At 33.9% G+C, this 72,089-nt stretch overlaps 2 protein-coding genes across 4 annotated transcripts; both read left to right on the top strand.

The window, feature by feature from the left end:
- The first annotated feature begins 27,494 nt into the window (after positions 1-27,494).
- Positions 27,495-40,418, top strand: LOC139897606 (glucose-6-phosphate 1-dehydrogenase, chloroplastic-like). Its single transcript, XM_071880302.1, has 10 exons — positions 27,495-27,829; positions 28,353-28,597; positions 28,684-28,778; positions 28,896-29,010; positions 38,266-38,471; positions 38,560-38,709; positions 38,799-38,919; positions 39,296-39,525; positions 39,616-39,816; positions 39,911-40,418. Exons 1-10 carry the CDS (start codon positions 27,637-27,639, stop codon positions 40,158-40,160), a joined length of 1,806 nt encoding a protein of 601 aa, XP_071736403.1. The 5' UTR covers positions 27,495-27,636; the 3' UTR covers positions 40,161-40,418.
- Positions 40,419-41,203: 785 nt separating this feature from the next.
- Positions 41,204-47,563, top strand: LOC139897605 (cation-chloride cotransporter 1-like). 3 transcript variants are annotated; one of them, XM_071880300.1, is made up of 13 exons: positions 41,204-41,776; positions 41,844-41,975; positions 42,048-42,135; positions 42,266-42,360; positions 42,664-42,778; positions 42,860-42,960; positions 43,061-43,122; positions 43,529-43,753; positions 43,841-43,958; positions 44,595-44,789; positions 44,896-45,296; positions 45,398-45,559; positions 46,375-47,563. In XM_071880300.1, exons 1-13 carry the CDS (start codon positions 41,589-41,591, stop codon positions 47,454-47,456), a joined length of 2,964 nt encoding a protein of 987 aa, XP_071736401.1. In that variant the 5' UTR covers positions 41,204-41,588; the 3' UTR covers positions 47,457-47,563. The 3 variants fall into 3 exon arrangements, with proteins under 3 accessions (XP_071736401.1, XP_071736400.1, XP_071736402.1); XM_071880299.1 differs by having other exon boundaries at positions 42,263-42,360; XM_071880301.1 differs by having other exon boundaries at positions 41,204-41,798; positions 41,860-41,975; positions 42,263-42,360.
- Positions 47,564-72,089: the final 24,526 nt, after the last annotated feature.

Genomic DNA, 72,089 nt, shown 5'->3' with positions numbered 1-72,089 from the left:
ATTGCAAGATCTTAAGTGTGGGAAGGGGTTAAATTCTTTCGGATTTTAAAATTTTTATCTTAAACACTGGGTTACCATTAAAAATACTAGTAAAGCAGTAGTTGTATTAGAATCTAGTGTTCTCTGATAATAAAGAACAGCCCTAGTCTTATATACTGACTACCCACTTCTAGTAAAATTTTCAAAATTTTCAACAAAATGGATTCAAAATCATGTTTATATATATTTATGAACGATGAAAACTAGGTCATTGAGCCGAAATTATCGTTACCTCGGAAAGGACATAAATTGAGAAACAACCAAAATGTTAGAATTCATTTAAGAATGGAATAGAGGAAAATAAAAAGGCAAAGAAAGGATAATAAAAGCCAAGTGTGGGAAAACTTTACCAAGTTATTCAAAACATATATCACATATTTTTGTATAAATAACTGAAAATACTTTTGTTTTGGACGATAATTAACTGTTTTACCCGATGAAAGAGATGGATCTACACGATGAATCAATTCCATCAATTAAAAGGAAGTAAAGTCTTTCGAAAAAGACACGCGCTTCTTGATTTAGGTCAGGAAGTTGTCGTCCAGACCAGCTGTAGGTTGACGAAAAATCTAGAAAAGTCATCACTAAAATCGGTTGGAAATCCACGGACCTCAGCATCAAACAGGGTTGCCATGTGGTCAGATTTATCCTAACCATGAGAAGGATTTATCTCGTACAATGGGGAGGCACCGTGCAAATTAGCTTGATAAGACTAATGAATCAGATCCCCAGAAAGGATAATCTCCTTAAAGATTAAAAATCAGCTTTTAAGACTGATATTACTCAATCCTTGAGATTGACCTTAAAGATTGAGAATTACAAACTCATGGAATTCGATGATATCTAAACTCGAGCTTGAACGAGAAAATATTTTGATCAAAAATACAAACCGATTTGTTTTCTGAAAACCCATTTTCAATGCGTTCATTACCATTGAACGTAAAATCCTAGGAATTCATCTGAAATTCATTAGGTCACCTGAACCAAATCGGGTGTCAACCGTAAGAATGGTGGTTGCATAGCATGGTCGGAGACAGGACCTTGTGCCAGACCAAAAAAAAAAAAAATTATAGGATGATCTTTACTATTGCTCCTACCAAGGATAGTTCTAGCATCCGACACGTTAAAAGACCATAATCATCTGCATGTCACGGGACATTGCCTTAACAGTTTCTTGTTCATCGCTTTCCTTTACAACCGGACGGTAGTTTACCGAAAGGTAATATACGGAACAAGTAAACTGGATGTGTGCTTTCCGATACCGGGATAGCAGTGGATTACACGAACCTAAAAGTTTTAGCCAAAATATTGATCTACAAATATATTTTGCAACACCAATGATGGATCAAATCAGAAAACTTGTCTAGGGTAAAATCTAGCTTGAATTTTCAAAAGATCAAATGTTTTCATAAAGATCTAATTTCCTTAAGGATCTAAATTTTTATAGTCATGTGGGACTGTAAACCGCCTTTCAAATGTGCACTTTGCTTTGGAAACCGAAAGTAAATCGGCTATTTGATTGCAAGTGTCGTTGACCTAAACCCGAGGCAACTGTGGATGACACACCCACCTTTAACCATGGTTACATTGTTACTACCATTGTTCATACCGCCATATTGAAATCACTGATGTACAAAGTGTGAAGAATAAAGAAGTGATTCAAGTGTTTTTCAAGACTATATTGCTTGAGGACAAGCAACGCTTAAGTGTGGGAATATTGATAATGCCAAAAATGAACACATATTTTATAGCATTATTCCCCAAGAAAGACAAGATTTTAGTTGATATTGTTCCATTTTCAAGTAATATTCGTTTATATTAAATAAGTGCGAAGACAAAAGGCGAAAACGACGAATTGAAGACACAAAGGTCCAAACAGCTCAAAAGTACAAGATACAATCAAAAAGGTTCAAATTATTGATGAAGAACGTCTAAAAATGACAAGAATACAAGTTACAAAACGCAAAGTACACGATATAAAATTGTACGAAAGGACGTTCGAAAATCCGGAACCGGGACATGAGTCAACTCTCAACGCTCGACGCAACGGTGTAAAAATTACGAGTCAACTATGCACAAGAATAAAATATAATATTTAAATAATTCATAATAAGAATAATATTAAATAATAAAAAGTTGTTAATTGAGCATAGTTCAGGGGTCGTAAATGAAAATTCAATTTCATATTTTGCCTATAAAAGGCGATGATTTACGTTCAATTAAGGATACCCTTTTCTATCCAAAATCTATCTTTCTATTTATATATCTTTCCCCTTAATATCAAATATCAATATCTATATTTTATAATTCTCTATCATAATGTTAATGTAATCAGATATAACAATAATCTTAATTTTAATTTTAAATTATAATAATAATAAGATTTATGATAGAGATCGTTTGAGTGTATAAGTCGAAATTCTGTCCGTGTAACGCTACGCTATTTTTAATCATTGTAAGTTATGTTCAACCTTTTTACATTAATGTCTCGTAGCTAAGTTATTATTATGCTTATTTAAAACGAAGTAATCATGATGTTGGGCTAATTACTAAAATTGGGTAATTGGGCTTTGTACCATAATTGGGGTTTGGACAAAAGAACGACACTTGTGGAAATTAGACTATGGGCTATTAATGGGCTTTATATTTGTTTAACTAAATGATAGTTTGTTAATATTAATATAAAGATTTACAATTGGGCGTCCCTATAAATTACCATATACACTCAATCGGACACGATGGGCGGGGTATTTATATGTACGAATAATCGTTCATTTAACCGGACACGGGAATGGATTAATAGCCACTAGAATAATTAAAACAGGGGTGAAATTATGTACAAGGACACTTGGTATAATTGATAACAAAATATTAAAACCTTGGGTTACACTCAGTCGACATCCTGGTGTAATTATTAAACAAAGTATTAAAATCTTGTTACAGTTTAAGTCCCCAATTAGTTGGAATATTTAACTTCGGGTATAAGAATAATTTGATGAGGACACTCGCACTTTATATTTATGACTGATGGACTGTTATGGACAAAAACCAAACGGACATATTAAATAATTCAGGACAAAGGACAATTAACCCATGGGCATAAAATTAAAATCAACACGTCAAACATCATGATTACGGAAGTTTAAATAAGCATAATTCCTTTATTTTATCTCTTTTTCGCATTTTTAATTATCGCACTTTTATTTTATGTCATTTAATTTATCGCACTTTATTTATTGTTATTTACTTTACTCTTTAAATTAAGTTATTTTTATATTTTACATTAGGTTTTAATTGTGACTTAAGTCTTAAAAATCGACAAACCGGTCATTAAACGGTAAAAAAAACCCCTTTTATAATAATAATACTACTAGTACATATATATTTTTTGTATTTTTTTACAAATATTGTGTGTAAAAATATAGCGTTAAACTTCACGAGCTCCCTGTGGAACGAACCGGACTTACTAAAAACTATACTATAATACGATTAGGTACACTGCCTATAAGTGTTGTAGCAAGGTTTAAGTATATCCCACTCGATAAATAAATAAATAACTTGTGTAAAATTGTAGCATATTTAATAGTATTTCGCACTAAAATAATACTATTTTGTATACACCCCCTACGACATCAGTTTAACACTACTACAAACACCACTTGAACGTCACCATTTAGAGCCATTAACACCCATCATAATCACAGCTGCAAAACCTGCTCGATTACTCCCTGGTTCCTGCTTCACTTCGAACAACAAAATGGCTATGCTTCCTTATATATATTTTTTTTTCTTTCCAATCGTGACATATATCATGGATAGTTATAATAATAGATAAAGCAATTATGAGTGGGAAACATGTATGACCATCACTACTTTAGCCATCTTAATATTATATTAGTGTATGGCCGACAAAATGAAATGGGATATAGAGATGTTATGATAGATACATATTGTTACTACAAGTGTCCTTGATCGAGTTTCATGTAACATTCAAATAGCCACGTAGATATTTTTTTCTGGGCAGATAATGTAATGTAAACCGCAGGCCGTTAATTTGTGTTTTAATGGGCGTAAGAATGCTGTGGGCCGTGGCCTGTTTAGACTGACTGGTGGATCGAGGGCCTGCTAAGAGATTTTGCTTGAGCTGGGATTCGTTTTTCTGCTGGGCCGATAGTTTCCTTCTTGTTGGGCCACATGATTCAGTCTTCTTACTGGGCTGAGGTTGTTATGCTGGTTGGGCCGAAATACATCTTAATTAGTTGGGCCAAATCCATAACAATTAACTTATGTAAACGTTCCATATGTTCCTGTGGTGTTCGATGTCATACGATAGCTATACTATGGTGATGACAACATTATTGGATAGGGGGAAATGATAATGATATCATTGAAGAAACGAAAACAATGAAGATGAAGAAGGGGATTACCGACCATAGTTATTAGTGGAGATGATAGAATAAATGGTGATGATAAGGAATAACATAAATAATGATGTTGTGAAAGACATATGAAAAAGATAAAATAAATTAATACGTAGTAAATATTTAAGCGTACAAGGTTATTTCAAGAAATTAACGATTGGGACATTGGTTAAGGGTATTATCGGGTTAGCGGGACGTTGCGGGTTCAAATCCGAACTTGGGCATCATTATTTTTTTAAAGGATTACTTCTGTGAGGTAGTTATTTATTTATTTATTTACTTATTAATATCTTATTATTATTATTAATTATTATTATTATTATTATTATTATTATTATTATTATTATTAACATTAATTATTTAAGAAATATTAGGTACATAAAAATATATTTGATACATAATATATTAGTATTACATAAAATTATAGAATAGATGTATTAACACTAATTATATAAATATTTACATATAACAAATTATTGATTTTCAACATAATACTAATCACACATATATATAAAACTATCTAAATATTAATTATTTTAAATGAATATACAAACTAAATATATAAGCTATATAATTTAAGAATTAATATATAAATTTGTTCGACTACAATTATGTGTGTTAATACATATATGAATGATATAGGTTCGTGAATCCGAGGACAACCCTATATTTGTTTAATGACGTCATATGTATTTTTACTACAAAATACAGTATGGTGAGTTTCATTTGCTCCCTTTTTAATTGCTTTTGCAATATATATTTTTGGGCTTAGAATACATGCGTTGCTTTTATAAATGTTTACGAAATAGACACAAGTAATTAAAAATACATTCTACGTTGAGTTGTACCACTGGCATATTTCCCTGTAGCTTGGTAACTAATATTTACATGGGTATTGTAAACGCGAATCCTGTTGATAGATCTATCTAGCCTGACAACCCCAACCGGACTGGACGACCAGTATTCAACGGTTGCACAGTACTTCGTTTTGTAGGCTACACTTGGTAACAGTGTAGTGAGATTTCATAATAAAGGGAATATGCGACATTGATTAATAGTTAAGCATGGTTACCAAGTGCTCAACCACTTAGAATGCTTTACATACACTTGTGAGTGTATTATGTTTATGATTATGAAATCTTGTGGACTATTAATATATTGAAATGATTGTTACGATAAACCTATGAACTCACCAACTTTTTGGTTGACACTTTTAAGCATGTTTATTCTCAGGTACGAATTAAGTCTTTCGCTGTGCATTTGCTCATTTTAAGGACATTACTTGGAGTCGATCATCGCAATGGGACCAGATGTTGATGACTTCGTCCAGGGGGATAAGGACGGGTCTTTACAAAAACCCTACGCGATCATTTATAAACTACTGCCGTTTCAGTGCAGTTCTACAGCTGCATTAGCTTCGGTTTTATTTCAGGTTCGTAATAAAACTCAATGGTTACCCTCTTTAATCTTCGAAAACCATTGAAACCCCCATTAACTCGTTATTTATAGTTGATCTACAACAAAACTAATACTGCCTGTTGTGGAGCCATTTAATTAAAGAGAAGGATAGATTAGGTTCACACTGTATTGTTTTAGTCAACATGGATATAGAATATATATAAACATAGAGTATATTTAAAATTACTAGTGGAGCAAGTGGGCACTCCATGGTCGATAAGAAGGATTCATATAATGACGTTCAATTATTATTTTTATATGATTAATATAGTGATCGGTGATTACTTATTGGGTTAGTGACAAATGAAATGTTAACGAAAATGTTTATATGATGAAGATTTAGGGTGATGTCGATTAGATGATAATGGTGGTCGAATTATTTATGAAGATGATATACGATGCACGATAGTAATGAATGATGGGGAGGACAACGAATGGTTATGACTTTGATGTCGAGATAGTCACGGTTATGGTGAAGATGATGTTAAACAGTTTAAGTATGATCTTATGATGATATTAGTCGATGGTGATGCTAGATGATAGAAGGTGATACGTAATAATCTTTGATGTTGATGATGATCGATCAATGAGGAATTGATATAGTTAGAAAAAAAAAAGATATAGATGATGATGATGAATGGTCATGGGTTTTGGTTTTTTTTGTTGAAGAAGAGGATGAAAAAGAAATAGATTTAATGAAATTTAATTGAGTTATAATTCAGAAAAACAATGATGGAAGAATGGTTTAGGGGAGTTTGTGATCATCTAGAGGTCGTGTGTTCGAAACCAGAGAGCTGCAAAAAGGAAAAAAAAAATATTTTTTTAAATACCTTGAGAGTGTGAGTCTGTTGGGCCAAGTTCCTGTTGGGCCATGCTGCTGTTGGACCATCGAGATCCATGTTTTCTGTTGGGCCGAAGACAATAGATTAAATATAAATGGGTTTCATAATATATTAGAAAGACAGAATTGGATGAGTGGTTTAGAGTGTTAGTCGTTGAGCGAGAGGTTATGGGTTCGAGCCTGAGCTATGGCAATTATTTTTAGGCTTATTTTGAAGGTAGTCTCCTCTTATTATTTTTATTATTTCTTATTATTATTATTATTATTATTATTATTATTATTATTATTATTATTATTATTATTATTATTATTATTATTATTATTATTATTATTATTATTAATTATTAATATTATTATTATTAGTAGTAGTAATTTTATCATTATTATTATTATTATCATTATTATTATATATATGACTACATATAACAAAATTAAGTATTTTTAATACAGTACTAATTATATATATATATATATATATATATATATATATATATATATATATATATATATATATATATATATATATATATATATATATATATATATATATATATATTAATATAACTACATTAATCATTTTAGATATATATCTATACAAAATAAACATAGATAACACATGATTTAAGATATATTAAAAATATATGATTTTAAATGAAATTTTAGTAATAATATTATAACTATAAACACATAAATAATATATAATTAATAAAGAAAAATTATGTGATTTCTATTATATGTTTTAATAGTTATATAAATGATATAGGTTCGTGAATCCGAGGCCAATCCTATACTTGTTCAATGTCGTTCCATGTATTTTTACTACAAAATACATTAGGTGAGTTTCATTTGCCTTTTTACCCTTTATATTTTTGGGCTGAGAATACATGCGCAATTTTTATAACTGTTTTACGAAATAGACACAAGTGATCAAACATTACATTCTATGGCTGAATTATTAAACCGAATATGCCCCTTTTTAGTCTGGTAATCTAAGAATTAGGGAACAGACACCCTAATTGACGCGAACTCTAAAGATAGATCTATCGGGCCCAACAAGCCCCATCCAAAGTACCGGATGCTTTAGTACTTCGAAATTTATATCATGTCCGAAGGAGGATCCCGGAATGATGGGGATATTCTTATATGTATATTGTGAATGTCGGTTACCAGGTGTTCAATCCATATGAATGATATTTTGTCTCTATGCATGGGACGTATGTTTATGAGGAAATTGAAATATGAAATCTTGTGATCTATTAAAATTATGAAATGATTATTTATGATAAACTAATGAATTCACCAACCTTTTGGTTGACACTTTAAGGCATGTTTATTCTCAGGTATGAAAGAAATCTTTCGCTGTGCATTTGCTCATTTTAGAGACATTACTTGGAGTCATTCATGACATATTTCAAATGACGTTACATTCGATTCGTCGATTTCATCAAGATTATTATTAAGTCAATTATAGATGGATATATTATAAAATGGTATGCATGCTGTTAACTGTCGATGTAATGAAAGTTTGTCCTTTTTAAACGAATGCAATGTTTGTAAAATGTATCATATAGAGGTCAAGTACCTCGCGATGTAATCAACTATTGTGAATCGTTTGTAATCAATATGGACTTCGTCCGGATGGATTAGGACGGGTTCTTTCATTTTCTACACTAATCACCCTCATGAATTTATAATTATAGTCTGATTTCATGCAAATGAGGGCATTGCATGATCTCAAGTATGGGGAAGGGTTATAAATTCTCTCGGGTTTACACTTAGTTTAATTGCCAAATTTTGTGAAAATTTAAAAAAAATTTCAAATAAAATGAATTCAAAATCATGTTTATACATATTTATGAACGATAAAACTAGGTTTTATTACCGAAATTATTGTTACCTCGGAGAGAACATAAACGGAAACAACCCAAAACGTTAGAATTCATTTAAAATGGAATAGAAGAGAATAAAAAGGCAAAGAAAAAAAAAAGCTAAGTGTGGGAAGAATTTACCAAGTTATTTAAAACACATATCACATATGCTTGTACAAGATTATTACAGGTACTTTTCTTTTGGACGATTTTAATCAGTTTTACCCAATTTACTGTAATATATTTGAAAGAAAGATGGATCTACACGATGAATCAATTCCATCATTAAAAGGAAGTAAAGTCTTCCGAAAAAGACAAGCGCTTCTTGATTTAGGTTAGGAAGTTGTCATCCAGACCAGCTGTAGGTTGACGAAAAATCTAGAAAAGTCATCTCTAAAATCAGCAGGAAATCCACGGACCTCAGCATCAAACAGGGTCGCCAAGTGGTCAGACTTATCCGAACCATGAGAGGATCTGTCTCGTAAAATGGGAAGGGCGCCGTGCAAATTAGCTTGATAAGACTAATGAATCAGACCCCCTGGAAAGGATAATCTCCTTAAAGATCAAAAATCAGCTTTTAAGCCTGATATTACTCAATCCTTGAGATTGACCTTAAAGATTGAGAATTAAAAACTCATGGAATTCAATGATATCTAAACTCGAGCTTGAACGAGAAAATATTTTGATAAAATTAAAACCGATTTGTTTTCATACAACCTATTTTCAATGCGTTCATTACCATTGAATGTAAAATCCTAGGAATTCACCTGAAATTCTATAGGTCACCTGAACCAAATCGGGTGTCAACCGTAAGAACGGTGGTTGCATAGCATGGTCGAAGACAGGACCTTGTGCCAGACCGAAAAACTATAGGGTGATCTTTACTATTGCTCCTACAAATGATAGTAATTGCATCCGACACGTTTTAGACCATGAACATCTGCATGTCATTAGACATTGCCTTAACAGTTGCTTGTTCAACGCTTTCCTTTACAACCGGACGGTAGTTTACCGAAAGGTAATATACAGAGCAAGTATACTGGACGTGTGCTTTCCTAATACAAGGTTAGCAAGTGGGTGACACAAAACCACAAGTTTTGAACTAAAATTTTAAAAATCTGAACCCCACAAAACCCACAAAAACATTTTGCAAACACCGGTGAAGGGTTATTCCGGAAAACTTATCTAGGGTAAAAGCTAGATTGAATTTTCAAAAGATCAAATGTTTTCATAAAGATCCAATTTCCTAAGGGATCTAAATTTTTATAGTCATGTGGGACTGTAAACCACATCGTTACTACCATTGTTCATACCGCCGTATTAAAATCACTGATGTACGAAGTGTGAGAATAAAAAAATGATTCGAGTGAAGTGTGATTTAATTTCAAGTTCTGTATTGCTTGAGGACAAGCAACGTTCAAGTGTGGGGATATTTGATAGTGCTCCAAATGAACATATATTTAGGCACAATATCCTTCCAATATGTAAAACTTTTAGTTGTAATTGTTCTATTTTTATGTAATATTCGTTTAAATAAAAAAGTGCGAAGACAAAAGAAGAAAATGACGATTTGAAGATGCAAATGACCAAAAAGCTCAAATGAACAAGATATAATTCAAGTGGTTCAATTTATTGATGAGAAACGTCTAAAAGTTACAAGAATACAAGCCACGAAACGCAAAGTACAAGATATTAATAATACGCAAGGACGTTCGAAAATCCGGAACCGGGACCTGAGCCAACTATCAACGCGCGACGCAACGGACCTAAAATTACAAGTCAACTATGCACAAGAATATAATATAATATATATATAATTAATATAAATTATATAAATTATATATTTAAATAAAACGTCGGCAAAACTAGAAAACAAAGTGATGTATGCTGGCCAGCCTGTCCATGCCATCGTATGGCTCCCAAACTCAGCTCACATCTATAAAAGCCAGCGAATTGGACGAGTAATATATATCTTTTTCTCTTCCTTTCTTTGTAAGAAATATATATATATATATATATATATATATATATATATATATATATATATATATATATATATATATATATATAATTTAAAGTTTAATTTAAGTTTAATAATAATTGGGTTATTGTAAGAAATGTTTTAAGGTTTTGTAAGTCTGAACTCTGTCCGTGTAACGCTACGCGATTAATCACCACTGTAAGCTATGTTCTTCCTTTTTAAATTAATGTCTTGTAACTAAGTTATTATTATGCTTATTTAAGCCAAAGTAATCGTGATGTTAGACTAAATATTAAGACGGGGTTATTAGATTTTGTACCATAATTAAGGTTTGGACAAAAGACCGACACTTGTGGACATTGGACTATGACCATTAATAGAGAGGGGATATTGTCTAATTGAGCGACAACTCATTGAAACCTGTCGAACCTATCTTCAATTTAGTTAATCTAATAATTATTAAAATGATTATGTATGTCCTATTTAGTGACATTTATACGACATCTTTTACGATCATTTAATTAATTATTTGGGTTGGGTAATTGATTATTCATTCTGATCAAGTGGGTAAATTAATAATCATATCTCATTAAAACATGGGTGGATTACATACAAGGATAATTGGTGTAATTGTTAACAAAGTATTAAAACATTGGATTACACGCAGTCGATAACCTGGTGTAATCATTAAACAAAGTATTAAAACCTTGTTACAGTTCGAATCCCTAATTAGTTGGAATATTTGACTTCGGGAATAAGGTTAATTTGACGAGCATTTTATAATTATGACCGATGGACTATTATGGACAAAAACCAGATAGGTATCAAATAAACCAGGACAAAGGACAATTAACCCGGGTAACAATTAATTAAAATCAAAACGTCAAACATCATGATTACGGAAGTTTAAATAAGCATAATTCTTTTACTGTATTTCTCATCGTACTTTTATTTCCTGTCATTTTATTATTCGCAATTTTATATATCGTCATTTAAATATTGTTATTTATTCTACGCATTTTAATTATCGTCATTTATCTTTACGCTTAAAATATAAAATCGACAAACCGGTCATTAAACGGTAAAACCCCCCTTTTATATAATATTATTACTACTTATATATATATATATATATATATATATATATATATATATATATATATATATATATATATATATATATATATATATATATATATATATATATATATATATATATATATATATATATATATATATATATATATATATATATATATATAGTGGTAGGATCAAGGGGGAAGTAACCATTCGGGGGGAAACGGGGGGAAGCAAAAACTTTTTTTTTCGTTTTTTGAAAAAACTTTGCTCACGAACATTATAGATGAGATGAAAATATAAACATTTAGTAGAGACACTTTGTGATAAATGTTTTTATTTTGGTGGGAAAACGCTCGAAGAAGTAATATATAACAATTATCGTGTTTTTCGAACGTATTTTGAGGTTTTAGCTATTGGGGTTTAGATATTAGGGTTTAGATATTAGGGTTTATGGGGTTTAGATATTAGGGTTTAGAAATTTAGGGTTTAGGGTTTAGATTTAGGGTTTAGATTTAGGATTTAGATTGAGTTTTTAACACGAACGGTTTAGAGTTTAGGGTTTAGGGTTTAGGGTTTAGGGTTTAGGGTTTGGTGTTTAGGGTTTGGTGTTTTGAGTTTATGGAATAAACCCAAAACACCAAACCCAAAACCCTAAACCCTAAACTCTAAATCGGGCTAAATTTTACTTCACAAAACATGAAAAAAAAAACGTTCATATTCTTCACGAACAATATTATCTTGAATGTTATTTTTGTCGATCGTTTTCTCGCCTAAATAATAACATTCATCACGAAGTGTCTCTTCTAAATGTTCATATTTTTGTGTGATCTTGATGCCGGAAAAAAATATTCAAAAAAAACGAAAATTTTTTTTTTGCTTCCCCCCGCTTCCCCCCGATTGGTTACTTCCCCATTGATCCTGCCCCTATATATATATATATATATATATATATATATATATATATATATATATATATATATATATATATATATATATATATATATATATATATATATATATATATATATAGTTGTTAAAAATATAGTACGTATCACTAGCTCCCTGTGGACCGAACCGGACTTACTAAAACTACACTACTCTACGATTAGGTACACTGCCTATAAGTGTTGTAGCAAGGTTTAGGTATATCCCATTCAATAAATAAATAAATAACTTGTGTAAAATTGTATCGTATTTAATAGTATTTCGTAGTAAAATAATAACTATTTCGTACTACACCTCGGACACATCAGTATCTCTTCTGGTTGGGAACTTTGGACATAGTGTCCATGAATCTTCCATCAAGTTTGAAGGAATCAAGCTTGGATGGTTCTTCTTGTAGCCTCCCATGATAGGGTACACGAACTAGAGTTTTCGGGGTCAGCTTCTGAGTATATGTCGATTTGTTCTTGAGCCTGGCTGACCTTCTCTGTGGTTCTTCCTCTGGGATTACGGAATCTATCTGCTTTGCTTCTTCTATGTGGGGATTTTGGATAGTATTACTTGGTAACCTTCCCTACGGTCGGGTTTTAAGGCGTTGTGATATCTGTCCGAGCTGCGTCTCCAGACTTTTGAGCAGAGCCAATTGATTTCTCATTAGTATCTCTGTCTGATCTTGCCTGTCTACAGTTCTCTAATTTAGCTGTTGTTGTCCTTGAATGAACTGGGTCAACTGATCATCAGCTCCGAGAGTGGGGTTAGTTGCTTTTGTAATCTGGGTGGTAGGGAAATTTTCCTCTACTGGTGAACCAGTGAGTGAAAGTGGTTGATCGTAGGTCAATTGAGATTGTTGGGCTGGATAAGGTGGATAGCGAAAAGGCTGATTGCTTCGCTGAAATTGATTAACCCTAAGGTTTTGCTTGAATCCGGGATTTGGTGGATGAGCTGGGTATTGAACGTAACAAACTGAACTGTCAGGGTTTTCGTACTCAACTTGATATTCTTCGATAGGTTGCGGGTTGGTATAATTAACACAAGCCTGAGCTTGGTTGACCTGCTGCGGCTGCGTCTTCAATTCTCCGAGTTGTTTAGCAAGAGATTCCATTTTATTTGTGAGGGATTTGATGGCCTCTCTTTGATTGTTAAGTGCAGAGAGTGGGGCAGATGATGAAGTTGTTTCACCACTGTTCCAGTCATGATGATGCATTGTCATGTTCTCGAGCAATTCCCATGCTTCATCTGCGGTTTGGTTCATCAGATTCCCTTGAGCTGCTGCATTGATCGTCGTCCTATGATTTACCGTAAGACCATTGTAGAAGGTACAGATTTGGGCTGACCATTCTAGCTGGTGATTAGGGCATTTCTTTAGCAGGGTTTTGAATCGCTCCCATGCAGTGTAAAGAGATTCATCATAACTTTGTTTGAAGTTAATGATGTCATTCTTTAGTTTGGTTTGTTTAGAAGGAGGGAAATATTTAGTTAGGAATTTAGTAGCCATCTCCGTCCATGACGTGATGGAATCTTTTTCCAGTCCTTCGAACCAGGTTTGAGCATGATGAGTGAGAGAATAGGGAAACAAGTATAGCCGGACTATATCTTATCCTATCCCTAGCTGTTTGTAGGAATTCGAAAGAGATATGAATTTACCAAGGTGAGAATTAGGATTTTCATTCGGTAATCCATGAAACTGACAGCTATTCTAGATGAGCTGGATGATGTGATGTTTCAACTCGAACGAGTGTCCTTGAATCTCTGGAAATCTGATCGGTCCTCCTCGACCTTCAATCGAGGGTTTGGTATTTTCTGCTAAAGTGACGCGTAACGCCATTCGTTTTTTGATTCGTGCTTCCTTGCGTGCTTTAGAGATTATTGCGTCTAGATCAGGTACGAATAACAATGGCCCTGGTCTAGATCTGGTTTGGCTCATACACTGGGTATGCCTTTTTGTTTTTAATTTTTAGCAAATAAACTAAATTTCTCAAGTAATCTAAGGTAAGCTAAACTAGTCTAAGGTAGTCTAATCTAAAGTAATCTAATTTAAGGCAATCTAATTTAATTAACTCACTATCCTATGGTTGAATATGTTTTTGGTTCTGGCTACTGATTCCCTGGTATTTCGATAACAGAGCTCTGCACGAACTATTCAACAAACCAAGTGGCCAGGCCGACTATGGAGAGGCAGGATCCTTTTGGTCCCAATATAATTGGTGACTGTTCGAAAAATCCAACAACCAAGTCCGTGTATAATTGTCTTTCTTAGACACCACTAAATGCTTGTGAATAAGTTTGATAAAGAGCAGCATTGCCTGATACCAGTTCCCGGCAGCGGCTCCAAAAACTAGACTCCCCCTTGATATGGCCGAACCGGACGGTTTTGTTTGTGCGGTGTCGTCAGGCCGCAGCACGTCAGAATCAACCACCAATGGGGTGGGTACTATTTTAAATTTATATTTAGCGGGGTCTAAATCGTACTACTCCTTAGTATGAGTAAGGGAAGTATGACCTAGAGTGGTATTTTTTGAGATATCAGTAGAATCGAATCTATATTTAAGCCTAAGATAGTTAGGAAGGAGTAGTGGTTACTTAATTTTGGGATTTTCTAATTTATAAGACAGATAAGGTAAAGGCGATAAAATTCGTAATTCAGATAAGGTTAAAGTGAGTGCATACTATGACTTCAGCAGTTATTCTGCCGAGATTATGGAATGCTGGCTCATGAATAGGAAGAGGCCTTGTATTCATTACACTGGTCCTAAACGCCCCTGTCATAAGACATGTCACTGGGTACTGCGTTAGGCTTGAAGATTATGAATAGACAGCAACGTCCCTTACCCCCAACGCCCGTGCAGTCTGACTACAGGCATACACGTTCAGAAGGCTCATCCAATTGAGCGACTCGGTTGAGTGACGTATTAACATTCCACAATGGTCTAAACTTTCTTAAGCATAATAGAATACATGGTTTACCATATCCGAGAGACGTGATGTGTTTCAATGCTTTCGTTAATGATTGGTTTTAAAAGATAGTTAGGCCCTTAAAAAGAGTTCAACCATAAAGAACACTATGGCCAAGTCAAGCTGACTTCCATGAACACGATCGGTTATCCTAACGGTCCAATCCTTTATGTGTCTAAACAAACAGTTCCTTAATTAACTAAGAATCTGAAAGGACCCGTTCATATACATTATAAACGATTCGAAATAGTTGATTACATTGCGAGGTATTTGACCTCTATATGATACATTTTACAAACATTGCATTCATTTTTAAAAGACAAACTTTCTTTACATCGAAAATTGACAGACATGCATACCATTTCATAATATCCACTATCCAACTATAAATTGATTTAATAATAATCTTTGATGAACTCAATGACTAGAATGCAACGTTCTTCGAAATATGCTATGAAAGACTCCAAGTAATATCTTTAAAATGAGCAAATGCACAGCGGAAGATTTCTTTAACACCTGAGAATAAACATGATTTAAAGTGTCAACCAAAAGGTTGGTGAGTTCATTAGTTTATCATAATCATTTATTTCCATCATTTTAATAGACCACAAGAATTTCATTTCCAGTTCTCATAAATATACGTCCCATGCATAGAGACAAAAGTAATCATTCATATGGTGAACACCTGGTAACCGACATTAACTATATACATATAAGAATATCCCCTATCTTTTCGGGATCCTCCTTCGGACATGATATAAATTTTGAAGTACTAAAGCATCCGGTACTTTGGATGGGGTTTGTTAGGCCCAGTAGATCTATCTTTAGGATTTGCGTCAATTAGGGTGTCTGTTCCCTAATTCTTAGATTACCAGACTTTAATAAAAAGGGGCATATTCGATTTCGATAATTCGACCATAGAATGTAGTTTCAATTACTTGTGTCTATTTCGTCAAACATTTATAAAAGCGCATGTATTCTCAGTCCCAAAAATATAAAGGGTAAAAAGGCAAATGAAACTCACCATACTGTATTTCGTAGTAAAAATACATATAACGTCATTGAACAAGTGCAAGGTTGGCCTCGAATTCACGAACCTAAATTAATTATATATATTTATGTGTTGGTTAATATTTGTCTAACAAATTAGGTCAAGTCATAGTGTACCACAATCCTAATGCTCGAGACTAATATGCAAAACTCAACAAAAGTAAATTTGACTCAAAATAATTTCTAAAAATCTATACATGATTAATATATAGTTTAAATATCGTCGTTTTATATTTTTAAATATTTTTAAAAGATTTATTAGAGTAAATAATATAATTTATTTATTAATAAATAAAATTTTATATTAAATTTATATAATAAAATATATTTTTATATATATTAAGTAATAAAATTTATAGAGTTCATTTAATATCATAAAGATAATATGATAGGTATTATTAAAGTAAGTTATTATACGTAGTAAAATATATTTGTATCACATATTTATTTGATAAAATAATATCTATAATGATAGTAAGTAAAAGTTGTATTATTTTGTAATAATAATAATTATTATAAAAATATCAATATTTATAATTACTAAGATGACATTATGATAAAACGATAATTCTAATTATGATAACTTTAATATTTACAATAATTTTTAATATTATCTTTAAAATAATAATTCTATTTAAAATAATAATAATAATAATAATAATAATGATATTTTATAGTAACAATGACATTTCTATTAAAATGATAATTTTTGTTAAAATGATAGTTTTAATACTAACGATACTTTTAATAATAATAGTAATGATAAAAATAATAAGAACGATAATTTTATCTAAATCAATATCTTATAATATTTTAATTTCATCATGATACTCTTACTCATTATTTCCTAATCGTTTCGTTTAATAGCTTTTAATCGTCTTTTATATCGTGTTCATAATAATGATAATAATAGTAATCAAAATAATTAGGTGTTACAAATATTTGTTTTAATTACACTAATATTAATAATGATAGTTACTATAACATTATTAACGATAATACTAATAATTATCTTAATGATAATATAGTAATAATAATAATAACAATAACAATAACCATTTTTAAATAATGATATATATATTAATAATGATAATAATAATAATAATACTAATAATAATAATAATAATAATAATAATAATTGGATAATAATAATAATAATACTAATTATAACTTTAACGATAATAACGATAGTAATAATAAAAAAATAACAATTTTTAATGATAAATCCCTTTTATTGATAATGATAATAATAAGATAAAATTAGAACGACGATAAAAACGACGATAATAATAATCATTTTTAATAAAAATATCGAAAATTCAATTGATTATAACTTCTAATCCGTTCATCGAAACCATTCGATATCTAAAGGAAAAGTTCTTAATTTTTCGCTAGCTTTCCAAGGACATGCATATCTTATACCTTATCTCAACCGCAAGTGTAACTAATTCAAGATTCAACCTAACCTGTCTAAGGGCAATATCAAAAGTACAAGCATGCATAATCCTAAATACTCAAGCACTAGTCAGGGATACACTATTAGTATGTAAAAGTTAAATTATGAGTACTCGTGTATCAATATTGAGATTCAATATTGCAGAAAAGGTACGTAGACGCAACGGAAATGATAAACACTATATTGACCTCACGAGCATACCCATGAACCATACTCAATCACCTCCATAGCTATAACCATAATTTCCTTAATCCTATCCTACTCGAAAAACAATTTCGAAATCACTCGGACAGCACTCCGTCGTAATATTTTATGTATACTAATAATATCTTGAAATAATACGGAGTAAATATATATATGTAAATCGATTGAGAGAGTTTAGAGAAAAATATTTTCAAGTTTCTATGCAATAATGAAACCTATTGAATTCTATATATAATAGATTTTTGAATTATTAAAGTGAATTATTAAAGTATGAATTATTAAAGTGAATTATTAAAGTATGAATTATTAAAGTGAATTATTAAAGTATGAATTATTAAAGTAAATTATTAAAGTATGAATTATTAAAGTGAAAGTAAAGTAAAAATAAAGTAAAGGTAAAGTTTAAGTATAGTAAAAGTATAAAACTATATACGTATAATACGCGTATAAATATATATAATATTATTTTAAATCGTTATACATATTTAATAAAATAAAATATAAATATCGTTATCTTTATCATACTAGTTAAGTAATGAGTTGTCAAAAGTGGTTCTAGATATTTATAAAAGTTATATACGTTTTAATAATAAAGTTCTTTTTAAACTGAAAACGTTTTTGTACGTTTGAAACTAAATAGATCAATCGAGTCTTTATGAGATTCAATCTTCCACTATCCTTTGTCTAGTTCTCAATGATTGATAATTTGTTCTTATTTATAAATCACTTTACCATTTTCCGAATATTGTTAAAATGGAAAGATTTCTCAAATCAACGTGGGCCTTTCAACAGAGACTTGTAATCATAATTCAATATATCTGATAATTCAATCAAAAGATCTTCTAATTCCATTAATAAACATTTTGAAACAGATACAATCATATAAAGTATTTAATCTAATATTTTGTTTACATTTCAAGTTATAATATATATACACATATACATATATAATCATATTCGTTTAATGGTTCGTGAATCGTTGGAACTTGGTCGAGGTTGAATGAATGTATGAACATAGTTTAAAATTCTTGAAATTTAACTTAACAAATATTTCTTATCGTGTCGGAAACATATAAAGATTAAAGTTTAAATTTGGTTGGAAATTTCCGGGTTGTCACAGAATCCCTCAAGCGGGGTGCAATGCTTGAGACCGCGTTATGGTGCAGTGTACTAATCAACACTGACCGGGTTACATGGCCTTACTTAGCAGAGGTACAGCTTACAACAACCGATGTGCTTCAGCGTGCACGCACGGAGTTTATATGTTTGGTGACTACACTAGCATGGTCTGGGACCGATAATATACTAAGGGTCTAGTCAAATGTTTCACTACGAAAGAGTCCTCAGTCGAAATCCAAAGATCGATAGACTTACTACAACCGGTGTGCCTCAGTCAATCTTACGTTGTATCCGATAGACTTCTCTTACCAAGGAGTGACACAGATAGTGTACTCTGAATCGGGGTTCGCGACTTCCCAATAACAGAGCCAATAACTACGTCCTATTAGTTGGAAAAGCGATTGAGTTTAAAGCATAATCAAAAAGCATTTCAACAACATACACAAACCATAACATTATTTCGGCATTATAACTGCTTACATCATAGCATACACTAAAGATAACTACTCGCTAATCATGGCAACAATATCACAGAACATAATGATAGAAGACATTATATAAAGATAAGGGATAGAAGTACCAGTAGATTAAACGAGTTCCGAATAAAAAAGTGACAACTATAAGACTCCAGACCGCTCCTTATACAATCTTTGGCGTTCCTCTCCGGGTACTAGGTTTTCCGCACGGAGTCGAAGGCCTTGAGAGTACGACTAATATTGTACAAGAGAGAGAAAGAAATGAATTGAAGTGTGTGTTGGAATGAATGACAAAGACCCTTTAAATAAGCACAAAATTTGCCTGCAAACGTTTGCCAGGCCGTTTGGCAAGCCGTTTGCAGGGCCCGTTTGCTAAGCAAGCCGTTTAACGAGGCCGTTTGATCTGGCCGTTTGGCAGGCCGTGTGCCATACTGGCAGGCCATTTGGCAGCCCATTTGTCAAGCCATTTGGCTTGCTGATTCCCTGGATCGTAACTTGATTTCTTGTCTTTCACCATTTTCGCTCTAGAATCTTCGTTTTAGCTCCAATTCTCTTGATTCTTTTTGCACCGTCTTCGTAATTACTTGTTCTTCAATTCTAACCGACGAAGTGGGTATTTTGCCGATAAAGTTCGAATCTTTCTTATTTTTGGGCCTTAATACCGGGGTGAAAACGTGACTTTTTAGCCGATATTAGTAGATTATGTCATTACGAAGGCTATGTTTCAAGAATCACTAAAAATGGATGAAAAACGAGCAAAACCGGCTAAGACAATTAACTCGCGTTTAAATAACTTATTTTATAATTTTTGGAAAAGTTTATTTACTTAATCTCATATTGTAGGATATTTAATTATGAACTCGTGGGCGCAATAATCGTCAGAAACGGGGTAAAAACAAAGATTCTAGAGCGAAAACGGTGAAAGACAAGTTACGATCCAGCAAACGGCTTGCCAAACGGCTTACCAAATGACCTGCCATAAGGGAAAATAGCTTGCCAGCAAACATGAACCAAAAACTACTTGCCCATGCAAACGGGTTTGCCAAACGGCCTGCCAAACAGCTTGCCAAACGGCTTGCCAGCCGTTTGCAGGCAAAACTCAAGTCTATTTAAAGGGTCTTTGTCATCCATTTTTACACACACCTTTCTCACTTCTCTCTTTAAATATCTCTCTATTGTCGCTCTCTAGTGATCAGTAGGAGATTAGTTCTCTCTCTACTTTCTCTCTCTAGATTCTAGAGAGAGAAAAGTACAGAGATTAAGAAAATATTTATCTCTCTATTGTCGCTCTCTAGTGATCAATAGGAGAATAGTATGTAGTTAGTAGTAGAAGCTTTCAGTCATTGTAACGCTATGGATATTATGAAGAAATAAAAGTGTTCTCCTGCCGACATTATTCGGTAACATCTATCATTTCTTTTATTAATTTATTATAATATTCTTGTTCGATGTTTGTGCTTTATTAATATTAGAATGCTTGTTGCCATGATGTGTGAGTAATTGCTTGATTGTTTGCCACGATTTAATAATGTTAGTTAGGGATGATTATCATTTCATACTCGCTTTCTGTCTATGATATTAAACCTCGTTATTGTCGTCCTTCTACTAGTAAACGTGATTAAAACCTTTTATAAAGTCGATAATTAGAAGGTAATTAATTATATGTGTTTATACATTGGTCAAGGTTTGAACCCATCGGAAGTACTATAAAGTACATGGGGAATTATCATAGGACCAGATCAAGACATTGGTCAAGAGTATAAGACTCAAGGAAATACTATTGCAACAGTAGAGTACGATGTTGATGTACTATAGGTCCACTTGAGCATGGTCAATGTTAGAAGCTATGGAACCACTATAAGTTTAGTACATGGTGGATAACTAAGGGATTTATTGGGTAGATTTAAGTAAGGACAGGTTTATATCATAAATGGGAGTTTAACGCACTGCAATACAAACTAAGCTTATAAATCTTTAAGGATGACTGAGAACTATCAGAGGTTCTAATTTGTCTACAAACCCTTAGATTTTACCAAACCATTGACAGTAAGGAATTTGAAACACAATCCCGACCACTCACTTGGGTGATACACTAAGGTGTTAAGAAAGGTTGGATATTCTATATATATGGCTATGCTACTCTATTCGCGAGCCCAAGGTATGCAATGCATCCAAGATGGGTCGTTTATATCCTTAAACCAGATAAAGCGTCAGAGGTGAGCATAGTCCATCCGATCAGAATCACGATAGCCTAGTTCCTCGTGACATGTTAATCGAGAAATCAATTAGTAGGGAATCTAGTGTTTACACCAAAATATATCTATCCAATGAGTGCCTCGCAATCATCCCAACACTACGTTATCTTAAATCATGGTGAACCACATCTTCTCCGTCCTTAGCTGTTGCATGCTAGCTAGCTTATTTTAATTATATTGCTTTAATATTTTTAATTACAATTATATAAACTATTCAACCCAACTATAGTATTTACACAATTTGATATTCCAGATAAAGTGGTGTCTAGAATAAACCGGTTGGACTTGGTTGTTGGATTTTCTGAACAGTCGCCAATTTATTGGGACCAAAAGGATCCTGCCTCTCCACACAAGGTGTATCTGGCCACTACTCTTGGATACTAAATTGTGTACAAACCCATCTTAATCACTAAATTATCTGAATAAACTCCGTTTCAAATTCGACCGCTCAAGAAACGACCCTAGGTCATATTTGCCCTTGCTAACCCATAGGAAGGAATAATAGATTTAGGCCCAGCATATATAAATTTAACAATTAACTTCTTCTTTTGATATTCGAAATTGACGTTTTACGAACCAATGACACCGCATACATAAACCGTTCGATTCGGGCATATCAACCTGCAAGACATATCTGACAGTGATGAAGAAGAGATTTTGGAAGAGTCAAGAGACTTATTATATGCTTTAGATACTGATTCAAAGTTGGAGAGTATATATTTGAATCAAGTCAAAGCAAAGAATTACCAATACAAAATAAAGAAGTTGATGAAGAAAGTCATAAAGGCTATATCATGTCAAAAGAATGTGCATGTGAAATATTCAAGGCATGTAGAGGAAGGTAGCCAAAGACATAGAAAGTAAAATCATGACTTCTATTAATGTAATTGTCTTTCTAAACACTTAAACATTAGTTTATTTGAATTGATAGTTACTTGAATGAATGATTTAAACAAATAAAATGACATAATTTGTGCGGTCGAAACGACGGTCGATCGCAGCCTAAGCCGTGGACAGTATGTTAGTTTCTATCTTTTCCCTGTGAAAATGAATTAAATGCATAATGAATTCTCAAACAAGAATTCAAGTGTCTTCAGAAGGCTGAGATACAATTAACTCTAATGAGTATAAAATATCATCCTTAACTATGATTCATCTTCTTAAAATGTTCAATTACTTCAAAAAGGAAGGAGAGATGTTTTGAAGACTCATCTCATTCTTTTTATAAGAAATGCACAATCATGCAAGATCCTCACAATTTTATCCTTCACAATGAGTCACTCAAACAAATCTCCCAATAATCACTTCCTAATCGACTTAACATCGTGGTTTCTGACTCATTTGATAATCTTCCTTTGTCCTCTCCCAGCAACATCAAGGACTTGATCAACCATAATAGGCTACTAATCAGCTCACGACCAATAAGCGAAGATTGTCAAGTCACAGTTGAGCATTTTCTAAAATTTCTCGTTGAGAACTTTTCCACAATCCAATGGGATGCCTTTTTGGCACTAAAAGGTCCCATTCATTCCACCATTGCCCGAGAATTCTATGCTAACTATTTGCTTACTCCAACAAACGAAATTAAGTTTCGTTTATTTCACAGGAAATACTCCATGACTCTTAAAGAGTTTGGAAAAATCATGCATGTTCCATGTGAAGGAGTTGAATTCATCAATCGTAGCCCAAATCTCAGTCGTCTTTCGATGCTCGTCTCAAAAGGTGATATCATACAAACCTTTTATCAACCTTCTATCAACCACATCTCCATTCAAAATGAGGGTCTTCAAGCTCATCATCTTTCTCCTAAATATAACTTCTGGCTCAAAGTCATAAGCAAGAATGTTTACTGCAAAGCTGATGATCTCTCCTCTCAAGTTCATGCTAGTGAAGCTGCCCTTCTATGGTGTCTCAAGCACCACCTTCCAGTCAATATGACTTCCTTCATGGTAAAGAGAATGAATGAACTTGTTCATGATGACTCTCTTCCTCGTCCTTACGAAGCTCATCTCACCAAACTCTTCAAGCATTTGGACGTTCAAGCTTTACAATCTAACCATTTCTCCAATCAACTATGATTTGGTTAGAGCCTTCTACGAAATGACTGAAGATGAGAACACACCATCTTAGAGCACCACTGGGTCTGATGACAGTATGGAGGATGATCAGTTATCTCACTATTATCACCCATTCAACGTGTCGTGCTTCATCGTCAAAATTGCCGAACTCACAAATTGTTAAGAAAATTCTTAACCAAGTTCACTTGTGGAGGAAGCACATCTCATCCCTATGAAAAACTCAAGAACAACATCTATGTAACCATCATGCAAATCTCTAGTGAGATACTATGAATGCATGATCCTTTCTTGTACTTCTCTTAGGAATGAATAAAATTTGTGTGTTTGGTGTTTTATGTTTTATGGTTGTTCTTTTCCACCATGTACGATTCAAGGGGGAGAATTGTTCTTAGGGCGCGCTTAGTTTCAGGGGGAGCTAACCTTTTTGCTTTGACAAAAGGGGGAGAAAGTTATGGGTATAAGTGATGTTAACACTTGTGCGTATTTATAGATAAATGTCCACCATCACTTATGTGTTTGTCATCATCAAAAAGGAGAGAACTGTTGGTTTATGCTTAACGATAATATTAATCTTAACCAACGATAATAAGTGTTTTGATGATGACACACACACATGACTAAAAGTGATGGTAGACATCTTGACATAAATATACAAGTTCATTAATTCACACTTACTCTAGCAAAAGACCAAACTAAATGAAGCTTAGAGTGAAAACATTAGGAAAAACAAAAGAATACAAAACTCAGGAAGTACATGGTTTGGATCCACGGTCGATCTCAAGTCAGACCGTGGGAGTCCTGTAACTTGGTTTATGAGAAACCAGGTACACGGTCGACTCCACAACTGACCATGGATTGACCACAGTTCGTTCTGTCCAAATTTCTTGACTAAATAAAGTTTGACCACTTCGGGGCATCTATAATTCATGAAACATTTTTCAACATGCTTAGAATAGTTGCCCTCTTCATATCTAAAAGAGTTTTGGTCACTAGAACGCTAATCTTAGTTAATCACACCTAATGACATCTTAATAACGTTTTAGCCTTGATTAAGGATAACACATAAGTGTTACAAAATAACTTGTGCTCATAAAATGTATCTAGATATACCTAGGATGGTCATAAAGTCCCAACCAAGAGTTGCTCCTTCCTTGTACATGTGTTGGACATTAACGTATACTTATACATTAATCATGCAAAGTGCTATATTGCAAGTAAACTTACATAGCCTTAGTGTATTGCTATGTCACCACTATGTGTTTGGTCCTAGATTAATCACTAGTGAACTCTTGCTATCACTACAAAAGTATTACTTGACTACTTGCTAATATTACATGAGTATTGTTTGACTATGTGCTAATTGCAAACTTGCTTATACTCATGAATGAATCTTGTCTTGCTATATGTTATAAGTTAAAAAATCACAAATGTATGCTTAGCCTACCCAAATGCATTAAGTGTACTTGGTTGATAACATTTGAAGGATCATAATCAAATGGTCTTATATGTTTAGGATCATTAACACACAAATTGATATGTCACAAGAAACATGCTTAAATTTATAAATATGTCCAAGTATGATTTAGTCTTGTTTAATATGATGTCTTGCTTACAATGAGCTTAATTGAACTTACATATTTCACTTAATAAGATATCATAAACACACTTAATTAATCTAGGTGCAAGCTTAAAGAAAAATTATAATATGCCTAGTGATTAATTATTATAATGACATGTTGACTAGCCAATATTACTTAAGCATGTGTATTGAATACAAACAAGTGACTATCCAATAAACATGTGTGTTAAATACAAACAAATGGTTATGACAAATCTGATATTACCTCAAATGATTATCAAGAAGTGTATCCAAGAAAAGTATACTTGCATATTTGCTTATGACAAGTCACTATCAAAGTAATACATTCAAGAGGAATCAAGCACTTAATGCATATAATAGTACTTGTATAGGATGTTGGGTATCTTTTGCAGGTATTAAATGAAGTAAGGAGGTCAAAAGAATCAGGTTTAAATGAATTTTAAACGACCATATAATGGCTAGGTCAAAATGACCTGATGACGAGTGGTCGACCCACGGTCGATCGTGGTCTGAGCCGTGGCAAAGGCTATATTTTTCTCTCTCACTATAAATAGCAAGACTTAGAGAGATTTAAATGGGGACTCTCTTGCAAGCTTCAACTCCAAATATATCAAAAGAATAACAAGACCTACATTCATATATATTTGTGATTGGCAAGAGAGATATTCTATAATCTCATAGATTGTAGAATTCATGTAAACTTACTTTCAAATTACTATCTTTGTGAGTTTACTTAGTATGATATTATCCTTTGAATTGTCTTAGGAATATCATTACTAGAAGAGTGAATCTTGTACTTTGTAATAGAAACAAAAGCTAGCTTAGGGATCATCTTCCTTAAAGGGAACTAGGAAATTTGGTTAATTTCATTGGGAATTAATACTTGTTCAAAGTGAAGACAAGTTGATCTAAGTTGGAAGTAATCTTTCGAAGGGATAGAAAGATTAGATGTGTTGTCTACAAGGAGTACAAGATTTGTAAATCGAATCTCCACGAGGTTTGTAGAAAAGGCTTAGTGAAGCAAACTCCCGATTAGTGAATCGGGGAGTGGATTAAGGTGCATTAGTTAACATCCACCCGAACCACTATAAATCTTTGTGTTTATGTTCTTTATTTTACTTTCCGCATTACTTTAAACATAACACTATACACATTGAGTTTAAGTAAATTAAGTTGATCAAGGTTGATTAAATCTTGTTAATCATCGAAAAAGTTTTAAAAACGTATTAAGTAACTATTCACCCCCTCTAGTTATTTACAAGTTGTTTGATAATCATTTTGAAAGAACTTTATGAATAAAGTAAAATAAATGTATTAACCTCTTTAATGAACAGTAAAAACAATTTAATTCTTTGATAAATGTTCTGTATATAATTTTAACAGTATATTAAAGGAAATGAAAGTGATGAATGATTAATATAGTATTTTAATTTTGGATGGTTTAATAAATAGTGAATGATCCATATTAAATCATTCAATTAATAGATAATTAAACATACCTGAAGTTAAGGTTTGAAAGCATATGACATATTTTATAGGTATTTCAGCCCATAAAAAGCCCAATACGATTAACAGTAGTTAGTTAGAGGCCCACTTGATAATCGTCATAAACAAAATGACTGCGTATACTTACTTTAATTGACATTTGTTGCTTCTTCAAAACTAACAGCCTTTCGGAGATATCAAGGGACTTCATCTCGACCTTACCGAACTTCTTTTTATATCAAAAATCAAATCAAATCAAATCAAATCAATCAATAGATACATACACTCTTCCGTATCTATACACCCTACTATCTTCTCCAAAACTATTCTCATGGCGACGTCGTTTTCTCCATCGACACATTGTGCATCATCATCATCATCCTCATCGGTTTATCGTTCCAGTAATTCATCTTTTTTTAATGGAACTAATTATCGAATTCATCACCGTATTTCGTTATCCTCGAAACGATGTCGTTCCAGAAATCTGTCCTTAAAACTCTCTAAAGCTGTTAATGTGCAAGACGGTTAGTTATACTAGCTACTTTAATTTGTTTATACCTTACCTAATTATTGCAATTAATGTCTAATTTGTGTTTATGAATGTTATTTGATTAACAATCTTACTTTATATCTAGGTTGACTTTTGTTGTAAGTTGAAGATATATCCGTTTGGATCACGGATCACGGAATCCCTTGGATTCCGGTGGAATTGGAATGGAATCTAGACATGCGTGGTGTCTAAATTCAATTCCAATTCCGCAGGAATCCCATTGAATTCTGAATTATGTGTATTGTAAATTGTAATTGTAATAAATGTATTCATAAGTGAGATGCTGTTTTGTGCTTTCAGCTCTTGTATTTTGAGTTAGTTACCATAATAATTGAGAATGAATATCATCAGGACATGAAAATGGATGCTGCTCTTTATGATTAAACTTAAACGAGAGTTAAAATCCATTATCTGCAATCAGGCTTATCTAATGCTTAACATTTATATTTTTATGCTATGTGTTTAGCTCATATGTGCTACATATTGATCGTGTATAGATGTTGCTGCAACGATGAAATCATCTGCTGCTGAAAGTGATGGTTCTGTTAAGATATTGAATGATGGAATTATGTCGGTCCCACCTGTTACACCTCCAGAAGAACTTAAAGATATTGGCAGTTTTGATTATAATAAAGACAAGTCTACTGTCAGTATTACTGTTGTTGGAGCTTCAGGCGATCTCGCTAAGAAGAAGATATTTCCTGCACTTTTTGCACTTTATTACGAAGGTTTCCTCCCTGAGGTTTGTGCTCTTTTTCGTACGATAGATTATCTGTTTAGAAACGTTGCATGCTTAGCGATGGTTTTATATTTAAATATTTTTGGCAGCATTTTACTATATTTGGATATGCACGTAGTAAGATGAGTGATGCTGAACTTAGAACTATGGTTAGCAAGACACTGACATGCAGAATCGATCAGAGGTAAATGCAGATGTGTTATTATTCTTTTGGCTATTTTGATTCTCATATTGTTTTCTTAAACAAATATAGGTATTACTAATTGTGAGTTTTGTGAATTGATTGAATGAAATGTTTTAGGGAGAACTGTGGTGAAAAGATGGATCAGTTTCTTGAAAGATGTTTTTACCACCCTGGTCAATATGACTCTGAACAAAACTTCTTGGAGCTTGCCAAAAAGCTCAAGGAACATGTGGTAACATATATTAATTTAGCTTAAAACTCTTCATATTCATTAATTTGACTCTGATTATTAATATCACTTTCGCCGTCTTAGCCATGGGTGCCAAATGACTTCATCTTCACGAAAAATTAATGTACTGTGTAAACCCTTCTATTCGAATTGGAGACTGACCAAGTAACCATTCTTTTCTAAATAATAACAAATGGCTCTATAGTTTCATATTGGACCAATTAGGTTAATGTAAAAATGTAAATGCAATGCAAACCATAGTGTTTGAGAATTTTTGTCTAGAAGTATTTGTTAAGGCTAAATCTGCCTTCTATTAGAGTAGAACCCTAATTGATTAGCAATCACAAACAAGCAACCGAATAATAAACACAGAATAAAAGAACACGAGAATTATAGTGGTTCAGTTTCGATGTGAAACCTACATCCACTTTGGAACTAGAGAGTATATTATTAATTTGGAGGTGATACAAAGCATGTATATATATATATGAGAGAGTATTTATAGACAAGGATTAAGACAAACCCTAGTCTAATTAACCTAAGCAAGGTTGTAAAACTCGCGACTCGGGGAGTACTCGGCCGGAGGTTTTTGAGGAGTAATCGGTGACTCGGGGAGTACTCGGAGGAGTACTCGGATGTTGACTTTTGTTGACTTTTTTAATATAACTAAATATTTTCAATATATTATAGATATATAATATATATATATATTAGCTATAAACAAACATTTTATGAATATATATATGTTAAATATATAAAATTTATAAATATATATGTTAAATATGTAAAGTTTAGTTACATATAAATATTTATTTTAATTGGAGGGGTTAGATTTGTATATATTTAATAATGAAGTTGAAAGAAAAACTAAACTTGAGGTGTTAAAGTAAATAACAGTTAAACTTTAGGGGGTTTGAATGTAAGTTAAAAATTAATAAAATGACTCAGAAACCCTACCAGTATCAGTCACGCTACCCACTTCTTCTTCTTCAACCGCTCAGTCACCAAACCCTAAATTGTTTGTTCTCTTCATGGATGGAAATCGAGACATTACAGGTATGTTCCTTCAATTTGTTCTATCTAAACAAACAAACACATCAAATCGATTCAGAACTCTTAATTTCAATTCTGAAAAAAGTTGGACCAGAAAGTTGTTGGAGAAATTAGGGAGTTGGACATCGATCAAAACCTTATTGAACTCAGATTAATCGTCTCCTGTTTTCCTTCATCTTTTCACTGAGTTTTCCGACGCCGTTGATCGGCGTTGACCGGCGTTGACCGAGTAAATGGACGAGTTAGACACCGATTACTCGTTTTGTTCTTCCAGAGGAGTAATCGCCGATTACTCGGCCGAGTTGGCCGAGTTTTGTAACCATGAACCTAAGCCCGGCCCATTTAAATTAGGGTTGGTCAAACCCTAACTTAACCACCAAGTAAGCCTCTGCCGAAGCCTACATACATTAACAATCTCCCACTTGGAGGCTTCGAACAACATCGATCTGCACTCTTGTGCACTCTTGTACTTCTGCTTTGCAAGACTCGGCTCATCTCTTCTCTCTCTAGTTCCTGCCTTCTCTTCAATGTTCCTGAAGGCCAGTTGAAGCTATGCACAGCTTCAACTTATCCAGCGTTACTGGTTTGGTGAACATATCTGCTGGATTCTTTGAACCTGAAATGCTCTCCAGATTAAATGTTCCATTGCTTATCCGTTCTCTGATAAAGTGATACTTCATGCCAATGTGCTTCGTCTTAGCATGATAGACTGGATTCTTTGCTAACTTGATTGCGCTCTCATTATCACAATATAAGACAAATTCTGTCTGTTTGCTGCCCAGTTCTTTCATGAATGTCTTCAACCATACTAGTTCTTTACTGGCTTCAGTCAAGGCCATGTATTCTGCTTCAGTAGTAGATAGAGCCACGCTCTTTTGAAGCTTAGACATCCAACTCACTGCTGTTCCTCCTATAGTGAATACATACCCGGTAGTGCTCTTGAAGGTATTATTGCATCTACCCAGATTTGCATCAGAATAACCCCCGAGAGTAGTATCTCTGCCCTTGAAACATAACCCAACTTTGGGAGTACCCTTTAAATACCACAGTATCCACTTCACTGCTTCCCAATGTTCTTTCCCCGGACCTGACATAAAGCGACTAACCATCCCAACTGCATGTGCTATATCAGGTCTTGTACACACCATAGCATACATTAGACTACCCACGACGGATGCATAAGGAACCTTAGCCATTTCTGCTTTTTCTACTTCAGTTTTAGGAGACTGATGTTTAGAAAGCTTTAGATGACTTCCCAACGGTGTGTTTCTTGGCTTTGTAGACTCACCATTCATTCTGAACTTTTCAAGAACCTTGCGAATATACTTTTCTTGAGATAAAGAAACTGACCCATCTTTATTCCTGCATATACTCATATCGAGAATCTGCTTAGCTGGCTCAAGATCCTTCATTTCAAATTATCTAGATAATTGCTTCTTCAAATTGCGTATTTCAACCATATAGAACCTGCAATTAACATATCATCGACATAAAGAAGCAATATAATATAGGAGCTCTTGAACTTCTTCAAATAACAGCAATGATCTGTAGAACTTCTCACGAATCCTGTCTTCTCCATGAAATTATCAAATTTCAAGTACCACTGTCTGGGAGCTTGTTTCAAACCATACAAGCTTCTCTTTAGATTACACACAAGATTCTCCTTTCCTTTGACACAAAACCCCTCTGGTTGAGACATATAAATGTCTTCTTCAATGTTGCCATGCAGAAAGGCTGTTTTAACATCCAACTGTTCTAAGTGTAACTTCTCGGTTGCCACCATACTTAGAACCAATCTGATCGTCGTCATCTTCACTACTGGAGAAAAGATTTCAGCATAGTCGACTCCTTTCTTTTGTTGAAATCCTTTGACAACTAATCTTGCTTTGTATCGTTTAGAACCATCCACTTCATCTTTGACTCTGAAAACCCATTTATTCTGTAAGACTCTTTTTCCTGGTGGTAACTTGGTCAACCTCCAAGTTTGATTTTTCAATAAAGATTCCATCTCGCTTTTCATAGCCTGCTCCCACTGGAACGAATCTTTCGCCTTCATTGCCTCAGAATAACTTTCTGGTTCCCCATTTTATGTCAAAAGAAGATAGTTAACTGTTGGACTAAACCTCTCGGGCTGTCTTGTGACTCGTGTAGATCTCCTGACTCAATTGGACTGGTCAGGTTGTGGTGGGGGCTGTGGGGGCTGCTCATCATCAGAATCTGAGCTCCCACTTTCAGAAGTCTGCTCGTGATCAGATTCCGAGCTTTCACTGTTAGGAACTCCCACTGGAACTTCAGTTTCATACTCTGGAGTTTCCCTTTCATCCTCTCTTGTTGTCTCTGTGTCAACCTCAAATTCAACTGATTCTTTTTCTTTTGGTGTTGAGTTGAAATCCTTGTACAATTCTGCTTCATTGAAGGTGGCATGTTTACTTCTGATAACGTGTTTTCCCTTGTTATCCCATCACCTGTAACCCATGTCATCTCCCCCATAACCAATGAACACGTACTTCTTTGCTTTTGCATCTAGTTTGTCACCATCTTTATTAATATCATATGCACTGCACCCAAAGATTTTTAGATGCTCATAACTGATTGCTTTACCTCTCCATTCTTCTTCGGGTATTTTGAAATCAAGAGGAGCTGATGGAGAACGGTTGATCAAATAAGCGGTAGTGCTTACTGTCAAAGAAATCACCAAAGATAGCTATTGATATGCATTTACTAAAGTGAATCTCACAAGATCAGAAAAAGATAGCTGCTGATATGCATTTATTGAAGTGAATCTCACAAGATCATATGAGATCAATTACTGATATGGCTTCACATTAAATATTTTGTCACATTATGTATAGGCTTGATTATAGGGATATAGAATTAATAGCTTCTAACTTTTACTTTCTAGTTACATATATAGATCATCTATTAGGCAATGCAAAAGACATCTTTTTCCCTAAGTCTCAAAGATTGTCATGGTATCAGAGCTAGAGCTACAAAGTTCTGATATTCTGTTTTTCATTTGATCCTAGTCCAACACTCCTCGTTTCTAGTTACTCTCGGTCCAAGTTCCTGTTGCTCTTTTTTAGAAATTTTTCTTTTGTTCAAGTTCTTGCTAAATCATGTCTTTTGACAAGTCTGATGCTTTACTAGTTCGGTTTAATGGCAAGAACTACTCAGCATGGGCATTCCATTTCCATGGGCATTCCATTTCCAGATTTTTGTCAAGGGGAAGGATTTATGGGGCCATATTGATGGTAGTTGTCCAGTTCCTTCACTTGACGAAGACAAAAATAAGACAGAACAAGCCAAATGGGAGGTCAATGATGCTAAAGTTATGGCATGGATTCTAAGCTCAATGGAGTCCAACATTGTGTTGAATCTTCGTCCTTTTAAGACTGCTGCCCAGATGTGGGAGCATTTAAAGAAACTTCATAGTCAAAACAACACAGCTCGTCGATTTCAATTAGAACATGAGATAGCTATCATTCAACAAGATAGTCTCTCTATTTCTGATTTTTATTCTTGCTTCATGAACCTTTGGGCAGCAAGTTTGTCTTTTCTATCAAGCTTCGTTCTGATGGGTCAATTGATCGCTACAAGGCTCGGCTAGTTGTTCTTGGGAATAAACAAGAATACGGATTAGATTATGATGAAACTTTTGCACCAGTAGCAAAAATGACTACTGTTCGCACCATATTAGCTATTGCCTCCTCTCAATCATGGCCTTTACATCAAATGGATGTCAAGAACGCTTTTTTGCACGGTGATCTGAAAGAAGAAGTTTATATAAAGCTTCCCCATGGTATGCCTACATTACCAAATGATGTTTGCAAACTGAAACGCTCTTTGTATGGCTTGAAACAGGCACCCAAGGTATGGTTTGAGAAGTTCCGATCTACACTTCTCGGTTTTTCATTTGTTCAAAGCCAATATGACTCTTCCCTGTTTCTTCAAAAGACGACTAAGGGGACAGTTATTCTCCTTGTTTACGTGGATGCTATTGTGGTTACTGGTTCTGATCTGGAAGCAATAACTGAAGTCAAGAAAATGTTGCATTCTAGTTTTCAAATGAAAGACCTTGGCCGACTCACTTATTTCTTAGGGTTAGAGGTACATCATCGACAAGAAGGGATCTTTGTAAATCAACATAAATATATTCGAGATCTTGTGCAATTAGCTGGTCTTACTGACTGTCAGTCATCCGGTAGACACTCCAATGGAAAGTAACGTAAAATACCGAAGGAACGAGGGGACACTTCTTGAGAATCCTACTTTATACAGAAAGTTAGTTGGAAGTTTAATCTACCTCACCATCACACGACCAGATATCTCCTATGCAGTTCACACCGTTAGCAAATTCATGCAGTCCCCTCGGCATCTCCACTTAATAGCGGTTAAACGCATTATACGGTACATCCTAGGTACACCTAACCGTGGCTTATACTATCCTACTGGATCATCACTACAGTTACAAGCTTATAGTGATGCAGATTGGGGTGGTTGTAAAGATACTGGGAAATCTACAACCGGATGGTGCATGTTCCTTGGAGATGGGCTTATCTCTTGGAAATGCAAAAAGCAGAATCACGTATCGAAGTCTTCTACAGAGTCAGAGTATCGCGCCATGGCTGCAGCATGTTCAGAGGTTATTTGGTTACGTGGACTCTTGTCAAAACTTGGTTTTCAGCAAAACCAACCAACTCCTTTACATGCAGACAACACTAGTGCCATTCAGATTGCTGCCAACCCTGTTTATCACGAGCGTACAAAACATATTGAAATTGATTGCCACTTCATCAGAGAGTCCTACGATCATCGTGTAATAAGTCTTCCCCATGTCTCCTCAACCATGCAGATTGCTGATATCTTCACCAAATCATTGCCACGTCAACCTCATCAGTTTCTTGTTGGCAAATTGATGCTTACCAATGGTCCAGCATCAATTTGAGGGAGGGTGTCAAAGAAATCAGCAAAGATAGCTATTGATATGCATTTACTAAAGTGAATCTCACAAGATCAGAAAAAGATAGCTGCTGATATGCATTTATTGAAGTGAATGTCACAAGATCATATGAGATCAATTACTGATATGGCTTCACATTAAATATTTTGTCACATTATGTATAGGCTTGATTATAGGGATTTAGAATTAATAGCTTCTAACTTTTACTTTCTAGTTGTATATATAGATCATCTATTAGGCAATGCAAAAGACATCTTTTTCCCTAAGTCTCAAAGATTGTCATGCATCAGCCCATAGAGTCTTTGGTAGCCCACAATTAAGTCTCATGCTACGTGCTCTCTCATTTAAAGTACGATTCATTCTTTCTGCAACTCCGTTTTGTTGTGGAGTACCTGGAACCGTCTTGATCATTCGAATGCCATGATCAGCACAATAGTTAACGAATTCGGTGCTGATGTATTCTCCTCCATTATCCGACTTCAAGCATTTTACCTTCAAATCACAAGATAATTCAACTGCAGATTTCCATTTCTTAAAAGCTTCAAATACATCAGATTTATTTTTAAGAAAGTAAACCCATACCTTGCGTGTTGATTCATCGATGAAAGTAACATAATAACGTGCTCCTCCCAATGAAGAAACAGGAGTAGGCCCGAACACATCCGTGTGTACTAGCTTCAACTTCTGAGCCTTTAATGTTCTGCCTGCTTTTGCAAAGGTGACCTTCTTCTTCTTTCCTAGAACACATGACTCGCAAAAGTCCGATTCAACTCTCTTCAGACCAGGAATTTTACCATTAGACACTAGCATTTTCATTCCTTTGTCACTCATGCGACCTAAACGTTGGTGCCACTGACTGGTTAAGCTACGATCATTGGAAACTGTATTTACTTCATTAGCTGGAACTTCTACCATATAAAGAGTGCCTCTCTTCTTACCCTTGGCTATTACTAAGTTCCCCTTTATTACTTTCCACTGACCTTCACCAAATAGCACACTATATCCTTGATCATCAAGCTGTCCAACAGAGATTAGTTTCTTCTTTAGGCCAGGAATAACTCGGACATTTTCCAAGGTCCAATTAGTACCCAAAGAGGTCTTCAGCTCTAAGTCTCCAATCCCTGTAATGTCAAGACAATGATCATTAGCCAAACGAACTTTATCAAGATTACCTGTTCGTAGATTCTTCATCAAATGTGGACTTGGAGTAGCATGAAACGATGCTCCTGAATCCATAACCCACGCATCAATTGTATTCTCAATGCAGCAAACAAGGACGTTATCATAATCATCTGTTGCAATTGCAACATTAACTTTTTTTGGCTTTGATGATGTTACTGGCTTAGTGCACTGGTTTCGGAAGTGCCCAGTCTCCTGACAATTCCAACATTTAATATCATTCCTCGTTCTCGACACACTCCTCCTTCTTGACTTTGACCTGCCCCTGGTGGTGTTACTTCTGTCTTTTCTCCTACCCCTCTCTTCTGTGCTCAGCAAGTTTCCTGATGGTTCTCCTGAGCTCTTTCTTCTTATATCTTCCCCAAGAATAAAATCACGAATGCTCTCAAACTTTAGCTTTGAGGACTCTGTGGATCCACTGATAGCTGTGACTGAACCTGACCAGCTTTCAGGTAACGAAGATAATAATAGAAGAGCTTTGAATTCGTCATCGAACTTGATATCAACTGACAGTAACCGAGAGATAATATTGTTGAAGTTATTAACATGATTTGTTACTGAAGCACCTTCTTTCAACCTGGTGTTTACCAACTGTCTGATCAAAAACACCTTGTTAGAAGCAGACGGCTTCTCATACATATTTGCTAAGGTTTTCATCAAACCATGTGTCGTGGTTTCGTTCACAATGTTAAAGGCAACACTTTTTGTCAACGTGAGTCTGACAACTGCTAGGGCTTTCCTGTCAAGTGTTTTCCACTCGTCGTCTTTCATTTCTTCTGGTTTATTCTCATTCAAGGCTTCGATCAGATCCTTCTGACATAACAAATCTTCAACCTGCATCTTCCACCACCCAAAATCTTGCCCATCAAACTTGTCGATTTTGATCCTTCCTTCTTCTGCCATTGTAAAAAAATATTGGATCTGAGGACAACAACAATCTGATTTGTAACAGTAGAGTCTGATGGCAGCTAGGGTTGATCTGGATCTGTAACAGCAGAGTCTGGTGGCGGCTAGGGTTGATCTGCAGAGTCCGGTGGCGGCTAGGGTTGATCTGCAGAGTCTGGTGGCGGCTAGGGTTTAGCACCTGCAATCTGATCTGCAATATGATCTGTAAAAACATCAGCAATAACCTGCAATCTGATCTGTAAAAAATCAGCAACAACAGCAGCGGCGGCTAGGGTTAGAACTCCTGCAATCTGGAACAGCAGCTGCAATCTGATCTGATTTATTTTTTTGTTTTGCAATCGGCTAGGGTTTAAACCTGGAGCTCTAGATACCAGTTGTTAAGGCTAAATCTGCCTTCTATCAGAGTAGAACCAAGCAACCGAATAATAAACACAGAATAAAAGAACACGAGAATTATAGTGGTTCAGTTTCGATGTGAAACCTACATCCACTTTGGAACTAGAGAGTATATTATTAATTTGGAGGTGATACAAAGCATGTACGTATAAGAGAGTATTTATAGACAAGGATTAAGACAAACCCTAGTCTAATTAACCTAAGCCCGGCCCATTTAAATTAGGGTTCCAAACCCTAACTTAACCACCAAGTAAGCCTCTGCCGAAGCCTACATACATTAATAGTATTTAGGTGTTGTTTGTTTTTCAGTGTGCAGATCTTATTATGTCTTATGTTGGCGCGCAAACATTTTTACTGCAAACTGTTTGTTTTTCTAAAGACATACGATAAAATAATATCTTATACTGTTTGCAACCTCACAGACTTAGAGTTAAGCTTCTAAGTGCTGTAGACACGATTAATTTTTTGCAGACATAAAAACAAACAGTCTTTCTTTATTCAGCATACTTACCTTTTCGCCACATCTTCTTTACAGTCTGCAGATCTTCAGACAAAAACATCTTAAAAAACAAACATCACCTTAGTCTCTTGCAAAGTTTAGTGTTTTTTAACTTTTTATTGTTTTTTGCATATTTAGCAACTTAAGTATTATATTGCAACTATAGAATTCATGCATGATTACTTGAGTTCGTTTATCATAGTTGATTAAACAACTAACTTTATCATGCAAGATTTTAGTCTGACAAGTATTAATCTTGATGTAGGGCGGAAGGGTGGCAAACCGTCTTTTCTATTTATCGATTCCACCAAATATATTCATAGATGCTGTTAAATGTGCCAGCTCATCAGCATCATCTGCAAATGGATGGACGAGGGTAATTGTGGAAAAACCATTTGGTAGAGATTCTGAATCATCTGCTGCATTAACAAGATCTCTTAAACAATACTTGGATGAAGAACAAATTTTCAGGTAGGTTTAGTTACCTTTAACAATATTTTTTTTGTGATAAAAGTGAAGCAATACATTAATTTAATGAAAATTTATTACTATTTTGCAGAATAGATCATTATCTTGGTAAAGAGTTAGTGGAGAACCTTTCGGTTCTTCGGTTTTCAAACTTAATTTTTGAGCCCTTGTGGTCAAGACAGTATATAAGGAATGTACAATTCATATTTGCTGAAGATTTCGGCACTGAAGGACGAGGAGGGTAATTATCCTTAACTTAATTAAAGAAATTTCTTTTAATTATATGCTTACAAGACATTTATTTACCTTGTTTATTTTTTTTATCTTTAGATACTTTGACAATTATGGAATCATTAGAGACATTATGCAAAACCATCTGCTTCAGATATTGGCCCTTTTTGCCATGGAAACCCCCGTCAGTTTGGATGCCGAAGATATCAGAAACGAAAAGGTTTTATTTCTTATAATATAAATTTATGTACTTGGCATATAGTTGCAAATATGTTTTCTTTAAGAAAATTATAGGAACATTATAGTTTTCAGGATAATTTTTCCCCAAAAATCTGTCTTATTTTTGTTTTGCATTTTAGTAAGGATGATAATAAATTTGCAATATAGAGCTAAGATCACATTACAATCTTAATATGTGATATGTACTCCACCAAAACAAAATTTATCCTTACACCACTAAACCTGCTTTAAATGGTAGTACCGTACAACATTATAAAGCATCTTTAGTGGTTTACTGTACAGATAATTTTGGTGGTGTACAGATCATCACCCTTTTGTAAGTGTTCCAAGTTACATTTTTTTTTGTTGGTTTACAGGTGAAAGTTTTACGTTCCATGAGGCCTTTAAATCTCGATGACGTTGTTATCGGACAATATAAGAGTCACACGAGAGGCGGTGTTAAGTACCCGGCTTACACCGATGACAAAACCGTACCAACCAACAGTCTTACACCAACTTTTGCTGCTGCTGCTCTATTTATCGACAATGCCAGATGGGACGGAGTCCCCTTTTTAATGAAGGCTGGAAAAGCTTTACATGATCGTAGGTTCGTAAATAAAAATAAATAATATAATGATATGGTGCAGTTGTGTTATACTACTATTTAAATACTTAATTTTCTTTTCTTTTTATTCAGGGCTGAGATAAGAGTGCAATTCAGACACGTACCGGGAAATTTATATAACAAGAATATCGGGACGGATCTTGATCTAGCAACAAACGAGCTTGTTATACGTGTACAACCTGATGAAGCCATATATCTCAAAATCAATAACAAAGTTCCTGGTTTGGGGATGCGTTTGGATCGAAGTAACCTCAATCTTCTTTATGCAGCAAGGTGAATACTTTTTTCTTTTTTTTTTGGTCTTGTGGGTCCCAGAGTGAAGGTGAAATAAATTCTTGAATATAATTCGCTTAGATTATTTAAACAGGTATTCGAAGGAGATTCCTGATGCATATGAAAGACTTCTTCTTGATGCGATTGAAGGAGAAAGACGACTTTTTATAAGGAGTGATGAACTAGATGCAGCTTGGTCATTATTTAGTCCTGTATTAAAGGAGCTTGAAGATAAGAAGATTGTACCTGAGTACTACCCGTATGGTAGTCGGGGTCCTGTTGGGTCCCACTATCTTGCAGCTAGGTACAAGGTTCGGTGGGGCGATGTTGGTTCAGAGCAGTAATTCAACAATATCACCACTGGTTTCTTTTTCCAATTTCTGTACCGATAGTTCAGCCTTCAAGTTGGGTTTACTTTTTTTTTTATTTTATATATATTAATTATTATTATAGGTTGTTAGGGGTGTAAGAAACTAAGTAGCAATAAGCCAACGAATATGAAGACTGATTATTTGAGGTAGTAATATTAATAATGTTGTATACTGTTTTGTTTTTGCATTTTCAGAACTCTGATGAATGAAAATTTTTCTGATTTTAATTTGTGTTTGCTGTTGGTTTTGATTTAAATGGTTTCTAAACCAATTTGCTCTATGTTTGTGGCTAGATAATGATAAAGCAAATTGGTTTATTATTTACACTAAATAAATTTTTGTTCCTAAGTTTAGTTGACAGTAGGGTGTTCATCGGTTCGATTTTCGGTTTGTTCGGTTTATTCGGTTCGGTGTATTCGGTTTTGAAATTTTTTTGGGCAAAACCGAAAACCGAATTCAAAGTTAAAACCGAACCGAACCGAAAACCGAATTCAAATTCGGATTCGGTTTTCGGTTAAAACCAAATATTATGAAAAAACTGAGAACGATGATAGTTTAATTGTGGCGTTACTAATTTTTTAGTTATTTATATTCTAAAACAATGACGTACTATTAAATTATAAAGAATTCGATGATTTATTAATATTTACAGCTTAATTATGATGTTTACCGCTTCTGTAATTAAGAAGAAGAACATAATAATTTTAGTAACATAATTATATTATGAGTTATCAAATCATCATATGGGTGAGAATATATTTTATTGATTGGATCCTAAACTACGACGACATTAAAACATAAATATACAAATTAAATGTATAAAAACATTGAATTCGGTTTTGAATTCGGTTTTCGGTTAAACCGAATTCAGAATTTTCAAAACCGAAAACCGAATTCAAATTTGGTTTCGGTTTGACTCGATCCGAAAATCGTTTTTCAAATTCGGTTTGGTTTTTTTCGGTTTGGTTTTCGGGTTCCACGGTTTCAAACCAAAACCTGACCACCCCTAGTTGACAGAGTAACCGAGTTTTGTGTCTAGAGGATAATGAATCTTATAATGCCCATGCCCATATATATGAAATACAAAATTATTGGTTTGAATCTTTTGATCATGTCCACCATTAATAAAATCTAAAAATTTGTATAAATATCAAAATAGAGAAACAATAAGATTTTTTTCCCTATTTTTCTGCTCTCTATTCAAAACCACCAACCTTTCCCTCCCTTCAAAGGATTTGGTATCCTTCAAAGGCTTTATACACACATAATCATCTCCGGCATTAGATATTCGTCAATTTCTTACATTTCCGTCTCATTTTTTTCATATATTACATATATACAAATACAAAAGTATTTGTTTCTCCTTGTGTATTGCTTTCAGCTGGTTAATTCTTGTTTCGGATGAGGAATGAAGAGATTTCAGGCTCCGAAGACGATGATATTACATCATCAGAATCACGAGGAGGTCATGGTTACGGTCCAGTCGTGGCCCACGATAATGATCCCGTCGTCCTCGAAATGTCCTCTTTTGATCCCGGATCACCATCATCATCATCATCATCATCATCTAAGGCCACCAATTCTTTGAAGTTGGTATACATTTTTCCCCCTGTATTTCTATTGCTTACTTTTTTAAAGTTGATTTGTATATGACAGGAAAGTAAAAAGTAAGCAGCCAGCAAGAGAAGAGTCGATGCGTAATAATCGAGGAGCCAATGGTGCTCGCAGAGAATCTAAACTAGAGTTATTTGGATTCGATTCTCTTGTAAATATTCTCGGTCTCAAAAGGTACCTGTTGTTTGTATGTTTGTTTTTTCAAAAACAAGTTACAAAACTGATGGTCTGAGTTTCTAATGTCAGCATGACAGGAGAGCAGATCCCGTCCACTCCTAAAAGCGGTGTTGAAAAAGACGGTGAAGATGCATCAGCTGCTGCACGTAATCCAAAGGTTCTAAACTTCACTAAGAAATATTTTTCTTATGGTTTCTTGTTATGTTAAAGGTTCCTCACCATATATTGTCAATCGTAATTTTGTTATCTTGTGGTTATTCACTTTATTTTATAACTACATGAAGCAGACTAGTGGCGGTGTCAAATTGGGTACGATGATGGGAGTATTTATTCCATGCTTGCAAAATATTTTGGGTATCATTTACTACATCCGGTTTTCTTGGTATCTCTCTTTGTTCCTTATATTATTATGTATCGTAACGTAATGTAATTCATATATTTAGTCGTCTGTTAATGAAGTGTTAGAGATATAAACGAATAAGGTTTTCCCTGTTCAAGCTACCCAGGGAAGATGACTCTGATCTACGTTGCCTAACCGGGTTATCCCGTAACTGTTTCCGACCCTTTTCCCTGGCCCCTAGATATTTATCTCATCCTAAAAAAAAAAAGTTTGATATTAACAAAATATGTAATGTTATGTTCTGAGCATAAATTTTGACTGTAATGTGATTTTCAAACTTTGCAGGATTATTGGCATTGCTGGCATAAGTCAATCCTTACTTTTAGTAGCCTTATGCGGCTTATGTACATTCTTGACTGCCGTTTCATTGAGTGCTATTGCAACTAATGGTGCGATGAAGGTATGTATATATCTATCTACATTGCATTTTCCTTCTGAAATCATTATCATAATCTGCGCTTTTTGGTTTATTTTTGTTCAGGGTGGCGGCCCTTACTATCTTATTGGTCGCGCGTTGGGACCTGAAGTTGGAGTCAGCATAGGGCTTTGTTTCTTTTTAGGAAACGCAGTTGCCGGTGCTATGTGAGCATATATATAATTGTGAGTTGCTTACTATAGTTATCATCGTGTATGTTGTACTAACATATATGTATATATACATGTATACTTAAACTTTTTCTAGGTATGTTTTGGGAGCAGTGGAAACATTTCTAGATGCTGTACCAAAAGCTGGGATCTTTAGAGGTAAATAAACGAATAATTAGTATGTTTTTATAAAATTACACCAATAGTCCTTATTCTTTGAAAATTACAGTGATAGTCCCTCTAGTTTTCATGAAATTGCACCAACTGTCTTTATCTTTTAAAAATTACACTGATCAACCTACCAAAAAGTGTACGTTTATGGTACCTCCTATATATACACATTTTGAATAAGTTACGGACGAACAGTGTAATATTTTGAAACATAAGGACGATTGGTTACTTTCAATAAAACCACAAGGACGACCGCTGTAACATTTAGAAAATAAGAACGATTGTTGTAATTTCATGTAAACGACAAGGACTATCGGTCTAATTTACTCTTAGTAAATATTTAATTTAGAAACATTTTATACGTATTTTAGTTAGCATGAAATTGTTGATGCAGAAACTGTAACAGAAATAAATGGCACTCGAGTTGCAGAACCGATTACTAGTCCAAGTTTACACGACCTGCAAATTTACGGAATTGTTGTTACCGTTATTTTAGTTCTTATAGTTTTTGGCGGTGTAAAAATAATTAACAAGGTGGCACCTGCCTTTCTTTTACCTGTTTTATTCTCATTGTTTTGCATTTTTATGGGGATACTTTTGGCAAGAAGGGATAAACCAGGTGCGGTTTTATTGTAAATTTTTGTCCTTTTTTTTTTTTTCTTGAGAATTATAACTAACCTTAATTTTTTTTTGACAATGGTTGAAGTTGAGGGGGTCACAGGGCTGAGTTCAAATTATTTTAGCGATAATTGGAGTTCAAATTATCAAAAAACAAATGCTGCTGGGATACCTGACCCTGATGGAAATCGATACTGGAACTTCAAGTAAGTTTTTTTTCTTTGGATAACGTAAGTTTCCGTAGCATTTTAATTTTATTTATTTAAAAGGCAAGTATTCTCAAAAAATCACAAAAATATATATATACATATGTCCTAAGTCGGACTTGAACCCAAGGTTGTGGTTGTCGGGTTACCTCGATAATGTTATATTTTGGTATTCCTATTATTTGATAGCAGTGTTCCTATTAATGCTGTGTACTTCCTGGAACTGGCCGAGCCGATTTTCCAACATCCGAGTGCTTAATTAGTCATCGTCTGTCAATGGGTCAAAATCGAATTTAGTTGGTCAAAATCGGATTTTTCAGTCAAAACAGGTCAAAGTCAATACTGGTCAAGATTTTAATATTAATTTAAATTAGAATTTAAAATTTTTTAAACAAATGAAGATTATGTTTATAATTCTGGACAATATGTTAACGTTTATGTTTATGAATTTTTTGTATATTTAGAAATATAATTTTGAAATAAATTATATAAATGTATAAAAAATCCAATCCAATTACTCGAGTTCCCGTACTCCCTCAAAGAGTCACGACTGAGTACTCTCCGAGTAGCGATTCTTGTAACCATGTTTGATATGATAAATGGCTTCTAACATTTTCTTTTTATGTTTGTATTAAGTGCATTGGTAGGACTATTTTTTCCTGCGGTAACGGGCATTATGGCTGGTTCTAACCGCTCAGCTTCATTAAAAGACACCCAACGCTCTATTCCTATCGGCACACTTTCAGCAACGCTAACAACTACTTTCATGTATTTCGTCTCCGTATTTCTTTTTGGATCCGTTGCAACCAGAGAAAAACTTTATACTGACAGGTGACCGTTTATATCAGTTGTTTTTCTTTTTCTGTTTTAACAGCGAGTCAGATAGCCAGGTATACAAAAAAAAAAAAAAAAATGACACTAACAGAAATTAATATAGATTACTGACAGCAACGATCGCATGGCCATCTTCAACAATTATATACGTAGGCATTATTCTTTCAACATTGGGTGCTGCTTTACAAAGCCTAACAGGGGCCCCACGTCTGCTTGCAGCAATAGCCAACGACAACATTCTACCTGTTCTTAACTACTTTAAAGTTCCAGATAACAGTGAACCTCACATTGCAACTTTGTTTACTGCATTTTTGTGTATTGGGTGTGTCGTAATTGGGAATCTAGATCTTATCTCCCCAACCATAACAATGTTCTATCTTCTGTGTTATGCTGGTGTCAACTTATCCTGCTTTCTTCTCGATCTTTTAGACGCGCCTAGCTGGCGTCCTCGCTGGAAATTTCATCACTGGAGCGCCTCTCTTTTTGGAGCATGTCTTTGTATCGGTATGCAACTTTTAAACTTTCTCTAATTTCCAGTAGTATATAAGCTTAAACTATAAAGAACATTGATGTTAAAATCTTTGTTTTGTTTTGTTTGGTTGCAGTTATCATGTTTTTAATTTCTTGGTTGTTCACCGTGGTGTCATTATCTCTCGTTAGCCTAATATACTGGTACGTGAGCATTAAGGGAAAAGCTGGCGACTGGGGCGATGGTTTCAAGAGCGCGTATTTCCAACTAGCCCTTCGGAGTCTTCGATCATTAGGAGGTGAGTTCATTACTAGTTGTTAACTTACTTGAGACGATAAAGATTTTCATGTTCATGTTATGTGGGGATGGCTCGAACTAATCGAGGTATTCCTTGAATGTTTGTGACCCTTTTCTCCATTAATAGGCCACATGAAAACATGAAATTACATCAATCATCCTTATTTTTTTTAGAAATTACATCAATCATCGTTATTTCTTAGAAATTACAACAGTCGTCCATGTAGTTTTGATGATATAACACTAATCCTCCTTATCTTTCAAAATTTACACTTATTTTCCCCAACTTATATAAAAGTGTACGTTAATGGTCATGACTTATTTAAAATGTGCATTAATAAGAGGGACCATCCACGCACAATTTTGGATAAGTCGAGGACGATCAATGTAATTTTCATAGAAGTCGATTGATCTAATTTTCATAATATAAGGATGACTGATGTAATTTCATGAAAATCAAAGGACTATTGTTGTAATTTTCAAAAGATAAAGACGAATGGTGTAATTAAATGTAAACCAAAACGTATAATTTACTCTTATATAAAAAATGGCTATGATCTAATGTGCACAAATAGAAGGGACCATCAACGTACAAATATAGATAAGTCAGGGATGATCAGTGTAATTTCAAAAAAATAAGGACGATTGGTGTAATTTCATGAAAACAAAAGGTACTATCGTTATCGTTGTAATTTTCAAAAGATAGGGACGATTGTTGTAATTAAATGTAAACCAAAAGTACTATTGGTAAAATTTACTCTTATATAAAAAGTGGTTATGATCTAATATCTTTTTTTTTTTTCCTAAATGTTACAGCAAACAATGTTCATCCAAAGAACTGGTACCCTATACCGCTTATTTTCTGTCGACCGTGGGGCAAGTTACCCGATAATGTGCCTTGTCATCCAAAGCTTGCGGATTTCGCAAACTGCATGAAGAAAAAAGGCAGGGGAATGTCTATTTTCGTCTCTATATTAGACGGAGACTATCATCAATGTGCTGACGATGCTAAAACTGCCCGAAAACAACTAGCTGCTTACACAGACTACAGACGGTGTGAAAGCGTGGCCGAAATAATAGTGGCCCCCACCATGTCTGATGGATTTCGAGGAATCGTTCAGACAATGGGGTTAGGTAATTTAAAGCCGAATATAGTTGTAATTCGTTATCCTGAAATATGGCGAAGCGAAAACTTGACTGAAATCCCGTCTACTTTTGTGTCGATAATTAACGATTGTATTGTCGCTAATAAAGCGGTTGTGATAGTCAAAGGACTCGATGAATGGCCGAATGAGTATCAACGACAGTACGGGACGATCGATTTGTATTGGATTGTTAGAGATGGTGGATTAATGTTACTTTTATCTCAGCTTTTATTAACCAAACAAATATTCGATAATTGTAAAATCCGCGTGTTTTGCGCTGCTGAGGAGGATTCTGACGCGGAAGAATTGAAAACGGACGTAAAAAAGTTTCTTTACGATCTTCGAATGCAGGCTGAAGTGATAGTCATATCGATGAAAACGTGGGACCATCGTAGGGACCCACAAGAAGAATCGGTTGAAGCGTTTACTGCAGCGCAACGACGGGTCAAAAAGTACTTGACGGAAATGAAAGAACGAGCGGAACGAGAAGGGAAACCGATGATTGCGGATGGGAAAAAAGTGGTTGTAAATGAACAACAAGTTGATAAGTTTTTGTACACGACGCTTAAGCTGAACGCGACAATTATGAATAACTCACGAATGGCTGCGGTGGTGCTGGTGAGCCTACCACCGCCACCGATGAAACATCCTGCGTATTTGTACATGGAGTATATGGATTTGTTGGTTGAAAATGTTCCTAGAATACTAATTGTTCGAGGTTATCGTAGAGATGTAGTCACTCTCTTCACATAACTAAAAGATACGGAGTAGTAATATATGCACAGAGTTAAGGTTGTTTATGTTGTTGTATAATGCAGGTCAATTGTCGTAAATTCATTGTAGTTAACTGTATCTTAATTTTAATGATCTAACATTTTTTAATAAATGGTTAGAATTGAGAATTTGAGATGTATAGAAAGAAATTAAGTCGGGAAGCCAAAGATGTGGTCACTAGTGCCATCAAATCAAATAATAATCATTATATAAGTTTAGAAAATAGAAATTTACAGTTTAATTAGTTTATATATATATATATATATATATATATATATATATATATATATATATATATATATATATATATATATATATATATATATATATATATAGGCAGGTTCAAACGAGAACCACTAAAAATATGAGAACTGCTAGAACTATTTAATTTAATAGCTTTTATGCGTTTAAATACAATAAATTACATGCAAATGTTAATTGATGCACATATCATTAACAAACATATGTTCATTAGCCCAAATTACATGTTAAATTGTTAATTATATGAAACTGTTCACATGTTCGGAAACAAATATGCACATGTGAACTAGAAACTATATATTTAATTATATAGGTAAAATATAAGTGTTTTTAACTATTTTATGTTCATTCATACTCTTTATCAAGGTTTATGTGCGATTCAATCTAGTTACATGTAAAAATCTTTATAAATCAAAAGTTCTCACAGTTCTCGCCTTTTTTATGGTCCTCATTTAAACTTTTGGCTATATATATATATATATATATACACACACACACACACACATACATACTCGTGCGATGCACGGTTAAAAGTCAAATAAAATAGTACACTAAGAGTGCTCCCATCGGTGAGGTCCTGGGGGCCGCCAAGCCTAGCGTCCACCTGGGCGCCGATAGTAGCGGGCCGCCCAGCAAACCGCCCAGCCTAGCGTCCCCGGTTTCGTGTTTTTTTTGGTAAGATTTCAGGACGATAAAAAGTGGGGTTTTGACCCGTTAGGAAAAAAAATAAAATTTTTTTTTAAAGAATTTAAGTTGCTCAATGGCTATATAATTTCTATTTTGTTCCAACTTAGGCTATAAACTTAGAAAAATATTATTGTAAACTATGTACTTTGTTAAAATGTGCTAATGTAAACCAAAGGTGACCGGTTACCTGTTTGACTGGTTAAACTAATTATGTGTCATTTTTTAATTAAAAACATTACACTTAAGGTGTGATGCCCCGTACAAAACCATCGTGTACGAATCATCAACAACAGGATCATTACAAGGTCAAATACTATATGCGGTTTCAAAACAAGTTTGCATTTGTGAATAAAGGTGATGTCTTAACCAACATCAAATATCTTACAACAAAAGTATGCTTCAATGAACAGAAGCAATTAGTAATAGTACGTGACCCGATGGTCGTTACAAATCATTGTTTCAAAAGGTAACATAGTTTGAATGCAAATAAAACGTTTCATGCGGTGACAACTCTAACAAGCGCAGCGGGTGTCTACAAGGCATGACTAGTACAACAGCGGAAGCAAGCAACCTTAAGCACCTGAGAAAAACATGCTTAAAAATGTCAACACAAAGGTTGGTGAGCTATAGTTTAAGTATAACAGTATGTAAGGTAGGCCACGAGATTTCAGTGCTTCAAAGAGCGTTTCAAAACAGTATGTAAAGTATATGTTTAACCGTGGGCACTTGGTAACTAACTTAACGTTTATCACCCCCTAAAAGTACACTTGGCGAGTGCGTATGTTTACGAAGTATTAAACACCCGTTAAATGCTAGCGCTACTAGCCCGAGTGGGGATGTCAAACCCTATGGATCCATATCTAAGATTCGCGTTCACCGGTTCAAAGACCAATGACTAAACGTTACCGAGCTAAGGGGAAAGTTTATGCCGTTGTATAACCTACACATATATAAAGTTTAAGTACTCGTGCCTAGTGTGTAAAACGTAAAATGCGCATGTATTCTCAGTTCACAAAATAGTTAAAGTAAAAAAGGGATGCTATAACTCACAGTGGTAAAGTAGTAGTAAAGTTGGTTCGAAAAAGTAAGCAAGTATGTAGGTCCGGAAAGTCCTCAACCTAAGTCAAAAGTTACTAAGTCAGTAAATCGTCCCAATAGGTTTAAAAGTATGTAAATTAGGTTTTAAGTATCATCATCATTCATCATCAAACAAAAAGTATAAAGTAAGTTTCATTCTAGAAAAGAGTTTAAAACAAAGGCTGACTTCGATCAGTCGCCACGGCCTCTATACCTGCTGAAATGAGGTGAGACCAGTGGCCATGGCTCCATATATGAGTTATTTAGTTGCTGTAAAAATTCCAGAAGCAAACTCGTCTTTGTTTGACCGTGGCGACGGTTTAAGTGCGAGTAGGTCAGAATTTTCAGCACAACGTTAAAAGGACATAGTGACGTTCGGAGGGCCATAGATCCTAAACCGTAACTCGGATTAAGACGAGTCTTGAACGAAAAATTATCTACTCGAACAGAGCTAACTGAAAATAGACTTTACAGTAGCCTAGGTATTATAATCAGTTCCATAAAACAGTAAACAGTGTGTTCCGGTGGGTTCTTGGTGCTTGATGTTCATCACGGTTCTCATCCTTGATGCATATAGCTTCAAGTGTACAACTCGTTGATGTGTTTATATTATCTTTACCAAGTTTTGACCATCATAACAGAAGTGTAAGTCTAAGATAAGTAGCACAACTCAATTAAGTGTTGCAAGTAGTTTGATGAACCAAAGTTACATCAAGATCTTAGATCCGACACATACATGAACTCTAAAAGTAATATTAAACTACAAACTTGAAGGTAAACTAAATAATCAAGATCTTTAAGTTGTAGAACATAGTTCTTAGTTAGATCTTGAAGATCCAAGACCCAAAAGTCTTGATCTAAAGTTACTAAGTTAAATCCTAAGTCATAACACTTGAATCTTTACTTTAATGAAACCATAAGTTATGAAACTTAGATTTTCAACTAGTAAAGTGTATGTAAGCTTGTAAGCTCTTGTTTACAACAAAATAAGTAGACCATAAGTTATATAAACTTAGATCCAACACAAGTATATGAATTTATAACTAGAAAGTTATACTTCCATGTTCTTGAACTTATAAAGTTAACTTTTAGTTTCAAGAAGTATGAGATCAAGATTAACTTGTAATACTTGACCATTAAACCAACAAACACGAATTTAAAGTGCATAATATGAAGAAATAAACTAAATAAACAAGTAACAAGTTCATGGTTGTTCATACTTTTAAAGATTCAAGCCAAGGCTTTGATCTTTAAGAAAGTAAACTTTAAGTTTACAACATGAACTTCAAGTATGGTTTTTACAACTCATGAACTTTAAATCTTTGAAACATTAAGTGTAGAACCATAACTAGAAATCTTAGGTCCTTGTATGTTCTTGTATGAACAAGATAAAATGAAGAACAAACTAGAAAGTTTGATTCTTAATTACTAGTAAAGATACAACAACAACTACAAGTAATTAAACAATAACAAGGAACAAGTATCAAAACAAACAAATGATGATGATATGTATGTATATAATTTCGGTTTTTGGAAGAGAAAAAGAAGAGAGAAATTGTTCATGTTACTTACAATCTTTGAGAGAAAAAGGAGAGAAAAAGAATGCAAGTAAGAGTGTGTGTGAAATGAGGAAGTATCACAAATGAATAAGTAACAAAATTTGAAAACAAAACCACCTCCCACCCATCAAAACCTACGGCTTTTATGGCCAAGAAGGGAAGGGTCAACTTGCTACTTTCATATATTGGGAGATGGTGTATGCTTGAAATGGTATTAAAGTTAAGTGTCATGGGAACAAGGTGTAAATGTGTAAGTAACTAGATTCCATTCACTTAATTAATCTTGCTTATGTATTAATAAGTCATTAACATAATGTTGGGCTATTAATTAATTCATTAAGGTAAGTAGGGTGGGCTTCTAAGTCCATTAACAAGAATCAATTAATAAAAGGCCCAAGTATGTAAATATGTAACAAATTAAATAAATAAGTCCAAGTAATTAACTAGTAACCTTAGTTAATTAAAAATGATTAATAAAAATTAATCATGAATGCAAATAATATTCTAAATATTATTCGTGAAAAGTTCGTGTGTCACAAATCGGGGCACGTAAAGTCAATCGCGGTAACAAGTAAATGCATAAAAATACATTCATTAAACACAAGCATTAATAATAAATATTATTAATTAAACGTTGGAAAATCCAGGGTCGTTACATTACCCACCTGTTAAAGAAAATTTCGTCCCGAAATTTTAAGCTGAGGTAGATGGAGGAGTCGGAAAAAGGTGAGGATACTTCTGCATCATTTGATCCTCTCGTTCCCAGGTAAACTCAGGTCCTCGCTTGGCGTTCCATCGTACTCGGACGATCGAAATCTTGTTGCATTTCAAAGTTTTGACATCACGGTCCATAATTTCAACAGGTTCCACCACGAAGTGGAGTTTGTCATCAATTGTAAGTTCCTCCAAAGGTAAGACATGTTCCGGTTCAGCAAGATACTTCTTCAAATTCGATACATGAAAGGTAGGATGAACGGAGCTCAATTGAGTTGGAAGATCCAAACGGTAAGCAACGGGTCCAACACGCTCCAATATTTCAAAAGGGCCAATGTATCGCGGGTTGAGTTTCCCACGTTTTCCAAAACGGATCACACCTTTCCAAGGTGCGACCTTCAACATTACACGGTCACCCACGTTGAATTCAAAGTCTTTACGTTTTAGGTCGGCATAACTCTTTTGACGATCACGGGCCATCTTGAGTCTCGCTTGAATCTGGACAACCTTCTCAATGGTTTCATGGACTATCTCGGGTCCGGTGATTTGCATTTCCCTACTTCGGCCCAACAAATAGGAGATCGGCACTTGCGGCCATACAACGCTTCAAAAGGTGCGGCATTAATACTCGAGTGATAACTGTTGTTGTACGAGAATTCGGCTAGCGGCAAATGCCTTTCCCAAGCCTTTCCGAAATCAATGACACGTGCATGCAACATGTCCTCCAAAGTCTGAATTGTGCATTCGCTCTGACCATCGGTCTGTGGGTGATAAGCAGTACTCATGTCGAGACAAGTTCCCAAGGCTTCTTGCAAAGAACGCCAAAATCTAGAGGCAAAACGGGGATCGCGATCTGAGATGATCGATAAAGGTACACCATGACGAGATACAACCTCTTTGATGTATAGTTTAGCGAGTCTCTCCATCGTATCCGTTTCCTTCATAGCTAGGAAATGTGCAGATTTGGTAAGACGGTCAACGATAACTCAGATGGTATCGTATCCGCCCACCGTATTTGGTTGCTTGGTAATGAAATCCATTGTTATCTTTTCCCACTTCCATTGCGGAATTTCCGGTTGTTGAAGTAACCCAGAAGGCCTCTAATGCTCGGCCTTAACTTTCGAGCAAGTTAAACATTTCCCAACATAAGTTGCAACATCCTTCTTAAGATTCGACCACCAGTACTGTTCCTTAAGATCGTGGTACATTTTGCCCGCTCCAGGGTGAATCGAATATCTCGACTTGTGGGCTTCATCTAGTATAAAGTTCTGTAGATTTCCGTAAAGAGGAACCCAAATCCTTCCGGCAAAATATCGAAGTCCAGTCTCCTTAACCTCGAATCGAGAGATGAGTATGTTCAAGCGTTCATGAGATATATTCTCTTCCTTGAGAGCCTCATCTTAGGCTGCGCGGATTTGTCTAATGAGGTTCGAATGAATGGTGATGTTTAGGGCTCAGACACGAAGAGGTGTCATCCTCTCCTTGCGGCTCAAAGCGTCAGCTACAACATTGGCCTTGCCAGGGTGATAACGAAGTTCACAATCATAGTCATTTAGCATCTCGATCCATCGACGCTGTCTCATATTCAGTTGCTTCTGATCAAAGATGTGCTGGAGGCTTTTGTGGTCGGTGAAGATAGTACTCTTAGTTCCATACAAATAGTGTCTCCATAATTTGAGCGCAAAGACAACGGCTCCAAGCTCGAGATCGTGAGTAGTGTAGTTCCGTTCGTGGATCTTCAGCTGACAAGAGGCATAAGTGATAACCTTTGTGCATTGCATCAGTACACAACCAAAATCACTTTTCGAAGCATCGCAATAAACGACGAAATCATCACTGCCTTCACGAAGTGATAAGATAGGTGCGGTGGTTAACTTCTTCTTCAAGGTTTGAAATGATGATTCCTGTTCGGGTTCCCAAATGAACTTCTTCCCTTTGTGAGTCAGCGCGGTCAAAGGACGCGCAATCAGAGAAAAACCTTCAATAAATCTTCGGTAGTAACCGAAGAGACCTAAAAATTGGCGAATATGCGTCGGAGTAGTGGGGGTTTCCCACTTGTTGATAGCTTCAATCTTTGCGGGATCAACTTTGATACCTTGATCACTCACAACGTGACCCAGAAATTGGACTTCCTTCAACTAAAACTCACACTTGGAGAATTTTGCATAAAGTTGCTCTTGTCTCAAGAGTTCCAACACTAGACGAAGATGTTGCTCATGTTCTTCTTCGCTTTTGGAGTAGATGAGGATATCATCTATGAAGATGATAACAAACTTATCCAGGTATGGCTTGCAGACATGATTCATGAGATCCATGAATACGGCAGGTGCGTTGGTTAATCCGAATGGCATCACGAGAAACTCGTAATGACCATAACGAGTTCTGAATGCAGTCTTCATCACATATCTCTCTTTCACCCTCAACTGGTGATAACCAGATCGCAAATCACATATCTCTCTTTCACCCTCAACTGGTGATAACCAGATCGCAAATCGATCTTAGAGTAAATGCTCGATCCTTGTAGTTGATCAAAAAAATCGTCAATGCGGGGAAGAGGATACCGATTCTTGAAAGTCAATTTGTTGAGTTCACGGTAGTCGATACACATGCGGAATGATCTGTCCTTCTTCTTCACAAATAAAACAGGTGCGCCCCAAGGCGAGAAACTTGGTTGGATAAATCCACGGTCTAGCAGTTCTTGTAATTGGCTCTGCAACTCTTGCATTTCGGAAGGTGCGAGTCGATAAGGTGCGCGAGCTACAGGTGCAGCTCCTGGCACTAAGTTGATCTGAAACTCTACTGCTCTCGATGGCGGTAATCCAGGCAATTCCTCTGGAAAGGCATCGAAAAATTCGTTCACAATTCGTACGTCATCCACGCTCTTCACTTCGGTTTCTAATGTTTTCACATGTGCCAAAACAGCAAGACGTCCTTTCTTCATGATCTTTTGTGCTTTCATGCAACTAATGAGATTCAGTTTCGAGCTACATCTCTCTCTGTAAATAATCAATGGCTCACCGTCTCCGTGTGGTATACGAAGAGCTTTATCTCCACAGATAATGTCAGCCCTTATCTTGGTCAACCAGTCCATATCGACAATAACATCAAAGCTTCCCAACTTGATGGGTATCAAGTCAATTTTGAAATCTACACCAGCTATGTTGATTATAGCTCCTCGGCTAATTTGGTCAATTTTCTCAAGTTTTCCATTGGCTACCTCTATAAGCATACTCTCCTTTAAAGGAACTAACGACCAATTTATCTTATCGCAAAAGTGTCTACATACATAACTTCTATCGGCACCAGTATCAAATAGGACAGAAGCTAATAGATTGTTGATAGTGAATATACCTGTGACCAAGTAGGGGTTCTCAAGAGCATCCCTTGCATTTACATTGAAAGCTCGTCCACGCGGTAGTCCGCCGTCCTTTCGCTTGTTGGGACACTCATTTCTAAAGTGGCCCATCTGTCCGCATTCATAACACTTTCTCGGTCCATTGGGGTTCGGCTTCCCAGTCATGGTGGTGATCTTACAGTCCCTGCCAATATGCCTGGTCTTTTTGCATTTTTCACAAACAACATTACAGTACCCGGTATGGTGCTTGTAGCACCTCTTGCACTGTGGTAGAGTACCCTTGTAGTTGGGTTTCGAGTTGGTGTTCGAGTTGGTGTTCGGATTGGGGTTCCCACCGTTGTTGTTTCCTTTGAAACCCTCATGTCGCCTCGCTGGGTTTTGATCATAGGCTTTACCCTTGTTGTTATCCCACTTTCGCTTATCACTACTACCCGCTTCGGACTTAGCCTTTTCTTGTTCATCGATGATGATTTGGTTCATTAAGGTATGCGCCATGCGCATTGCTTCCGGGACATTGGGTAGCTTAGACGAGGTGACATTTCCCTTAATGGACTTAGGAAGTCCCCACAAGTACCTTTCCATACACTTAAACTCCGGGGTAACCATGGTAGGACACATAAGGGCTAGTTCCAAATACCTACGATTATAACCATCGAGATCGTTCCCCACAACCTTCAACTGCATAAACTCAATCTCCATCTTCTGGATCTCTGTCCTAGGGCAATATTCTTTAATCATGGCCCCCTTGAAATCTTCCCACGGCGTAGCATACGCCTCGTCAATACCCGTTGCTTGGGCCAGAGTGTTCCACCAAGTTAGTGCGCCGTCTGACAGTGTACATGAAGCATACTTGGTTTTGTTCGCCTCTGAGCAGTTACTAACTCGAAACACAGATTCTAATTTCTCAAACCACCTAGTGAGACCAATCGGTCCCTCAGTTCCACTAAAGTTGTGGGGCTTGCAGCTTTGAAACTCTTTGTATGTGCACCCATTACGAATGGGCTGGATAACCGGTGGTGGTGGAGCTTGGGGGTTCATTTCCGCTAAATCTGCGGCGACTCGTTCATTGATCATTTCCTCGATTTGGGCTGTGGTGGATGTTGATCTTCCGTTAGCCATGATGTTCTAAACAAAAATTTTGACTCAAGTCAAAATCCGGTATTCAAATAGTAATAATATAGTATATGGTAACCAATATGGAATCAACACATCACATGTTTATTAAGTAACGTAAATAGATTCAGATACCACAGAATCATCATACAGTAACGTAAATAGAACACCGTGCAAGAATTAAATAACTCAAAGTTTCATTCATTAATAATAAGTTGCATACATCTGCATAGGTTCGTACAATACATAAGTGAAACATGAAACTACAACTAGATTACATAATGAAATCTACTACAAAAGCCCTACGGTGACAGTGGGTGTAGGATGTCCAATACGTGGGACATCTGGTCCTCGAGCTCAGTTACCCGAGCACGGAGGATCTCCACCTCCCTCATCAGTTCCTCGACAGAGGGAGATGGTGGGGCAGGCAGTGCAGTCGGTACGGGTGGTGCTGGTGGAGCTGATGGTGCAGACGGTCCGGCTCCAGAAGAAGAGGCTGCGAAGCGGTAAGGCTTACGGATGAAGGGATTAGCAGCGTATGGCACAAGCCGCTTTCGGGCAGTAACCCTACGATGCCGACCATGAGCGTCAACGAATGGTCGACCTCCATTAATCCCTGGAATGACGGTACCATCAAAACATTACCGCTTCTTCGGTGGGGTGGAGGGTGGCTGTACAGGTGCATCATCAGGGTCCTCATCTGAATCCTCGTCACTAGAGTAGTTAGAGGATGAGTCGTCGGATGAAGAATCGGCGGATGATGGGTCGTCTAGATCGGCTGGGGGTGGCTGCACGGGTGGCTCTCTTCGGGCGGCCATCATCTGTCGGTATCTAGCGGGTCCGATCGGCACGAGACGTCCATCAGGAAGGCGTCGGTACCAATGGTTACTCTCATTACGGACTGGACCTTCCCCAAGTTCCGCGAAAATCACAGCACCACCGGAATGGTGCTGTGGCTCCGAGGGTCCTGGGACAAGTGGAGCTGGAATCTCCTGTAGGTCCTCGGCTCCGTCTGAGATAATCACTGGGCCGAGTGCATGGCTACTAGCTCCGAAGGATGAAGCGCCAGAGTCACTGGAGGGTGTCACTGTCCAAAATGATGACAGGTGGAATATCCGACATCTGAACAAGGAAAAATAACTTTTTCCATGTCAGTAAATCATAAAGCAAGCACGTATTAGGCAAAGTAACTATGACAGTCTAGATCATGTATAGCAGTAAGTAGCATGGCAATAATAACAAATCATACAGAAGTATCATGCAATCGAAGCATATAGTAGCATGCAGTAGAGTAAACATGTGGCAGTATATGGCATATAGCAGTAAAAGTAAGCAGCAGCATGCAGTAAGTTTCGCGGAAACAAGTAAACTAGCAAGTTGTAGATTAGTCCTATTAGTGAATCCTACTCGGGTCGGTCCAGACTCACTAATGCATCCTAATTCCCTACAACCAATGCTCTGATACCAAATGTGATGCCCCGTACAAAACCATCGTGTACGAATCATCAACAACAGGATCATTACAAGGTCAAATACTATATGCGGTTTCAAAACAAGTTTGCATTTGTGAATAAAGGTGATGTCTTAACCAACATCAAATGTCTTACAACAAAAGTATGCTTCAATGAACAGAAGAAATTAGTAATAGTACGTGACCCGATGGTCGTTACAAATCATTGTTTCAAAAGGTAACATAGTTTGAATGCAAATAAAACGTTTCATGCACTGACAACTCTAATAAGCGCAGCGGGTGTCTACAAGGCATGACTAGTACAACAGCGGAAGCAAGCAACCTTAAGCACCTGAGAAAAACATGCTTAAAAACGTCAACACAAAGGTTGGTGAGCTATAGTTTAAGTATAACAGTATGTAAGGTAGGCCACGAGATTTCAGTGCTTCAAAGAGCGTTTCAAAACAGTATGTAAAGTATATGTTTAACCGTGGGCACTTAGTAACTAATTTAACGTTTATCACCCCCTAAAAGTACACTTGGTGAGTGCGTATGTTTACGAAGTATTAAACACCCGTTAAATTCTAGCGCTACTAGCCCGAGTGGGGATGTCAAACCCTATGGATCCATATCTAAGATTCGCGTTCACCGGTTCAAAGACCAATGACTAAACGTTACCGAGCTAAGGGGAAAGTTTATGACGTTGTATAACCCACACATATATAAAGTTTAAGTACTCGTGCCTAGTATGTAAAACATAAAATGCGCATGTATTCTCAGTTCCCAAAATAGTTAAAGTAAAAAGGGATGCTATAACTCACAGTGGTAAAGTAGTAGTAAAGTTGGTTCGGGAAAGTAAGCAAGTATGTAGGTCCGGAAAGTCCTCAACCTAAGTCAAAAGTTACTAAGTCGGTAAATCGTCCCAATAGGTTTAAAAGAATGTAAATTAGGTCTTAAGTATCATCATCATTCATCATCAAACAAAAAGTATAAAGTAAGTTTCATTCTAGAAAAGAGTTTAAAACAAAGGCTAACTTCGATCAGTCGCCACGGCCTCTATACCTACTGAAATGAGGTGAGACCAGTGAACATGGCTCCGTATATGAGTCCTTTAGTTGCTGTAAAAATTCCAGAAGCAAACTCGTGTTTTTTGGACTGTGGCGACAGTTTAAGTGCGAGTAGGTCAGAATTTTTCAGCACAACGTTAAAAGGACATAGTGACGTTCGGAGGGCCATAGATCCTAAAACGTAACTCGGATTAAGATGAGTCTTGAATGAAAAATTATCTACTCGAACAGATCTAACTGAAAATCACCCAGGTATTGTGATCAGTTCTAGAAAAAAAGTAAACAGTGTGTTCCGGTGGGTTCTTGGTGCTTGATGTTCATCACGGTTCTCATCCTTCATGCATATAGCTTCAAGTGTACAACTCGTTGATGTGTTTACATCATCTTTACCAAGTTTTGACCATCATAACACAAGTGTAAGTCTAAGATAAGTAGTATAAGTCAATTAAGTGTTGCAAGTAATTTGATGAACCAAAGTTACATCAAGATCTTAGATCCGACACATACATGAACTCTAAAAGTAATATTAAACTACAAACTTGAAGGTAAACTAAATAATCAAGATCTTTAAGTTGTAGAACATAGTTTTTAGTTAGATCTTGAAGATCCAAGACCCAAAAGTCTAGATCTAAAGTTACTAAGTTAAATCCTAAGTCATAACACTTGAATCTTTACTTTAATGAAACCATAAGTTATGAAACTTAGATTTTCAACTAGTAAAGTGTATGTAAGCTTGTAAGCTCTTGTTTACAACAAAATAAGTAGACCATAAATTATATAAACTTAGATCCAACACAAGTATATGAAGTTATAACTAGAAAGTTATACTTGCATGTTCTTGAACTTATAAAGTTAACTTTTAGTTTCAAGAAGTATGAGATCAAGATTAACTTGTAATACTTGACCATTAAACCAACAAACACGAATTTAAAGTGCATAATATGAAGAAATAAACTAAATAAACAAGTAAAAAGTTCATGGTTGTTCATATTATAAGTTATTAAATTAGTAAGTTAAAATGAGTGTTATTAAATGGAGTATTAAGTTAATTAAATTTATTCATGGTGGGTGAGTGTGATATGTGTAATACGGGAGGATTAATTCGGTTTAAACAGTGATTAGCCCAAATTTTAGCCAATATTTTTGTGACACAAAATACGGGAATTAGAATGTTATATAATTCGATTTTAATCATCAATCGACGTTTTTTACAATCAGTGCCAGAGATTGTAATTTTTCAAAATTTGCCACGAATTGCAACTGGTAAGAATTAGGGATATCATCTAGTCGGGTTTGGGCCGGGCTTAAAATCCATCCCATAATTGGACCCGAAACTGATGTTCCCACAGGTATTCAAGCCATTTTTGGGTATACAGGCTAGGTAATCGAGTATACAAGTTGAGTAGTCAGGTATATGAGCCGTATTGTCGAGTTTACGGGCCGGCTATATGTACTCGGGTTTTTTAAAAAGATATAGGGGTCGAGTAATCAAGTTTGTGTTTAAACCATCCCGTAGCAGAATCCCCCAAAAAAAAATTAAAACAATTTCCATACCAGACCCTAGTTTCGTGCGCGAAGCCTGCTGCTTCAGACCTTCCCATAAGAGTTTTTTTTTTTTTTTTTTTTTTTTACGATCCCCAAGAACAAGTCTATGCTGAGGGAGCAGGAAAAAAATCATAGCAGTTTTGCAATTTATTAAAGGCATGCTTTGTGACGACCCGAAAATTTCCGACCAAATTTAAACTTGAACTTTATATGGTTTCGACACGATAAGCAAAGTCTGTAATATTGAGTCTCAAAAATTTTGAACTATTTACATGGATTCATTTAACCTCAGACTATTCCCGACGATTCACGAACAATTGTGTTTAAATAAATATGTAAATATATATGTATGTATATATATATATATATATATATATATATATATATATATATATATATATATATATATATATATATATATATATATATCAAAATAAGTATAAGGGTATATATATAGTATTTTGAGTTAATAATGTACACTTAATCAATCAGAATTAAAAATGTAAAATAATAAATACAATAATTAAATTATTATATATAATTATATATATGATATTATTATGAATCTATATATATGATTTTTTATAAATAATTATTATAAGGTATAAATATTAAATATTCAATATATGTAACTATATATATATATATATATATATATATATATAATCATTAAATATTACATGATTACTTTCATTATCAATATTAGTATTAATATTAATATTAATATTAATATTAGTATATTATTATTTAATATAATATATAGAATTGATACATCTAAGTATTATTATTAGTATTATGAGTAATATTATTATTACCATTATTATTATAACTTATTATTATTATCATTATTATAGTTATTAGAAAATAACACAATTTAATTACTATTATCATTAACAATATTATTATTATCATTTTTTATTATAATTATAATTATTTATTATTATTAATATTAGTATTATTATTATTAATATAATAATAATAATTATTATTAGTATTAATAATATTATTATTAATATTATTTCTATTATTATTAGTAGTTTTATTTTATTATTCTTAATAATATTAAAAGTATTATTATTATTAATATTTATTATTAATATCAATTAAGTATAGATTATAGGTCAGGTGTAACACCCCGTCAAAATCGACATTGACGCAGATGTTAACTCTGGTCCCAGTGCATGGCTTGACTTCTAAGTACATCAAAGTTCTACAGCGGAAGCATAATATATAAGTACCTGAGACAAAATATGCTTAAAAGTGTCAACCAAAAGGTTGGTGAGTTCATAGGTTTATCATAAACAATGATTTTGATAATAATGATAGATCACAAGATTTAGTTTAAAGTTGATTGATATAGAAATATCAATCTAAAAGTGTTGCTGCAGTTTGTAATATTGCTTCTAAACAAGTTTACCCTATGACACCTTGTACTGTGAGTGTCGTGGAATCATTATTATGTAACCAAAGACCAGCGGTCAAATGGTTAGAGACGTTACTCTCAATAGGCCTACTCACAATAATTAAGTTTGCATTTAAACGTAGCAATTAACGATATTACGGTATAAATTTAGCATGAATCAAAGCATGACAGCATAGTTAACAATTTAGTACTTGTGTCTAAGCATAAACAGTTATAAAGCAAGCATGTGTCTCAACCCAAAAGTTATAAACAGTTAAGTAAACAGTAAAAGTGGGGCTATGAAAATCACCTTAAATAGCAGTTGAAGATAATCCACAAAGAAAAGAAATGACGGAAGTAAGTAACAGAGATCTCAACCTAGAGATATAACGTTTAGTCAGTTATGTTCTAACAGACAAACAGTATGTTTATTAATATAAGGATTATATTAATAGTGACAATTTATAGTAAGAGTTTCTACTTTTGAAATGTTTCCATTTAAAGCAGGTTTATAGTTTTAGAAAGTTTGGATTATAATCCTCCACATTAAGACGTTGTACAACTTTGTCCAAACTTCGTTGCTATTAAGTAAGTCGGGATGACCAGATGTAACCGGGGGTCAGGAACTTTCAGTTGGACTATAAGTCTACAACCTTTCATTTAATCCAAAACCTTATTCCCATTATGGCAACCTAGACATCATCCACTTTACCGTAAATAGCGGTGAGTTCACATGAATTGTACATTATCTTTGATTAATCTTCACTTTAGGTGTATACACACAACGAATTATTAATGTACTTAATAATTATATATGTGATAATATAACATAAGTATTATTTAATATTTAGTTATTATATCTTAGTATTTCTTATATATATTAAATATAGTTACCTTTAAATAAATACCTAAATTACTTCAAAAATAATAGTGTTTTATTAATCGAACATTATCCAAAAATGTCTAAATAATTAATTAAATATGTAAAAATTATATACATAATTTTTATAGTCTTAGTTAATCATATAGATTAGTAGAAAAATTTAAGAAAACGTTTTTATTATATTTTTATATTTATTTTTACCCTTAATTTATTTACAAAACAAGTTTAATTCTACATAATTACTAAATAAACCCAAAAAATTATTTTTATAATTTTTATAAGTTTCTAACAGTCTAATAACCTGTAGAAAAAATATTTAAAAAATATTTTTTATTATTTTATATTTATTCTTAATTTAACTTTGAATTACATAATAATAGAGTTTAATTATATAATAATTACCAATTCGACCCAAGTAATTATTTTTATAATTTTTGCAGGTCTATATAAGTTTTATAAACTCATAAAAAAATTATATATATTTTATTTTTGGTTAAAAATATTTATTACGAATTTTACATTGTTTTTACATTTAAACACTACATAATTCGTATTTGATTATAAATAATATTTCATAAATTATCAAAATTATTTTTATACATCATAATACTTATAATACTAATTATAACATATAAACATAATTAATTTCTAATTTTACAAAGAATATACAATAAATATAAATATAATCGACAATATTAAAAATAATAATAAAAAAAGAAAGTACCTCAAATTTTCTTCAATGTTTTGAGAGAACATCTTAAGTTTTTGTTTTTGGCAAGAAAATATGAATGAGGAGCCATGTATTTATAGGTAAAAATGGTTGGTGAAAAGAAAAAAAAATTAATAAAATAAAGGTGCCAATTTTGACAAAATAATAAAAACATGTTAAAAATGTTTTTAATAAGTTTTTGTTTTTGAAAATATTTAGTCAAAATTCATTTGCTCATTATTTAATTTATAAAAAAAAACTTATTTCTTTTTTTATAAGCTTAAAATATAAATATTGATTAATATAACTTATCATTTAATTAATAATTATGTTACATATATTTTTATATATAATACACATTAATATTAATATTAACTAAAGTTTTTTTTTTATATAATTAGTATAAACTTTAGTTAACAAAACGTGTCGACAAAAAAAAATATTTAATCAACGTCGAATTTAATCATATATTAAGCATGGATAACAACCCAAGGGGCAAATTAGTAAATTTAAGTATGGAAATATGAGGGTTGTTATAGTACCTACCCGTTAAAGAAATTTCGTCCCAAAATTTGACAGAGATCGTCATGGTTGATAATAAGTATGTTTCATGACGGATATGAGTTGGAAAATAGAGTTTTATCACTATTGAGTAATAAAACAATTCGATTACGTGAAGAGTATGAGTGAAGCTATCGTAAAAAAATGAAATGAGGAAAATAAAGATTTGTTTTAACTCTTGACATAATTAAAGTTGATTTCCAGAATTCAAGGGATTTAAAGAGAATCTTTATAATCTGTATAAGATTTGATTCTCCGGTAAATAAGGAAATCAAAATTGCCTTGATTGCTGTGTCTGGAATTTTTGCTATAAATTAGCTTCTTTTGTTTCATTATCTTCACCATTTCTGTATTCTCTTTCTCAATTCATACTTCCAAAGATTGTGAAAATGCTCCATCCAGTTCTTATCCTGGATATTTTTCTGACTATCATTTCTGTCATTCTTCTTTTTCATTTACCCTCAGAGGAATCTGTTTACTTCTACAATTACCTTGGGGTTATAGTGTTTTTAATTCTCCCGTGTCTTTATGTTGCTATATGTATTGATATACACGGTTTGTAATTTATGTGTTATTATCGGGTTTTATATTTTCCCTTATATTTCGGAGCTCCATGCTTCCGTATCGTTATTCACGGTTAATGCTCTCTCCCATTTGCTGTGATTTATACTCCTATTTCTATTTCGAAGCTTCATGCTTTTATTTTTACTTCTCGACTTTAAGTACAACAAGTAATGGTCCAGAATTCGTAGGTATGAATTTCGAACGAACATAGCTAATGTTCTTAGAAAGAAATTGTAATAGGACAATCTTGATTTGTTAAATTACCAGAAGTCAAAGTAAAAGATAGAACTATCAAGAAAATATGTTCTTGATATGTTTAGCGATTAGGTAGAATGTAAGAGTCGTGTAACATAGCACATGATGACGGTGTGATCTGTGAATTATCATGTTCCATTAGAAACACAGCATGACTTACTGTAATATAATCATGTTGATCAAGTGTCATTATATTATACTAACTCATGCTTCAATTCCCAACACTACTTCAAAAACATTCAAATTTAAACTCGAAGGTTTGCAGAATACAGAAACTAAACAGTTTCCTTTATGATGTAATACAGATAACGCGAGGAGATAAATGATTTTAGATAAGAATAGTTATGAAAATATCTTCAAAAATATCGAGGATATTTATAATGAAAGATACGATGATATCTTAGAATTTCTAATATCGAAGGATGATGAAGAAGATTTGTCCGTAAAGGTTTAGAGTCAGGAGCAAGGTATTCGTTAACGACTTTAGTAGATACTGAATCATTTGGATTCTTTGAAGACAGGTTTAGTCTTTGTGATTTGTCCACAGCCTTCTTCATAGTTTGCTCAATCCGTTTTCCAGTTCCAAACCTTCTCTTTTTCTGAGCTTTGCCAACACATTATTCTTTATCATCAAACTTTCGACTGTTAAGGTCGTTTACAGTTTTTGCTGCTTCATCAGCAATTTTTCAAAAATTCGGAGAACTAATTCGTAGTTTGGGGTGCTTTTCAGAATTTCCAAATGGAAGATCATAATTCTAAGAGATAAATGTTATATGTATACATATAACTGTTGATGTAGAAACGCTGCGAGATTCAAAATACTGATTGCTGATTCTTGGTAATTGGTATGGCAATTATCGTTACAAGATGCAGATGAGTAGATGATGGGGTTTCAATGAGTAGATATAATGATTTTTCGGAGAGGCTTTTCGCCAAAGAGTAACAAAGTTGCTGGTACATCTGCTGATAATGTGGTGGAATATAAAAGGTTCCCCGATAACAATGACATACAGGGCAACGTATATATCAAGATTATAATAAGGCTAATCCGAATGAAAAGTCGAAATTGATTTTGCTGGAGGTGTGACAAAATTGGCTATTTTGGAAAGGAATTGCAAAGGTATTTTCAGTAATAATAAATGCCAAAGGATCTGACACGGATACGTGTTAAACTTTTACTTAGGTTCCAAGTGTTCTCCAGGTGCATAACTATATGCATATATTCTTCGTATGTATCGTGTGATTGGCTCATTCTTTCGATTGTTCCTTAGTTGAGGTGTTTTCAAGAATTTTGAAGGGTTTAAATGCAGGTTGTCATCGTCAATATCCGTATGATGAAATCGTCGTGAATCTTGAATGATACGAATATTTTTATGAGTTTTGTGAATAAAAGTGATGTTCTAGTATAGTTTGAATTTAAAGTATGATTTTGAAAGATGTAGAAATCTAAGGGTGATGTCTCCTGTAAAATCTTGACTTGGATTCTGATTTGTAAAATCAGAATATGTAATTGAATTTGTATGAAAATGATTGTGTATCGCTGTGAAGGTAGTGAGTATAGTTAATGATTTATGAATCAAAATTGAAGAATGTACGGTGTAACATATTAATTGTGAACTTAAATATTTCTCGGGTATTACCTACCCGTTAAAATATTTTCACCATCAACAGTTTGTACAACAGAATATTTAATTACAATCTTTATGATAATATACGTACATATATATTTTCCTTCAGATGTAATCATGGATTTAATGAGTTAATATAATATTAAACTCATTTGATTTATGGTTGAAACGAGAATAAATAATCTCCAAAACTTTAGAGATTACATAATCATCGAGGAATATTTCTTTATTGAAGTTATGAATCAATACTTCATCGTTCATTGTTATTGATATTCCTCGGTGTATGATGTTGGTGCTCGGGGAATCTTGTGAACTTCGCAAGGCACGAATGATGTTTTCTAAAAAGTTTCGAGTACATCGAAAATGAAAGTATAGAATCAAACATGTATTCGAATAATACACTTGGTTTATTATGAAATGGAATTTATTGAGTTGAAACAGAGATTATAGTTAACGATTGTTAAGTCATTAACGAAGGATGTATATCATAGCATATTAGCGATATGAATTAACCAAGTAGTACCTACCAGTTAAGATTCACGCATAATAGCTTGGTATGAAAAGATTTTTTTATTAAGATTTCGAGATACACATAAATATATATACATATATCTTTTAATCGTGAACCGAAAGTAATGAATTAATATTTCATAATTCATCATTCTCAGTACTCTTCGGTGTCTGTGGTGCTTACGGAGCTTGTGGTGATGGGAATGATGCTGGTGCTAGTGGTGTTGCTGATGTTGTTGGTATTGATGGTGGTACATGCGTAGTAGGTGCGAGCCTAGCTTCCAAATCGAACACCGTCACCTCCAGGGTTTCTACTTTACGCTCGAGTCTATGAATTAGTTCTACCCATTCTTACGTAAGGTTTGTCAATTCCAGATATTTAGTTCGAAGTCTTCTAACTTCTTCTAATAATCCTATATGATTAGAATTCGGGAGTAGAGGACGAATACTGTCTTTAACTACATCGAGTCGACCTTCGAGGCAGAAAATCCTTGCTAAAAGAGTGAAAATGGTGTTGCGGACATGTTCGCCGGTAAGCGGATCTAGTACTCCGACGTTAGGTGGTAAGTTCGGCTCGTGATATGGAGTACCTTCTTCATTTCTCCATAGGGTGAGTATTTTGCGAACCCATCCCCATTAGAAATCACGGTAGTTGATCGGTTGGTGCGCTCCCGTCAAGCTGTCTTCGGAGCTAGAGGAACTTCGTCTATTCGTAGATGCCATCTTACTTGATCATAGAAAAGATTTTTGGATATGAAAAGATTGGTAATAGGAAATGATAGTTGGATGTATTCTCAATGCATAATATGCATAGATATATATAATACCAGGATTCCTTAAATTACGGAGGAAATTGCAGGCATCGCCAAATATAATCCACTATAATAGATATGATAGGATATGATTCGCCTATACACTGTGTATGCAATAATTGCAGTATGACGTGTCGAGATAAAAAAAATGATAAGTATGTAATCAGATAAACTTTTGATTAAAGGATTTCAATTCGTAATGGCCTATTCAGGTCTAGGGCTTGAGCTATAGGAACCTTTAAATCGGTAATCCAAACCCTTCCATCCTAGAGTTTTGTAGACGCCACCCATCAAGAAAGTTCGATGATCATAAATAACAAGAAAACAAAACTTTAAAAGTAATGAATATGAATAGTGATGACATTATAATGTCTTTGAATTATCGAGAATCTTTATGAGTCAATAATGACATTTTTCAGTTCGCAAACTAATGCACAAAGGCATAAGGGCACATAGGTACGTAATAAAACAGGGAGTTATATACGTTTGAGTATGAGTAGTAACAAACATAGAAATTTCAAAAATCATAGATAACATTTCATGTAATACATACGTAATACACAAAACCATGATAGATAACATAGGAATGTCAAGAATTTCAGAAATCATGAGTGACATCCCTTGGTTCCCTTAACCAAGGTAGGTTTATAAAGATAACTCGCGTGAGTTATAGAATATTTTGAATCACAGTGGGAGTTTCCTTCCGGAGTTACAGAATAAGAGATATGTATATGTATAATGCAAGTAATAATATCTTAAAGCTATAGGTCAGGCTGTAGACTAGACTTTAATGCACCCTATTAATCTGGGTTATCCACATTAAGACTGCCTAGTTCCCTACAAACACCGCTCTGATACCAACTGTAACACCCCGCCAAAATCGACATTGACGCAGATGTTAACTCTGGTCCCAGTGCATGGCTTGACTTCTAAGTACATCAAAGTTCTACAGCAGAAGCATAATATATAAGTACCTGAGACAAAACATGCTTAAAAGTGTCAACCAAAAGGTTGGTGAGTTCATAGGTTTATCATAAACAATGATTTTGATAATAATGATAGATCACAAGATTTAGTTTAAAGTTGATTGATATAGAAATATCAATCTAAAAGTGTTGTTGCAGTTTGTAATATTGCTACTAAACAAGTTTACCCTATGACACCTTGTACTATCAGTGTCGTGGAATCATTATTATGTAACCAAAGACCAGCGGTCAAATGGTTAGAGACGTTACTCTCAATAGGCCTACTCACAATAATTAAGTTTGCATTTAAACGTAGCAATTAACGATATTACGGTAGGGATTTAGCATGAATCAAAGCATGCCAGCATAGTTAACAATTTAGTACTTGTGTCTAAGCGTAAAACAGTTATAAAGCAAGCATGTGTCTCACCCCAAAAGTTATAAACAGTTAAGTAAACAGTAAAAGTGGGGCTATGAAAATCACCTTAAATAGCAGTTGAAGATAATCCACAAAGAAAAGAAATGACAGAAGTAAGTAACAGAGATCTCAACCTAGAGATATAACGTTTAGTCAGTTATGTTCTAACAGACAAATAGTATGTTTATTAGTATAAGGATTATATTAATAGTGACAATTTATAGTAAGAGTTTCTACTTTTGAAAAGTTTCCATTTAAAGCAGGTTTATATTTTTAGAAAGTTTGGGTTATAATCCTCCACATTAAGACGTTGTACAACTTTGTCCAAACTTCGTTGCTATTAAGTAAGTCGGGATGACCAGATGTAACCGGGGGTCAGGAACTTTCAGTTGGACTATAAGTCTACAACCTTTCGTTTAATCCAAAACCTTATTCCCATTATGGCAACCTATACATCACCCACTTTACCGTAAATAGCGGTGAGTTCACATGAATTGTACATTATCTTTGATTAACCTTCACTTTAGGTGTATACACACAACGAATTATTAATGTACTTAATAATTATATATATGATAATATAACCTAAGTGTTATTTAATATTTAGTTATTATACCTTAGTATGTCTTATATATATTAAATATAATTACCTTTAAATAAATACCTAAATTACTTCAAAAATAATAGTGTTTTATTAATCGAACATTATCCAAAAATGTTTAAATAATTAATTAAATATGTAAAAATTATATACATAATTTTTATAGTCTTAGTTAATCATATAGTTTAGTAGAAAAATTTAAGAAAACGTTTTTATTATATTTTTATATTTATTTTTACCCTTAATTTATTTACAAAACAAGTTTAATTCTACATAATTACTAAATAAACCCAAACAATTATTTTTATAATTTTTATAAGTTTCTAACAGTCTAATAACTTGTAGAAAAAATATTTAAAAAATATTTTTTATTATTTTTTATTTATTCTTAATTTACCTTCGAATTACATAATAATAGAGTTTAATTATATAATAATTACCAATTCGACCCGAGTAATTATTTTTATAATTTTTGCAGGTCTATATAAGTTTTATAAACTCAGAAAAAATTATATATATTTTATTTTTGGTTAAAAGTATTTATTACGAATTTTACATTGTTTTTACGTTTAAACACTACATAATACGTATTTAATTATAAATAATATTTCATAAATTATCAAAATTATTTGTATACATCATAATACTTATAATACTAATTATAACATATAAACATAATTAATTTCAAATTTTACAAAGAATATACAATAAATATAAATATAATCGACAATATTAAAAATAAAAATAAAAATAGAAAGTACCTCAAATTTTCTTCAATGTTTTGAGAGAACATCTTAAGTTTTTGTTTTTGGCAAGAAAATATGAATGAGGAGCCATGTATTTATAGGTAAAAATGGTTGGTGAAAAGAAAAAAAAATTAATAAAATAAAGGTGCTAATTTTGACAAAATAATAAAAACATGTTAAAAATGTTTTTAATAAGTTTTTGTTTTTGAAAATATTTAGTCAAAATTCATGGGCTCATTATTTAATTTATAAAAAAAAACTTATTTCTTTTTTTTATAAGATTAAAATATAAATATTGATTAAAATAACTTATCATTTAATTAATAATTATGTTACATATAGTTTTATATATAATACACATTAATATTAATATTAACTAAAGTTTTTTTTTATATAATTAGTATAAACTTTAGTTAACAAAGCGTGTCGACAAAAAAAATATTTAATCAACGTCGAATTTAATCATATATTAAGCATGGATAACAACCCTAGGGGCAAATTAGTAAATTTAAGTATGGAAATATGAGGGTTGTTATATCAGGAAAAATCCAATTCTGTTATAATTCACGATCGAGATTTTTATAGTTTTGTTCTTATCTGAGTTTTTTACATATCTAAATCATTCGTACGAGTTTGTTGACATTAATATCTGCTTTTTATTATTTTATTTTTTTTATTTATTTCTCTTCTGATTTGATTCCTCCTGTCAACTGGAGTTTGGCTATAAGACGAGTAGTAGTTCAATAATAGTAACTAACTCATTCGCTCCTTCATTATCATTATCAATCACAACAATTACGGATTCTGATTTCTGAGTTTTTTTTTTAAAAAAACGAAACAGCAAGATAACTGGTAGTATACCTCTGTTTTCAAACTTAAATTGCAAAAGCTTGAACTCGAATTAATTTTAAAAATGTATTGATGCAGTTTTGTTAGGAATATATTGAGTGATCTTTCTGCAAAATTTCATTTGCCAATTCATCGAATTGAGTTTCAATTTGGGAGTCAAAGTAAATTTTCAAAAAGTCAACAAATTCGTTCATGAAGAAATTCGAAATCGTTTTGATATCTCCATTTAAATTGATGATTGAGAAAGTTTATGTGACGACTCAGAAATTTTTGATCAAATTTAAACTTAATCTTTGTATGATTTCGACATGATAAGCAAAGTCTGTAATGTTGAGTCTCAAAAACTTTGGAACTATATTCATGTAACTAATTACCCTTTTTACTGTGCGCGACGATTTACGAACATTTATGTGTATGTAGATATGTATAAAATATAGTTACATTAATTGAAAACGTTAACAAAGTATTAGAGTAATAATACTTTACATGAACATAATTGTTTCAATATATGTTTAATATATTTATCGACGGAATTAAATGATAATATCAAACGATTGAATTATCAGATACATCGTGATATGATTACGGGTCTCTGTTGTGAGGTCCACTGTGATTTAAGAAATCTGTTCTTTTTAACAATATTCTGAAAATGGTAAAGTGATTTACAAGTAAGAACAAATGTGTCAATTAACAGGAACTATACAAAAGTTAGTGGAGATTTCTGTTAAATTTTCGATGCATGCTTTACAATAACTTTCTCGTGACTCTTGATAAGTTAAATTTTTTACTTTCATAAAACTAATAGTAAGAACATGAAATGTAAATGGATGTCGACAAGATAAGCAATTGGATATGTTGATTTAAAACAATTTCATACGTTT

This window comes from Rutidosis leptorrhynchoides, chromosome 3 (assembly GCF_046630445.1).
Source record: "Rutidosis leptorrhynchoides isolate AG116_Rl617_1_P2 chromosome 3, CSIRO_AGI_Rlap_v1, whole genome shotgun sequence".
NCBI lineage: Eukaryota > Viridiplantae > Streptophyta > Magnoliopsida > Asterales > Asteraceae > Rutidosis > Rutidosis leptorrhynchoides.
Note: the sequence above shows the minus strand (reverse complement) of the source record. Positions and strands in the feature narration are given on the sequence as shown.

Excerpts from the sequence above, each read along its gene's own strand:
- LOC139897605 (XM_071880301.1), top strand. The coding sequence starts at position 41,589 with ATGAGGAATGAAGAGATTTCAGGCTCCGAAGACGATGATATTACATCA. Across the intron at positions 41,799-41,859 it reads TGGTATACATTTTTCCCCCT|CAGCCAGCAAGAGAAGAGTC; the intron begins GTATTTCTATTG and ends GTAAAAAGTAAG. Across the intron at positions 42,961-43,060 it reads AACGCAGTTGCCGGTGCTAT|GTATGTTTTGGGAGCAGTGG; the intron begins GTGAGCATATAT and ends AACTTTTTCTAG.
- LOC139897606 (XM_071880302.1), top strand. The coding sequence starts at position 27,637 with ATGGCGACGTCGTTTTCTCCATCGACACATTGTGCATCATCATCATCA. Across the intron at positions 29,011-38,265 it reads AAAAGCTCAAGGAACATGTG|GGCGGAAGGGTGGCAAACCG; the intron begins GTAACATATATT and ends ATCTTGATGTAG. Across the intron at positions 39,817-39,910 it reads AATCTTCTTTATGCAGCAAG|GTATTCGAAGGAGATTCCTG; the intron begins GTGAATACTTTT and ends TTATTTAAACAG.